Genomic DNA, 71,126 nt, shown 5'->3' with positions numbered 1-71,126 from the left:
CAGCTTTCGGGTGGGGACAGGTGCAAGCAAAGCAGCAGTCACTGAAGGAGGAAAGAGATCCTATTATAAGCAGTACTCTTACAGGCAATTCTCTCTTTTCACGTTTAATAAGGCTGTTTTTTCTTTTTTTTTTTTTTTTTTTTTTTCGCCTTCCATATAAAGCTTTCCAACAAGGGCTTTCCAAGCATTTTATAAAGGCAGGTTACATCATCATCATCATCATCATCATTTTACAAGCAGGAAACTGACACCCAAAAAAAAAAGTCATTTCAGCAGAATAAAACAGCAAATCCCAGCCCAAAACAGAAAAAAAAAAAAAAAAAAAGAAAAGAAAAAAAAAAATAGAATCAAAACCTGCTGGCAAAAATCCCCTTCTCCAACCACATCTACTCAGTTGCTATGCAGCATTTTTTTTTTTTTGAAAAATAACATAACCCTACGAGACCAAACAAAAGGGAACAACATAGAAACTGCAAGCTTCAACACACTTACTTCCATACTTTTGGCATTAGTACAAAAATAAAGATTTGTGGTTTTATTCGTTCACTAGTTTACAAAAATAAAGAGTCTATGGGGTCGCCCCGGAGGCTTTACTTGACTTTGGAAGACAAAGCCTGTTTGAAACGTCTCTTTAGGTCCTGCATGTTGGGGGATCGGGGCCGGGGGATGATGGATGCCCGCCGCCTGTCCGCGCCGCCGGCGTGCTGCAGCTTGCTGACCTCCTTGCAGAGGTACTGGAACACGTCGCAGACACCCTGGGAGTTCTCGCTGGTGGAGATCTCCAAAAACAAGCTGCCCAGGTCGCTGGCCAGCTGCAGTCCCTCCTTGGCCTGCACTTGCCGGGCGTGGAGGAGGTCGGCTTTGTTCCCCACCACGATGATGGGGGTCCTGGCGTCCGGGTGGAGCTGGCGGATGTGCTGATGGAGGGCTCGGACCGCCTGGTAGCTGCCGTAGTCCGTGATGGAGTAGACCACGAGGAAGCCCTCTGCCCACTTCACGCACCTCGACAGCGAGTCCAGCACCTGCACGCGGTCCCCCTGCACCTGCGGCACGACAGAGCCAAGGCTTTGACATCGTCCCGAGAGGTCTGAGCTCTGTCCTAGGGGACCGAGCCTGGCTGATTCCCTTTTACGAAACACAGGCTCCAAAGCTGAGCCCTCAAGTGGCAGAGAAATGATCTAATTTAAGGAAGCAAGGCACCACTCGGGGCATCCCATGCTCAGCTGGACGGCAGCGTGTCCAGCTCCCCAACCCAGGGCTTTTTATTTTTTAGGAAAAGGGGCTGAAAGCTAAACCCACCAGAACCACGAGCTCATGCTCCTGCAGAACTCACAGTTTTTGACCCAAACCTTATCTCAAAGCGAAACCCGCCTCCTGTTTAGCTACCCGCTGCCGCCAGGATTTGGGGCGGCTCCGGAGCGAGCCGCCGAGATTTTTTTCCCCCCTCCGGTTCCCAGGGTTTTGGGGCGGGGGGCGGCGGGGCCGTACCTGGAGGCAACCCGGCGTGTCCTGGATCTGCACGGCGACGTGCTCGCCATCCAGGCGCACCAGGCGGGAGTAGAGGCTGCCGGTGTTGGGCTCGTAGTCCCCGATGAAGCGCTTGGTCAGGAAGCGCACGATGAGAGCTGGAAGAGAGGGGCTCGTTAGGACGGACGGAGGGACAAAAGGGGATAAAGGGGGACAGGGAAGGGACAGGAGGGGACATCCCGGAGCGGAGCAGCCCCGGAGAGAGCACTCACCGCTCTTGCCGACGCCTCGGGCGCCCAGCACGGCCAGCCGCACCTCGCCGCCCGGCGGCCCCGGGGCGCACTCGGCGATGGGCGCCAGCAAGAAGGGCTGCGACATGCTCGGCAGGCGCATGGAGGGGCTCGGCTGGGCTCGGCTCGGCTCAGCCCGGCTCGGCTCGGCCTCAGCCACCGCCTTTTAAAGGCTCCGGCGGCGGCTCCGTGCGCGGCACCGCCCCGGCTGCAGCGCCCGGCCCCCGGCAGCCGCTCCGCGCCTCCCCCGTCCCTACATCGGCCCCTTCCCCAAAGGCTCCCCGCTCTCTGGGACAAGCTGGGGGACCCCACGGCACCGCCCCGGGCAGGTTTAGGGGGTCGTGGTTAGGTTTGGGGTGCAGCATCACCCCGCGGGATGGGTTATCCCTGCAGCCGGGGATGGAGAGGGGAAAGAAGGGGAATGATTTGGGGTTGGATCCCAGGTCTGCAGCTGGGTGCATGAAAGAAGGGGAATGATTTGGGGTTGGATCTCGTGGCTGCAGCTGGATATATCCCTCTACAGCCAGTGTAGAAAGCCAAGTTTACAGGTCAGCCCCCAAACTGAAGCTCTCTATCAGCCCCCAGGGTGTGGATTAAGCCCTTCGCTTTTTTGGAGTGGAGGCAACTTGAAAAGGGAAAGGATCGCACAGCCTGGCAGGTAAACTAGCCCCAAGCCTGCTAAAGGCTGGGTGCACATTCACATCTCTGTGCAACCCGTTGCCTTGGCTCCTGCAAAATTGCTCATGCAGTGTGCTGCACCTCCAGCACGTGAGTGTTTACAAGTGGAATAATTCATTTGGGGGATGCTTTGGTTTTATTATTATCCGGGAGGTAACACGAGGCAGCAGGAAACAACACGGAGGTGGCAGCAAGGGAGCAGGCTGGTGCCAAGGGAGTGCTGTAGGCTCCCCATTTTTCACAAGTGCCCTTTGTACGCTGGGCACTGCAAATTTCCATCCCCTTTCACAGAAGCACACAGGATATTAGGGATTGGAAGGGACCTTGAAAAATCACCTAGTCCAGTCCCCTTCCAGCGGGACACAGCTCTCAGCTCCACGGGATGACAAAAGGTCACGTTTTTCTTTACTTTCTCTTGCCCTCCCTCCTGCTTTCTCCCCACGTCCAGGCAAAACCCAGGAACCGTGCCTGCTAAGCACTCCTTGGGAAACCTCCAGTGACACGAAACATCAGGAGGAGGGCACTAGAACATCACCAGCTCCACTCCACCACAGCAAAAGCGTCCCCAGGGTAAGAAACCCTGGCACCACAGACCACAAGGATGGGCAGAGCAGCACCCACTTCCCAGGGGCACAGCCCCACAGCAGGCAGGGGACCGACCGCCCCCCAAAGTTGTGCCCCACCTGAGTTCTCCCCCTTGTGCCCCATAAATCCCGGAGTTTTTCTACCTGATGGAGATGCCACATGGCTCTTCAGCCAGCCGCACATGATTCACAGCAGGTAACACCCTCAGCTAAGGCTGTGGAGGAAGCGCTGTGTATTATTTGTGTTACTGCCGTGCCCAAGAGCCCCTACAGGAACAACGAGGCAATTTTTCCCCTCAGAAGCCGATTGCCTCTAAAATCTCTACACCAACACTCCCTGTCATGCCGCTTTTCCTTTTGTAAACAAGATTTTCTTCCATCACTAAAAGCTTTTGGTTTCCAAAGGTTCACGCTATTGTCATCCGCTCCCATTGTCATGCGCCGCTCGTCCCTGGCCTTGTGCACAAACAGGGGCTATTTTTAAACGTTTCTTTATAAAAGAGCTATCAGAGCACATTCAGCGTGCCCTTGAGAGAGCAGCATGAAAACGAGTCCAGGCAGATGACTGCCAGGTGCTGGGAGCTGTGAAAGCAGCAAGCATTGAAACGCCACCCCCAAAATAAAACTTCCCATAACAAGGGAAGTTTGCGTCCCCTGCACCCCTGAATCACGAGGATCCATAAAAACGAGCCCAGTTTAGTCGTGTCCTTTCTCCCCATACCAAAAATTTTGGGAACTACTGCACCTCGTGGGCTCTGCAGGGACACTCCTTGTGGTCTCTTGGCATCCTCTGGGCCAGCTGGGACACAGGAGACAGCTCAGCCCTCACCTCTGAATTAGGCTCCCTGAATGGAGACCAAGCACTGCGTGGAAGTGCAAAGGCTTGGGCTAACCCACAAGCACTTCACTCTCATGTTGTACAGGGGCAACGTGGCCACCAGCTCATGGCTCTGATGTGTAACACCCACCTAGAGTAAGCTGAAGGGGAGATCTTGCAACTCCAGACACAAGCAGATGTGCCTCACCCACCCAGAGAGGCACGCTGAACTCAGAGGTCGCTCCCCTCCCCTGCAGTTTGCAGTTTGTGTGCACACTGAAAATGATTTTCTTGGATCACGGAGGCACTTCAGTTGAGGAGCTGGTTTCATGACAGCCAGTTTTCACCAGCTGCTCAACTCGCAGATCTCCCTCTTTTGTCAGGACCGTGCAAAAACAGGGCAGCTAAACACATGCTAAGCAACTCCAACAGCAGATAGGGGTCTGCGAGTACCTGAGCTGTGCTTCTCCAAACCTGAGATCATCAGGAAACCACCGCTGCACTGACAGCAACTAAAAGGCAGCACCTATAAACCAGGGAAGGTTAAACCTTTGTCAGTTTGTGCTTCTTCCAAAGATTGGAAGAAACATAGAGACTCTTGCCACACAAACCCAACCTCATTTTCAGTCAGTTCTGGGAACCCAGACCGAGGAAATCATCCCCTCCCTCCCCTCCCAGCCCACGCAGATTCCAAACACGCATTTAGAGCATCTACCCTCCGCCGAGTGACCTTGGAAGGACAGGGGCTAAGTGGAAAACTCGCAATGCACAGGGTCTGCAGAAGCACAGCTCTCAAACGAGACCTCTGCATGCTGCCTGCTCCTGTTATCCCAAATTGCTGAGGAAGTTCCAGAAGTTGAAAGCTACCCACTGCTTCATTCGTGCTTGTTAAACTTTTCATCGCCGTGCTAGTTGATCCACTTGCGTCTTGACAGGGATGCACAAAATAAATGCAGAGCCAAGGTAACTTAGACAAGCAGGCATAAGAGAAATGGATGGAAATTGATGAAAAGGTCAGCACCGAAGATCACACCCACTAAAGCCTCCCACTTAACTCCTTCAGATGTGAAGCCTAATGGAAAGTGCTTATCCTGCTAGACAAATACTTATTTTAAATTGCTGTTCACAAGCCAAGTAAGCTGATAAAGATCTAAGGTTAGAATATATCTCAAACTGCTCCAAGAAAACTGCACTTGATCGTAAGAACTGAGTGCATGAATCAGTAAAAGTTAGGACAGATTCATCAGCCCTGTTTCGGGTGATGGTGGCGCACTCCATGCCTAACCCACCGTGTCAAAACACCCTTCATCAGTCTGCTAAGAGGTAGGAGTTCCACCTCCTGCAAGGCAAGTGTTAGGCTAAACATACATCAATCCCAATTTCTAAGCAAACTGCATGCAGCTTGAAACACCTGAGAAGATAAAAATAAACCTCATCTCTCCATTTATTACTCCCCCTCAAAAAAAGAGTTGTCCTACAAGTGACTGTTCAGTCATTTTCAGTGATTGACACCTACAAAGTGCTTGAGATCACCAGCTTCTCTGGTATTTCACCTCTACACATTAGTTTTACATCATTTACGTGAGGTAGCTATGCAGTGCCTTACATCAGACTTCGGAAGGTAAAAGATAATCCAGAACTATCACCAAGCTACATTTGAGTTCATGCGTTTTCAAGGCTAAGTACCTTGCCTTCAGCAGATTCTTCAGCAAGCTTCAAACAAAATTTACAAAACCAGCCTTGGTTAGCACACAGTTGGCTGTTCTGCTCAAACACTGGGCAACTAGCACCAGGGTTTTGTGAAGCATTACTGAAGTTAACTGGATGAGAGAAATGCATTAGGACATCCAGACAGACATTTACATCCGACAGATAGACAATAAATACATGAAATCCAACTGCTGAACTATGCCAGTCCATTAAATAAAGAGCGACAAGTGACAAACGCACAGTTTTGACATAAAAGCATTGTTACTACTCTTTTCTAAGAATGCTTATTGGCCTGGGGATGCCCTAAGAATCCCTTTACACATTACAGTGATGAAACAAAAAGGCCTGCCCACGGCCTTATTTTTTTCCAAGTTATTTTCAAAAAACATTTTCTTCAAGTGACACTTAGCTCTTGATATATGCTCTCAGTTTGCCAGTGAAGTATTTGATGTCCTCTCTTATTACCCCACTAGGTAATCAAAGGATGATAACCACTGATCATTAGCAACTTTCAGCGTCCCTAAAATTTATGGTCTGTCAGTGACCAAACTGACCAGCAAAAGCTGCCAGTCATTTAAATGACCAATTATCACGTAAAGCAAGTTAAATAAACTTCATTAAGAGAAGCTTTCTAAAGAATCTGTTCAAAAAGTACTTAAATGAATCAGCCACAATCGCATACGCTTGTCCAAAAACAGATCTTTAATTTAATCTTTTCAAAATGTTCATTATGCCATGAATTCATAGGGAATTGGCTCCAGCAGCTCTGGATCCTTCCCGTTAGTTCTCACGAAGTGCGCTTCCCTTGGTGGAGCAGGCTGTAAACGAAAAGAGAAAGAACTTGTAACACGAACTCAGATGTAGCCTTACACAAAATTAATTGTGACACTTAATGCATTGCTATATAAACATTACAGCAATTTTATCATTTCTTGTCTCTTTAAAAACTGTTTCAAAGATTAGCTGTAAAAAAAAATAAATGATCTGCTAGAAAATTTACTTGGCTTCCACTGCTGAATGAAGAAAACTACACTTCATCCTCTGCAATTTACTAATCTAAGTTAACGAGAAGTGATGCAGCCTGGGGTTCTAGAAGAAACAGCTGTTACTTTCTCTAGAAGTCATTCTTAAAGGGTTTTAACAGATTAGCAACCCTCTACAGTACTCTCTGAACAGGAAGCATCTGGCCCTTTGTTCACAGCCAAGGACATCATTTTCATCCAGGAACAGTGCACGTCTGTTCAGGCACCAAATATTACAGCTGAGATGCAGACACGCTGCATGCTGTCACTCCAACCTAAACGAAGAAAAAGAAGGAACCTCCTACAAAAAGAACACAAACTAAGTGAGGCTGGTAGCACACACCTCCAACACAATCTGCAACAGACCTGGATTTTTCAGAGTACTGTAAGCATCTTCATTAATGTTTTTTTAACAAATAAATTCAGTTTGCAGCATTATGTTTTGTTGTTTTGGAAGAGAATAATGTTTTAGTCAACCGAATCAACAGTGCATCAACTACAATAAAAATATTACCTGGCGTTTCAGTTGAACCCAAATGCCTTTTTCCTTTGCTTCCTTTTTCTTCTTCTCATTCTCCTTCACCCGCTGCAGGAAGCTGTCTCTGCTCTTGGAATGCTTAATATGCTCAATACGCACATTAATTCTCTTGGCAAGAATCTTACCCCTAAGAAAAGAAATCAGGTTTTAATCTCCTGCACTTGCAAAAAGGCCATTTCAAGGCCAGCGTTATGACATTTCCACACGTAACTCCATGAGCTCAATTAGAGATCAGTTTTCTTTAAGTGGCAATCACTCAGAATACATTGCTGCAGATGCAAATCGGCATTAATTTATGTAACTGAAAGCTTATTAATATATAACAATATGCTGATAATTCAGCCTTAAATTGCTGGAGAATAAATTATTTTAACCTTAACCTTGGAGCATACAGGCAAGTAACTACCACCACTGTACTTCAGTCTCATTTCTGGAAAAAGGAAGTATTTTTTTCTAACTAAATTGTACAAAAAGATGAATAAAGCTGAAAAATAGTACTTTAAAAAGCCTTCAATATAAATGTGCAAGTCAGCTGAAAATCCCCATTAGGTAATGTCAACAAGTGCTGCTCAGAATAACGAACTGTTTCCTCTGACAGGATCCAAGCCAAACGACCATCATTTGCTTGGGTTTTAAAAGGAAACGTACTTTACCCACCTTGAATGACCAATCAAGACAAAACAATGTCTAACTGGCAAAGTGAAAGGAGGGTGCCACTGCAGATCAACTTCCCCCAGCACAAACTTTAGATGCTCGGAATTTCATTACTTACTTCACCTTCTTGTTAACAATAACGCCCACAGCGTGCTGCGTGACATTATATACCCTTCCAGTCTTGCCATGGTAACACTTGTGGGGCATACCTTGTTGAACAGTACCCATACCCTGTTAAAGAGGTAAAATGAGAATCAAGCCTCAACTTTAGCTTTAAAACACTCACGCAATGTCGAGGTCTTTCTGTTCAGAAGTCAATTCAAGCACAAATACCACGTTACTCGAGATTGATTTAAAAACACTCCTGTTTTGTTCATACCTTAGAATTTCTAACCACACATTTTGTATCTGAAGACTACTAAATTCTTCTACGACCATTCTGGTGCTTTCAGCGTCGGTGAAATAATTCGATCACTTTGTCTTTAGCAAGCAATCACAGGAGACAATCATCATCAAGCTCCAGAATGTCACGAAGCAATAATTCCTAAATGCTACAGTTCTCCAGGAGTTTTTTTAAAAAATAAAAAATTACACTTCAACCTCTGAGTTATGAAAACTCAGCACTTCAAATTGAAATTAAAGGATTCAACAGAGTAGGAATTCTTAGTGAAATGCTCAAATTTAATACGATTTCATGTTGAAAGTATGGATGATTTCAAGTGACAAGTCCTAGAAAAAAATGATTTATGGGAAATGATGCTGCATAAGCCATGCAGCATGAACTATGGCTCTTCTGAGTAGCAGGTGTAGATCAGGCGAAACAGCACCTACTAGAATGACACGTGGGGTTCCTGTGACCTAGCAGGCACAACACAGCAACCCAAGTATTAGATATTGCGTGCCTCACTCACTTTTTTCCAGCTGAGCACACAGTAACAGAGCACAGCCTAATGTAGATCACAAAGTACGTGACACTGAAGCATTAATACTGGCTCAGTAGCATTGTTATTCCAGTACTGCTCCAACAGAAGCCGCTGCTTGTGTTGACACATACGACATGAATAACAGAAAGAGTACCACAAAAAAGGGAAATGGAAGTGGTAACACTGCTTCAGGTATTTGTGCTTTTTGTGTTTGTTTTGTTTTTGTTGTTAATCACACTGCTTTGTAGAAAGTACCTTGATATCAACTATGTCGCCCTTCTTGTAGATGCGCATGTATGTAGCCAGAGGAACAACTCCTGTTGGGAGACACAAATATGGACACTATGAAGCTCCCAATTTCACACACATATAAAAAGGTGGGGCAGGAGGGGAGGAGACACAGACCACGCATTTCATAACATCTGATTTAAAAACTCAAATTCAAAATTAATTAAATAACAAAAAAAAAAAAACATTTTAAAGTAAACACCTCTTCACTTTCCAAAATAAAGAAAAAAGTGAAGAAAACTACAATTTTAATCTCATCCCTAATGCAGAAGCTGAAAAAGCGTTACAACTATTTATGATCTCACTGTGAATACAGCTGCTATCACTTATCACTTAGAAGCAAGAAACCGTACGTTTTAACTAAGTATGACTTTTAATGTATCTTCTTCACTTTCAAGCAATGCAGAAATAATACCATTACTATTGTCCAGCACTCAAGAGTAATAAATAACCTCTAAGACTACAAGTTTACTTGCGTATCTTTCTGTGGGTTTTGGCCCAAGTTGCCAGATACCCATCCTTTGATGTAAGCTGGTATATCCAAACTACCTAGGGACTGCTGAAAGCCAACGGGTCAGTAGTTTAGCGCAGTTTTTCTCCCCACAGCACGTACTTACCATGTTTGCGGAACGGCCTTGAGAACATATAACGTGTTCCCCTCCTCTTTCCCTTTGTGTTCGTCATTTTGGATGATTACTGCAAAAATGAATGAAGGCTGTTCAGAACTACTGGTTCACTAAAAAATTGACTAATGATGTTTTCAGGAGTTTTAGAAAAAGAATGCCTTCAAGCCTTCAGAATGATGCCATTTCCAAAAGGCAGGGTCAGACCAAACAAGGTTATTAGACACTAACACTAAACAAATACAATATTTATATAGAGCAATCACACAGCTGAGGTAACATGGGATGATAGCAAATCACCACCTGCACCTTCTCTCTTCTCAAAGCAATGTCTGCTATGAGAGAGGGCCAAGTGGCTCAGGGCTTTGCCTGCTCAGGTGCTGAAACCCTTCAATGATGGAGGCAGGCTGATGAACAGCCAGTTTGGAGGCCTGACACCTCGTAACACAGAAGTTTTTCCTTACATCTAGTTATAACCTCTCTCATTCGGCCTTATGACAGACATCTCTCCTGTCACGTGCCCCTAATCTGGCACCAGGCCCCATCTTCTTGGTAACAGCTGTTAAGTGCCCCCAAAACTGCTTCTTGGCCCTGAATGCTGAAGCCCAGTTCTCTCAGCCTCTCCTCACAGGGCTTGCCAAAAACCAAGATCTCTACTACCTAAATTATGAGGTAACTGCAGATACTACTATTACAGATGATAAATTTAACCAGTCTGTTGCTTCTTATGATTTTAGCAATGCATTTTAACTTCATCTCGAGCCTCTCACCACCACAGACGCCCCTCAGCCCCGGCCCTTCACACTATGCACTCAACACCCACATTAGCGCACCCCATGTCCTACTGGGCGAGACCTACACTGTAAAACTACCCCAAACCCTCCTTCTTTTATTCCTTTATTATCTCTTTCCCTCAGCAGTCCCCCGGCGCAGCGCGGCCTACCCCTCCACCCACCACCCCACGCCGCAGCCTCCAACCCACGGCCTCTCCACTCCCCCCCTCACCCCCCAACCCCTTCAAGGCCCTTCCTACAGCCCCCCAGCCCTCTAGCGGAGCCCCCCGGCCGCTCCCCGGCGGCACCTGACGGGCGCTGTGGGCCCGGCGCCGCTCCCCGCGTGTGCCCACAAAATGGCGGCGCGGCCCGAAAGGAAGGGGGCCGGCGCCGCGGCCGCGCTTAAATAGGGGGCCTCGCCGGGGCTGCCCGCGGCGCGCCTGACGGAAAGAGGCAGGCGGGAGAATGACCACCCTCCCGCCCGCCCGCCTGAGGGAGGAAAATGGCGGCCGGGGGAGGGAGCCTGAGGGAAAGGGGGGCGGGAGGGCGTGAGGGGAATGGCGGCGGGGGGAGCTCTGAGGTGAACGGGGAGGGTGTGGGGGGTTCTGAGCGCCCCGGGTAGGGCTTTTGTTAGCTTGAAATACAGCTCCTTAACGAATAGCTTCTGTTAATTTGGAATATAGTGGTCAAAAGTTGTTTCACGGTGTTAAATAAAGTGTTTTGCGTTAGTTTCCAGCGCTGCAAGCCTTCTGGTACTGTGTGTCAGTCGCAGGTGCTGGGATTAAGGTCCTGGGCAAGAAGATCCAGTGTGAGGAACAAACCAGCAGGATTCTTCAGCCATCAGAAGTAAAGAGGCTGCTCAGGTTCGTTTATATGTACATATTATTAAATGCTATAATGTCTAATTTCTGTGATTTATTTTTTTTTCCCACACAGATAACGTGCGAATCCTGAACAAAGAGCCTCTGTATGGCCACAGGTTGCATCAGCAGTGTGGTGCCCGCAAATGAAGCGGGCTGGTGGGCAGCTTCCCGAGCTGGCAGCGTGACTCATGGTGTTTGTGCAGCGTGGATGTCGGAGCAGACAGGAATTACAATGGGAAGCGGGTTGTAGGCAGGAGTGAGTCAAAAGAGAGCCTCCCTCCCTTGGTCCAAACACGCAGGGACAGTTCAAAACTTGTTTCAGCTATAAGTTTGCCCTACTGCAGGAATTCTTCTTTCGAGTGAAAGAAGCACTTATTTAATTTGGGGGAGGGATGATTACTTAAAGCGATATATAAAAGCATATTTGATCCTCTGACTAACTTCACAGTTACTCTAATGTTGTCTTGCAAGGCTTAGGCCTAAGTCCTTTCTGTCATCAGTTTAAAGCTAGCTTAATATTTATGGATGATAAGAATGGATTTGGAGGATTAAATGTGCTATCAGGTTCTACCTGCAAAGCTAGCTGGCTGACATGTTTTGACAGATAAAGGCCTTGTCTATACACAAAATCTCTTATATTGTTATATTTGGAAAAAATTGTATTCCAGTTCTGTACCATGACAAACCTAGAATTCACAGCACCTGGTATCTATGCAGTGGAAATCTGTATTGTTTAATATACCTTCAGCCTAGGTGCTATGGATCTTTTCCAAGCTTGAGGGTAGTTATGAGCCTGAACAGCTCTTAAGTGGAGAAGCACATTGGCAAGAGAGACAGAGACTTCAGGAAAGACATCAAGTAAAGTGAAGACAGGAAGCCAAATCCTAAAAGACACTATTAAATAAAGGAAGATAGATATTTTCAGTGAGCTGAACTCTCTACTCTTGGCAATGATAAAGGGTAAATTATATAAAGGGTAATTTTTTTCTCCACATCAAGCAGGAAAGAATGGGGAAGAAAATCCACATGTTGAAACTTATTTCAACATACAGGGCAGGTAAATATAATTCAAAAGGGAGCACTAACTGTGAACTTAATTGAACTCTGCTTACTTTGGGGCCAAGTAAGACATTCAAGATTTGCTACATTTTTTTCTTCCGAATAAATTGCACAATAGGTTTATTTGAAATTTCACTGATGTTCTCATATGTAAAATTCAGCTTGGTGAACACATTCCCAGGATTCTTAATTAACTCAATATTTCAAAGAAACCACTGTGTTTCAGAATTTATCATAGAATCATTCACTGGCCATGCTGTCTGGGTTTGATCCAGAAGTCTGTCGTATCTACCAACACTCTACACGCAGTTTCACAAAACTGTTGCCTACTGAGCACTCAGACTGCGGAGCATTTATAAGCGCCTCACAAAATAATAAATAATATTTTTTGTCTCCAGCAAATAAAGCTGCACAAGGTGTTTGGTGAGTTCTGGTCTGGAAACCAGAGCTAGCAGGCAAGGAGATGTAGGGGAGATACAGCTCTGTATTCCACGTTGCAGGTGCTCCCCTTACTGCCGTGCTTCATCCCCTCAAAAACTCAGGCTAAACTGCTCTTCCTTGGTCAAACTGCAACTGTAGGATTCTGATTCCAATTTCTCCTACACTGTATAGAAAAAAAAGCCTGTTCTACTTCAGAAACACCACCCTCAAGATTGGAGTGAACATGCTAAGCTACACCCAGCTTAGCATGAAGATCTAAAATCCCATGAAGAACTAAAAACCCACGAAGAACTAAAAACCCAGTCCCAGGCTGGTGCTCCACCCATTAACGTACCCTGGAAATATTTCTACACTGTGGTAGACCCAATTTCCATCCTAGTCCTTCTGGCTTGGAGGTGGAACAAATCTGAAAGTTGCTAGGGAGAGCATGTTGAAAAGTAGGGCCCATTGGAAGTGAGAGGAGTGGGGACTAGATAAACATCACTTTGTTTTTTTAGTGTTGAAAACATACCAGAAAAACATTTCCAGTCATTGAGTTCCCAGAGTCAGGATTCTGATATCTTCTTTGGGAGAGTCCCATTTTGTTTCTGACACTTCTCTGCAGCATCTGTCTGGACAACAGCTCTCTCTACAGAATAAATGAGCTATGACGATTCTGCACATGGGGTTGTCAGGAATTCTTCACTGAGTTTCTAATGCACAGTGGGATCTGTCTTGTTCTTAAGCTCAGAGGACCAAATGATATACACAAGGATGTGGAGTGTGACATTCCATTTATGTTAGGTTATTCAGCAGGGGTGCAGAAGGAATTTAAATTAATGAGAGTTTGTAAATTGCTTTGAGGTGAAAAGAAATACATTCCCCTTCAGTAGGGTGTAGGTTTTCCCGTGTCTCACATTCATTACACGTTCATTATGTGGGGGGAAAAAACAAACAAAAAAAACCCACCACTGACTCTGACTGGAGCAAAATTTTAACAGAAATAACTGAGATTAGGTGTCAAATAAAGAGGATTGAAATTTGCAGTTCCTCTTGTGATAGCACTGCAATACCGAGAGTCTAAATGGAAAAGATTAAAACAAGATTATGAAGTTGACTGGTTACCCCATAGCAGGCTTCCATCCATACTGCATTTACCCTGTGCCATTGATTAAAAAGTTACTATCCAAAGTTATGTGCCACCACTGAAGCTGATCGTGTTGTTCATTGTTCGCTCTTTCCAAAATGATCCTCTTACGTTGCAAAGTCATACTTCTGTCCCCTTTTCACAGGTCTCTAGCCTCCCAATGATTCTGGTTCTACCAGCCTGGTTATTTCTGGTAGTTGGTCCAACTCCTCATCCACAAAACCCACTCTGTAAATATGAAAAGTCAGAGCTTTAAGTGAGTAAAATTTGCATCAGAGCAAGCAATCGCTTTGCAAGAAGATGACTACAGACAAACTCCTTGAGTGGGCTCACTGTGGAATTGCTTAAGTGCCAGTGCAGGTGCGGTAACTGAGCTGCATCACCAGTAAGGCATTTCATGGAGAGGGGAATGCAGAATAGTGACAATATGCTTCTAGAACATTGGAAAGGCAAAAAAAAAATAATAATATGCAGAACAAAAATAACGGTGGGGTCAGCACATCACACATCGGTGAAAGTTTTCTGTATGCTGCTGTTATTTGTGCATTAATTGCTGCTTCAAAGTGTTACTAGATACAGCTAGACTGATACTGAAGCCAAGCAAATGCCCTTTTTCCACCATTATCTCTTGATTGCCACATAAAATCTGAAATACTGAACAAATTCTGTCATTCAGCTGCTTATTTGAATAACATGGCATTCTGCTTGTATATGCGAGTACCGCATTATTGGCCATTAGGAATCATTAGGAACGTACAAAGAGCCTGTCTTGTAACTGAGACCAGCTTCTCACGGGCACCAAACAATACAATCCATTTGTCAAACTTCCCGTTTATGAAACATCATTTCAAAAGCAATTAGCATCCTTTCCTCCCTCACTAATGGAGTGGCTTCTCAGGAAACTGGTTTCATTAATACTTTTTTTTTTTTTTCCCTCAGACTTCTTGTAAGTGCCACTAATTTTTTTGAGGTCACCTGTCTCTGTGTAACCTCCTCTGAGTCCAACCCATCTAACCTGGAACAAACAACTCCTCATATTGTTAGCATCAGATTTGCTATATATATATATATTTGGAGTAAAGATGATTAGTCACTCATTGGCTAGCAGAGATGATAATTTCAGATCCTTTTAACTCCTTTGCTGTAGAGGAACTGAACTGCTGTGAGCAGCAAATCTGCATAATATGGAGATTTCTGTTGGCATCCTGTTTTGATAATGTATATATTATATATATATATTTAAATCTCATTTTTCACAGTCCCCCTTAAGCCCTTCCCTATCTTTCTGGGGAGTTACTGACTACAGTTTAAGAAGTAAGGGGCTTGATATTTATTAGGAGCATACTGTTATTTTCTGTTCATTTGTTTACAGCTGAACTTTTGTGTACTTTTAGCTGGAAGATCAATTATGTTTGCTCTGTTTCTTTTTCTGTAATTATTTACACAGAAGAGTGATACCCACTTTACACCTTTGTTTTACTAAGCCTCATAATCCAGGCTCTTGGGGCTTCCAAACAGCAAGAGCAATATATTTGCTCCCGTTCCTACACATTGCTCTTGTGAATCAGTGATCAGAGCTGTACACAACAGTCCCAGTGACCTTATTTATAGTACGCTGATTAGTTCTGAGACATTTCTTCTTATTACGGAATATGATCACAATTCATGAAATACGAAGGTCAGGGGGTTGATTTTTTTCCCTGGCAATAAATGTTTCAGTGATTGTCCTTGACTTGCTAGCTGGGAGCTAGGGGACACTTTTTTCATCTAACCCTCATGCAGTAGCAGGCCTCTTGGTGGTTTCAGTGGCACAAAGTCAGTTCTTAAGTAGTGATGATTTTTCTCAGATAAAACTCTTGGTGTCTTTAAAGAATTTATGTCTATAAGGAATAAACAGACATGGACAGAATTGGCCATTAATCGCTTTAAAATAGATTGGCCAAAATAAGTACACTAGGAAAAATTGCAGGCTGGCATGGGCCAGACAGTTTACATTTTGCTTATCTGATTTCTAGCATGTGACTATTTTATTCACTATAAAGTATAATTTTAACAGAAGCTCAGCCTGAGCTCTATGCCGGGTTGGCCATACCAATTACTTTTTTCAAGGCAAACTAACATTTGGAGGGCAAAGAGATTCTGCTTTACATAGACCTGAATATGAGCTTTGTTGCTGAAATGCTGGAGGTTGGAGACCACCTGATGGAACTGAACAGGTACAAGTCTGTGGGGCCCGATGCCGTGCATCCCAGGGTCCTGGGGAACTGGCTGATGGAGCTGCCAAGCCTCTCTCCATCATGTTTGAAAAGCCCTGGCAGTCAGGTGAAGTCCCTGGTGACGGGGAAAAGGGAAACAGCACTCCCAGTTTTAAAAAGCTTTTTTAAAAGATGCTTATGGACAATAGCAATGTGCCCTTATTGCAACTACATCCAGGGCACTAGTTGGCCAGCATGGCAAAGATTTATTTCTCACAGTTTTAGCACTTGTTAGAGCACATCTGGAGGACTGTTTTTAGTTCTGGGCTCCCCAGAACACAACGTAGACTTACAGAGCAAGCCCAGCAAAGAGCCACTGAGATGTTCTTGGGGGTGAAGCACATCAGAGAAGAAGCTGAGAGAGCTGCGTTTGGCAGCTAGCAGAGGAGGAGGCAAAGGGGGGATTTCCTCTCTGTTTTCCATTTCATCTGTAGAGAAGATGGAGCCAGAGAAGGATATGAGGCAATGGACACAAGTTAGAACATGGGAAAATTCCAATTCAAAATAATTAAAACATTTCTAATGTAAGGATGGTCAAAAACTCAACCAGGTTGCTCAGAGAGATGGTGGAATTTACGTCCTTGGAGCTATTTAAAACTCGACTAGACACGGTCTTGAGCAAACTGAGCTGGAGCAAATCTTAGCAGAGGATTGAATTAAAGACCTCTGTAAGTACCAGAGATTGTATTAATCTGTGATTCTGACTTCTCTACATCAGTAAAGTAAAAATGTTGGTGGAATCATTCTCTGTTTCATAAGTACTCTATGAAATTACACTGGTTCACTGGCATCTGAGGTAGCCATTTTTATTTCTCTTTAATTGTTCTAATCAGAGCCATTAACATAATTGTCTTTGCTTATGAAATGGCAAAGAGTCTCGCTGGAAGGAAAGGGCTTCATAAAATATTGGTAGTTTTATTTCAAGAAAAGGAATGTTTTCTACTTAGCCTTAGCTGAATTCCAGTAAACACAAATTTAATTTTATCTTCAAACTCCACCAAATTAAATTTGCTTTGCTGTGTGAGTACATACGAAGTTGTACATGATTTTAACAGTGCTGCAAAATGCACTTTTTAATAATGCATGAAGTAACTAGAGTTATTGCAAACTCAAGTACTGAGCAGATTGCAACAGTCTTTCAGCAAACATCATTGTGTTTACTGCACTTGTACATATCTTCTGAATGCTAAAAGAAAATCCTGTTCTGCCTTCATAGCCTCTTCTTGGAAGAAAAGAAGAATCAAATTCAGAAACCACAGGAGTAAAAAGCACACTGTGCTCTGCATGCAGGCGCTTCGCATGTGTTTATAATTCCAATTATATACTCTTTCCTAGGACTTTGTTGGAATTTGTGCTCAGCAAGCTTCAGCCTTCACTGAGTGATTTGCTTTTTGCAGGCCAGCCTCCATTCTAAAACGTGAAATGGTCCTTAGCATTTGAAGTCTTACACATGACAGTTTCCTAAATCATTAACCTGAAGTCGATTCCTTGGTATCACAAGATACAGCTGCTTTAAAACAGTTGCATTTTTAAAAAAAAATGCACGTGCTTTTATTTTCACTGTGTTTTGAACATGTTCAATGTTCTGCTCTCACATCTTTAGGTTTTCTAGCTTACTGAGCTAGAAACTTGTTGTAAGAAGCAAAAGGTGATTTTCTCAAGTAACCCTCATCTCCTGACCCTGGGAACTGGAGTTGGAAGGGAGCTATCAAATTATCACAAGGCTTGTGATAACATAATGAGTTAGCTACGCTCTGACAACCCCTGTCCATGAGACAACAGCAGCTGCACCGAACAAATATGTACAGCCAAAAAAGAACAAAATAATGGCGATTCAAGGAGAAGTGAAACTAGGAATTAGCAAGGGATAAACTTGACCAAGCTGTGACCAACCAAGGATAACATTGACTGACTTTCCCATATGTAAAATGGGAATCATAGCACAGATTTATGGATCAGAGTTGCAGTTAGGGATCAATTAATTAATATTTGTGACAACTATGGAATCCTTAATGGAATACATGTAAGTAAAATAGTAATGTGAGATAAATAGTATCTGTGCCCCTCTAAGGCAGCCAAAGCTTATCCATGCGAGAGGGACAGTGCAGGTGAAGGGACAAAAAAAGGCTAAGGAAATAGAGGTCAAATGGCAAGGAGAAGTGCTGCAGGGGGGGGAAGATGAAATGAAAGCACGGGGGAAATAGAAGGAGGCAATGGGGTCATTTGGGACAAAGAGGTGATGCCTGGGTTATTGCAGTGTAAAGACACAGGGCACAAGCCCATATGAAATTGAGCTTTATTAGTTCTGCTGCACATGCAATAACCTGTGTACGTTCCTGTTTTCAGTTTGTAGAGAAAAGTAATTGTAAGTATAACCAGATGGGAGTATTTAACTGACCATCTGCAAGTACAGAGGGAAACTATGGGTTTTCCAGGGTATAAATCTTCCAAGAGAAGAAACCAAAATCATTCTACTTCTGTCTTGCTGACAAAGAGAGCATTGTTTGAGAACTGATTGCAACACGCACTTGAACAATAGCTTCAGATCAGCGGAAGCACAAAATATTGCTAACTGTGACATATGTTTCAATTAAAACAAAAATAATGAACCACCCATTAGTGTCATGAAAAACACAGGCTATTAACAGTAAACGTTCTTTAGCAATTTTATTATCTCCACAAAGCTGTATTGAGCATTTTTTCCACTTCTTACTGATCATTTTTTCCACTACGTAACTATCTGCCATATGCATGCTGCTTTACATACTCCTCCCCAGCTTCCTTTATATCTTGGTGCTGTAGAGAACCAAGTGGGGGAGGCTGAAATTACACAAAGGCTCCTTACCTGGAGGCTGCCTGTTGTCATATTGTGCGTCAATGTTGTTAGTACATGACAGCTAATCTTGCTTTTGGAGAAATGCTGCAAAGATCACAAAAATACTGTCTTGCTGACTGCAGTGGGAAGCTTTGCTTGGTGCTCTGGTAGGGAGCACACGCACCGAAGCAGCATCCTGTACTTCTCACCTCTGGCAATGGATTTTCCAAATTAGTTTTAGCGCACTTAGGAACTGTCACTGACTTCTGAGGTTTTCATTCTATGGAGAAACTGAAGCGAGTTGGTAACAATGGTTCCCCTGGTGCCTGTGTCAAGGATCAAATCCATTTAATTTTCTTTAAAAAAAAATCCATAAAAGAAAGTTTTTTGATACAATATTAAACAGCCTTATTTCTAGATATACTTGTGGCTCTATTTCTCCAAAGAATTCTGCAGAGGCCTCTGCAGATGCTCAGAACAATGTCAAAAAGCACACGGTTGCTGTTTCCATCCCTAGCTTGCGTACTTTCATATTGAGATCACAGAGACCCGAACTATACACATTTATCTTGCAGAATATGACATCTTTCAAAAACATTATCGCTGTATAAATGGACTCTTTTTCTAAGAATGACTGCATTACTCTCAGGCTCAGGCAGAACTCCACGTTCTTCAAGGAGTCTGGAGAATCAAAGTGTGATAACATTTTACAAATCTGCTGTTAATCTCAGCACAAATAAATGATTTTATTTTACAGCCTTGTTGGACACCTCTCTTCCTAATGTGTATTTTAAGTTCTGTTGGTGGAAATTTGTATTCAGTTTGGCAGCATATTTTATTTTCTCTTTTATACTTTTAACTTTTTGGATGTTGGTAATCCTTTGCGTAATAAAAGGTTAACTGTTTGCCAGCTATATGTATGGCAAGATGCCAGTATCAGCTGAGCAGTAAAAAAATGCAGGTACCCAAGTATCTTTATCTGTGAACTCTGCAAGAAACAAATATTGCTCTCTGCATAAAAACAAAGCCACAATGACTGAGGAAAGCTTTGGTCTTCTGAAACTATCGTAAGGTATAAATCATCGTGAGCCAGTTTTACTCTGCCAGAGAATTCTCCTTCACCAGTGTTTTCTGTTTACAAAGTTGGTCTAATAATGATTACTTCTCATTACTTCTCTGTAAAATGTTCCAGGATTTACCAATGAAAAGTGTAAGGAACAAAATAATATTTGTCTTTAGTACAAGTATAGTTTTCATAATTTTCCATAGTTAGTATAGTTTTCTGTGATAATTTATTAATAATTTGTTTATGATTGAACTATTTATTTTGAAACTATGAATAAAATGTATCGCCTCACCTGTTTTAACTATTTGCCTGGATCCTCCCATATTCACTTGGCCAGCCATCACCCCTCAGTCACGGCTCCCAGAGAGCACATTCAGCTGCTCTGAAAATAATTATTTTTGAAAATGTACCAACAACATAGTTTACAAAGATTAGTCTACTAATCCAGATATTTAACTTTCTGTCGGTGAATACGAGATATTTTGATACGACTTTTAAAATATATTTCCTGTTTGTCTCTGCTGTTCCCAAGAAGGATCCAATTTCACTCACATAATGGGTTAAGATTCCAGTTCTGCATAATTTGCATTCAGCTTCAGGTTTTCTTGGACTCGTGACATAAAAGTTGAGGAAAAATTTCTTTCATGTCTCACTCCACTACCTCGTAGCACAAACCCTGTAACACCTGTTGCCCACGAGGTAAGGTGTATTGCCAGAGCAGGGCTGCTTACTCTGCCACGAGGATGGTGGATGACCTTCACTGGGTTATGTGTCAGTAAAAATCCAGACGGTGAATTTAGATGATCTTTTTGCAAGGACTAGAACCTCGTGCTATCATGTCTGGATCTAAAATTACGTTTCCAGGACAAGTAAAGAGGTTTATAGAGAAAGCAAGCTTTTCTGGCCTCAGAGCTGACTGCTGTGAGCAGGAGGTTGGACGAGAGACCTCCAGAGGTCCCTTCCAACATCAATTATCCTATGGTCCTGTTAGGTTATGATCCTGTGATCATACTACACACTGCTCTGACAACAGACACAATACGTCTGCATTCAGACACTGCAGCCACAGTCTGGCTGCTCGGTGGTTTGACTGGTTAGCAGACAGGGCGAGCAGATTCATGGGACCAATCCTGCCATCAGCCAACAGGAACAAAAACCTGACGTGCCCCAGCCTCAGCAGAACCACCTGCAGTTGCAGATAGACGATACGGGAACAAACATACCTGTGTACCATGCCTACTCCTCAATTTTTCAAGCCAACCTACACACACACCCTAGAGTAAGCTGGGCTCCTGCCAAGCCATGAGTTACGAAACAAGGAGAGGCACGGGGTGAGCAGCAGCAGTTCATACCTGCCATGTTTTCTCTTCACTCCTCCATATATTTGGATTGTAAATTCTTCAGAGGATTGAACAGATTTTCTCTCTCTGTCTTATATAGGGACTGATAAAGAGCTCTGGCCTCTGAGTTGTGTCTCCAGGTGTCATGGCAATTTGAATATTATATAATAACAACAACCACCATGCAGTGTGATAGATTTTAAGGGCAGGGAACTAATTCTATCTACTCAACTAATACATTTCTGTGAGAAAAGCACCTATTCTTCAGCTGAAACCCTTAGGAGATGCTGAAAGCAGCAGTTCTCTCAGCAGCATATCCCAACCATTAATGTCACCATCCACTCTTAAAAAGTGTGTAATTTCTAATTCTAATTTGCTTGATTTACAGATATTTTTTTTCTTGTTACGCCTCTCACTGTGCAAGATTAAAGATCTCTGTGGTCACCTCCCAGTCTTCTTTTTGATAAAGGCAGGCAGTGAGATCGTGTCCTTTAAGTCTCCCCACATCAAGAATTTTCTCTGGCCTCAAACAACCTCTCAGCATTCTTTCGACAACAAGGAGACCAGATGCTGGTGCAGAATTACCACAAGAATCTCACCAATGCCATATGCAGAGACAAAACAACGTCTCTTGCTGCTTGCCACGTCCCTGGTTATACTGCCAAAGACTCCCCTATTTATCTATGCTGTAACATTGGACTGGAAACTAATTTTTGTTGTAAATTCAGTCACTGCTCTCCATAACACAGCTCATCTCCACAGGTATGACCTGCTCACTGTATTTTTGAGTAACTCTACTTGTGCCTACCTTTGAATGGAATAAATTTACCAAGCAATACAGATCTTACGATAACCTCGACCTTAACTTAATTTTCCATTTAGCCACTCCTTTTCCTCAGAGCACACCAGCTTTGCATTCCCATAGCTGAAAATCCTAATACATCTATCTGTTTTCCTCAGGATTAGCACGGACCATCCTTGTGCTCTCCTGAGAAACTTCACCCTTCAGAGCTGCTGCCCAGTGGATGCCACCTTCCAGTTTCTTGAATAACCTGAAGCCTGTTCTCCTAAAGCATAGTGTCTGCAGTCTGTTGCTCTCCTTCCTCAAGATCATGAACACCACTCCTGGCCAAGGCTTTGAAGACCAAGCCACCGATTGCCACATCCCCTGGTTCCTCCTTGCTGAAGTGGCAGATCCACCTGTGGCTGGCCCATCCACTACCAATAAATCATCCCCGACGCCCTTCCGAAATCATGACTGTGATGTGTTGTGCTTGTAGCAGATGTCAGGTGGGCTGAAATCCCCCCTAAAACCTGGGGTCTGTGATCAGAGACTTCCAAAAATCATTTAAAGAAGGCTTAATTTGCCTAATGAGGTAATCTTGAACTCCCACCACGCCACCCCTGCAGAGCTCTGGTTTCCCAGGCTGTAGGCGTTTGTGCACATACCCTTGGGGTGGGTGGCCCCTCACACCCTGTTTCATCGTTCCTGTGGTCTCTCTTATTCCCAGCATGCTGCACCATTTTCTTACCACCCGTGATCACCATTTCTTCTCTTCCCCATGTGTCACAGCCTCCCTCCCATTGTCCCCAGCTGAAAATTCTCCTGTCCAGGCTGGCTGGCTGGCTGGCAAAGATGCCCTTGTCTCACTTTGTCAGGTGGATCTTGTCTCTCCCCGGAGATACAAGATACAGCTGATATCTCCTCTCAGACAGGGTTAGTTACCATCCTGATCTACACACATTACATCAACTCTGTAGTTCTTCTCAAAGCTCTGCCTCCTCAAGTATGCACACACACACAATCTTAAGTCTACTCTACCCAAACCAGTCAAAATAATGGAATATTTAATTTTAAATCCCAATTGTGACAATTAAGCGATAATGTCCAATTATTTCTTCACATTTTAATAGGCAGTGACAGTGTTTCAGTATTCAGTTTTCTACAGCCCGTACGGTTCCACTCAGTGCCACTTTATTGGCTGCAAGCTGAATTATCTCCCAGATAATCTTGTAGAATTCTGCAATAGTGCAATCACACTTTGCATTCTTGCTCCGGGGAGACAGCATCCTGCCATACAGTCCTTGTGTCCTTCTTTCAATACCTTGTCCACTCCACATTATACAGGACTCTCTTTTGTAGAGAGCCTAACACTGTAAATGAGTCTTATTAAATATGGATCTTGCAGCTTTGTATTTCAATAGATGAATTGCTGGGTATCTGATGGCTTGGCGTGTCTAGCTGGTCAAATACATGCATCTTCCCTTGGTCTTTTTGCTCATGGGTGGCCAATCCACTTCTTTTGTTTCTATTTCTCATCCCCTTGATGCTGTCCTCCCCCATTGTTTCTGTGGCAACAGTTTCTGAATGTAGTCATCCAGCAGGTATTCATTTTCTCAAATACTGTACTTATGAAATACACACTTCTGGACCATGTCTATTATATAAAAGAAATGCTTGAGCATATCTCAGGTTTCAATAAATAGCTCAGATAGAAACCTTTTAAAAGACATAAATAATATGTTTCACATGAAGGAAAACTTAATCTTTCTTTCCATTCATTTAGTTGCTACAAAATGTTTACTTCTGAAAACCACAGAATCACAGATGTATCATAATTTAAATTTATAGTTATTAAAATATCTTTTTTTTCAGTGATGTCTTTATGATCTAGGTCCTATTAAATAGTATCATTAATAATAATGCATCCCAATCTGCTATATGTTTCCCAAATGTGAAAAAAGCCAGGGTGAAACATAGCTAATTTTAGGCCTCCTTAATGCAGATATGAACATCTTGGACTAGTCATCCAGATTTCCGTTGTAGTCCTCAGACAAACAGGCACATCTAGGAGATGATTCACCTCGTTCCCAAGCAGACACCTTAAGCAGTTGATATAAATGCCTGTTCTACAGGTCAACTTCATTTTGGAGACGTCTGAAACTAGGTTGGGCAAATCTCAGATTCAACGAAGGCAAAGAGCTGTTAATCTAGAGGCTGATTAAGAAAAGGAGAGAGGATCCCAAATGTCTGTCTTTTGTGCTTGACTCTCCCCACCCCTCATCCCATGAGGGACCCTTTAGTAATGGCTTTGACAAACAGCTGCTGCTTGGAAGCAGAAGCCACTCCAAAGTTAACCTGCAATTATAGTGATGTTGATAGGAGAGAGGAGTTTCCTTAGCTCAATTTTCAGTTTGCTTTTGCTGCTTAGCTGGGATTTGTGCCTAATTCCATTCTCCCCATGCCACAAGGTAACCACTTATTTTCAGCACGTGCACTAAGGAAACTGCTCGCTCGCCCTCACTCCCCTCAGTTCTCTTCCTCCCTGTTTCCTCCCCATATCAAGTCTGTTCCTCAGTGAATAAAAGCAAATTCAGCTGATAAAATGAAATGGAGCCCTAGCAATGTAGAATGTGGCTGTGGACTTCACCACCAAAAAAAATAAAAAAAAGAAAAAAAAGAAAAAGAAAACAGAACCCGAGAGGCAGGCACATTTCATCACCAAAAAATGCAAAAAAAAAAAAAAAAAAAAAGAAAAAAAAAAAAAAGAGAGAAGGAAGATGAACCCAAGGGGTGGGAAAGTGACATGTCTCTACACAAACCTCCCCATTCCACACAGCAACCCCTAGAATTGCACCCAGCAACCCCTAAAATTGAAACCTATGGGCACTGACAAAAAATAAATAAATAAAAAGGTGGTTGAAACATTAAGAACTGCAGCGCCTGGAGTGCTGCGAGCAGCCCCAAGCGCCCTCACACCCACCCCGCGCCCACCACCGCCATCTTGGCGGGCGACGGCCCCAAGCGCCTCGCCCCCCTTTTCTCCCCTCTGCGCATGCGTGCCCGGCGGCTCCCGAGAGGGGGCGTGGCCAGGGAGGAGGGGCGTGGCCTGCTCGGCGGCGGGGCGGGGCGGGGCCGCGCGAGCGAGCGTGCGCGCGTGCGTGTGCGGCCGCGCGCCCTCGGCCGCCGTTGGGGCCGTTGGGGCCGTTGGGGCCGTGCGCGTCCCCGCGGCGGGCGGGGGGGGCGCGGGCTGCCCGGCCCCGCTGCCTTCATCCTCCTTTTTCTCCTCTTCCTCCTCCTCCTCCTCCTCCCTCTGCCCGGCCCGGCCCGGCCCGGCTCGGCTCGGAGCTGTGATTGGGCAGAAGATGGCGCTGGGCGGATGGAAATCCTGATGACAGTCTCCAAAATCGCCTCCATCTGTACCATGGTGAGAGCCGGGGCTGGGGCTGGGGCTGGGACAGGGACTGGGACTGGGATTGGGGCTGGGATTAAGGCTGGGATTGGGTCACTGTTTGGGATTGGGATTGGGGCTGTGTTTGGGGTTGGGATTGGGATTGGGGCTGTGTTTGGGGTTGGGCTGCCTTTGGGGAGCAGCTTGACCCCCCAAACGTACCAAAAACAGGGATGGGGGAGCCCCGGGATGCTGCCTCAGGTGGCTTTGTGTGGCTTCCTTCTGCTGGTCCCCATCCCTCAGAGCACTGTGATCGTGCTGTGGGGTGGCGAGAGGCTGTTGGCAGGTGGGTGTTGTGCTAGGGACCTGGAGGAGTGGTGGCATCCCACACGTTGGGGTGTCACTGGGGCATCGCTCCGGGTCCCGATAGCAGGCTTGCTTCTTCATGGCTCTCTTGCGGAGGTGGTGAGGCTCCCCTGGAGTTCCTTTGTAACGAGGGGTGGGGAGCTCTGTAGGCTGCCCGATGAGGGAATGCTGGATTTAGGGAAGGAAACATCCCTTAGTCAGTAGAAGGCACCGCAAGTCATAGAAGAGATGTGTCAGCAGGTCAAGATTTATCTTGCACTGGGCTCTTTTCTAACTCTTCCATGGACAGATCAAAATCCTTGTTCCCAAATGTGTTTCCACAGGGGTAGAGATGGCTTAGGGGAAAAACACTCTCTGTGTGTCCTCCCATTTGCTAATTTGCTGAATGGGGATTGTAATGTATCATTGTGTCAAGGAGTGGGAAATGCTGATGCGTGCAGAACTGGAAACTGATTTATGATTTTCATAAATCTTATTGCAAAGAGTCTTTAATATCTCCAACAGGCAATTCGGAGTTGGCCTCTGAGAATTTGGAATGAGTGGCCATAAGCCCGTGGGGTGGGGTTGCTCAGGTGGGTGCTGATCAGCTGGAGTAATGGTGTTGGTGACCTGGGAGATCACATCTTTTCATTTGGACTCTTAGGGCCAGACATCCTGACCTCATGAGGTGTCCACCAAGATCTTAGGACCAAATGTAGGACCAGGAGTTTCCATTTTCTAAAGCACTTACATTTCAGGTTAAGACTGTCGAGGAGCCAAAGTGATCCTTGAGCTAGGACAGTCTGGTTGTAGTGCAGTTGTAGCTAATTCATTTTTTACCTACAGTTGATCACTGCCTGTTGTGTCAGCATGGGTTCAGTGCTGGTCCCCTCATTTAGGTCCAGTACGGGACAATGGTTCTCTGCTTATCACAGTGTGGAAGTTGTAGGTCTGGATGGGCCAAGCAGCTAGTTACAGATTATTCTGTGTATCTGTGGTTATTAGAAATTATATGTCACTGGCATGCAGGTCGATACCTAAACAAGGCTTTCAACTAAGAATTTTATGATTAACTAAAGTGTCTATACCCGTGAAGCTGAAATTCTTATGGCAATTAGATATTCTGTGGCCTGTCGTAATCGTGTGCACTGAAGTGGATAAACTGTGGGCATAAGATTTTTCCTGCACCTTTCTGATGCTTAAGCTTTAATAGTGAGACTCGTGGTAGCTAGAATAGGATGTAAAAGTTTGGCACTAATTTATATAGGATTGTGCTTATAAATATTTCAGTAAAGATAGTGAGAAGAAGCGCTTGATATTTACTTTGGAGTTGTCCAGAATGACTCCTTTAATTTTCAGTCATACAGTAATCATGCTTAAGCATTAATTTTTCAAAAGCAAAAAGGAATATAAATGCTGAGCAATACTTTTCCTGGCAATCCTTAGTTGTGTCTACCCACCGTCTGATACGCTCTCAGCAGCTTTCTGAAAATTCTCACAAGATTTTCCTGCCCTTTGCTCATGCCTCTTAAAAGAATTCTCAGGCTGTTGTTTCCCATCTTGGATTTGGATAGTACAAAACCAGTAACAGGTAATTTTTGCCAAGAGACAGTTGGTACTTACACAAACCTAACACATACGTACACCTGCAGTCTGGAGCAATGTTGAAGAAGCTCTTCCATCTCAGTCCCACATTTTATGGCTTCTTTCTTTTTTTTTTTTTGCACCCAAATTAGTTTCGCTTCCGCTCACTCACTAATATTCAATGCATTTTACCCTTGTTGTTCAAGCTCTGAATACTGGAAAATAATAAACCAGGTTTTCCAGCACTGCCAGGTTGTGTAGATATAGCGAAGAGTGATCACGTCCAGGATTTTTACTCTGTTAGCCACAGTGCCTTCGGAGATGATCTTGCAGGAGCACGTTCTGTGTACAAAGGGGACTTCTTTTCCTTCATTAGTTTGTTATCTATACTCCAGTGTTCATATCAATTATTCCAGAGCTCTTCCCGTAGTGCTGTTTTCTGCTGTTCTACCCCTTTGGTCTTCTCTCTATCACAGCTCTTTTGGTGTAATACGTCTTAATTACATGGCTGGAGACTGTGGAAGAGCACTGGAAAACGCCTTTGCTCCTGGTTTAGTCACTGGTCTTGTTGCAAAGTGGATGAGGTTATAAGGTGGGCTTTGTTGTTGTTTTTGATGTCTTTGCAGTAGAAGTAGAACCTGGCCTTTCACCCTCATCCACGCGTTGACCTGCAATCAAAGTCTTACCTGACTGAATGATATTGGGTTTTTAATGCATTTCTGGGAAGTGGTAAAATAACCCACGTTAACTGCAGCAATATGTGCCCTGAGCTATAGTCGCCATAAAATAATGGTTGAATCTAGTCCTTCTGACTTTTGCTTTTGCTGTCTAGAGTCCAGCAAGCATTTATCAGTGGGTGGAAGGTATCAAGCCTTCTAGTGGCTGGCAAGGAGAGGACAGAAGTTACCTCTGTAGTTTGAAAGGTGTCAGTCTCAGACAGAGAGAAGGAAGTTAGGATAGTAGTAGCACTTGTTTTTCTGTGTTTCTTCTAGAAACTGGTTGATTATGTTAGCATGACCTGAAAAAGCTTAATGAAATTTACAAACTATGCTAATCTGTAAACCGTAGTGCTAGACACGAAAAGATTTTGCGTAATGTTTCAGGTATTTGTCTAAACACTCCTTCTCTATCTGCTAGATTAACATTTTATTTACAGGGTCAGTGTACTTGGCCATTGGATGTCTTAAGCAATCAACTAAAAGCCCAAAAACTGACATCAAACACATACTTTGTAGTAAATCTGACTTTTATAATGTAATAGTGTGTTCTGTGTGAGGAGTTTGCGCGTCTTACAGTCTGAATTCTCGTTTTTAGGTTTGTTTTTGAAAGCAGTAAGGGGAATCCCAGTGAATGCCTGGCTGTTGCCCTTTGCCTGCCTGCCTTCTTATCCCACCAGTACCCTCGCGCCCGTTTCAGTCCCTTTTGACAAGGAAGAAGAGGTCTCAGAGATACCTGAGCTCGTACACGCGTGTGGGGAAAGGCTGCTTAGGGGAACAGCCCCTGCCAGCACCCCACTGAGGGAAGGCCGCAGTGCAGCCTACCTCAGATGTCATGGTGGAGAGGCTTTATAAAACCCTTAATTGCAGCTTATAGTTAACTCTGAGGTAGGTGTATGTACACAGGCTTCATTACTGCTCAAGGAGCTGTTTGTTTACAATAGGCATTTCAAGCCTGATTGTGAAATCTGCACTTAATGTAAATTGATGTTTGCCAGAGCTTGCAGTCAGCTAGAAATGGCTGTCCCGTACTCACTGCTGCTCCTTTGCTTTGCACCGTCTCCTCTGAAACACAAATTACAATACTTCAACAGTAATTGATGATCAGTTTAAGAGATTCCACAGAAAAGTGTGAGGAGGACTCATGCTGGAAGAAGCAAGTAGCAGCAAGGAAGGAAGCTTCAAAGAGAGGATGTGATTGGAAGGAAAGCAGTGGGTGAGAGGGCTAAAGTGAAGTAGTGCAGAGGAATTAGCAGCGCTGTGGCGTTCCTTATCCGGCTGTCTGCCCTGCTTATGTAGCAGGGCTGGCAAGAAACAACATGAAGAACATGTGCTGCCTCCCAGCCGCTCTGCTGCTCTCTGGCACCGTGGCCTGGACCTGCCTTGATCGGCAGGCTGGAGCGCTCAGGCACTGGTTTTGTTGCAGGGCACATTCATTTTTGGAGAAGTGTGTGTTAGACAGTTAGGTTAAGAGCTTATACTGCTGCAGGGTGGTTCACCCATGGGTTGGATTTCTAATTGGGAGAGCTTTTCTTGATGAATATGACACTAAGACTCAAGCCGTGGTTGTGGCATTTGTCATCATCATTCTTGTAGATGTAACGTTACTGTGAAGTAATAAAAGTCGACACATTTGCTCTTTAAAACACTGTCTTTACGGCTCATTTTAATACACCACTTAATTTAGACAAAATTGACTCTAAATACATAGAAAAAAAATGTCAAATATGAGACATGAAGAAAAAAGTACTGACGTTGTGTAGCTATAAAGCAGTATTTGTCCCAGCACAGAGGATTACTTAGTTTGCATATTACGTAGCTGGATAATTTCAATTATATAAATGTTTCTTTGTCTTTTTACTTGTATGCAAACATACATTCATTTTGTACATTCTAAGCATGAAGAAACGATAAAATACAAACTTGGACTCTCATCTTTCCAACAGTGAGAATTTTTAGCTGTGTCAGTGGGACCAACTGATCCCATTACTACATAAAGCTTGATTATTCAGATTGGTCTTTTAAGTAGTCTTTGTTACTTTTTAAACTAGCAAAACAACAATTAAGACTTAATGAAAGTCTTAATTTGCATTAAGCCTTGTAGGAATGATTCTGTTAAAATGTGGTAAAAGGCTTAATGCCTATGAATTGCCATTCTTTGTTATTCTCTCTCAAATCTTTTGAAGGAAAAAGGAAGATAAAAGGCCTGTATTGGGAGTAACTTTTGTATTCCTTGTTTAAGAAGTTTCATAAATTGAAGTGCTTTTAACAAAAGACATATTTCAAATAAAATCTATCTGATCTTTAAAAAACAGGACAACAAAAAAACAACCCTAGATAACTTTTGTAGTGTATAACCAGAATGTTTTATTAACATAAATGATGTACTAGCATAAATGCATTGAGGTGGTATATTAACATAAATATAACAGAACTGGAAAATATGTTTTTTACCATTTTTTTTTAATTCAAGATTTTTAATAAGTACATGAAAATAGGAAATTATGAAAGGAACTTTTTTTTTATTAAACAGGAATTTATGTGGATTAAAAGAGTATTCAAAATACACTATAGTGTGAGTTAAGAAAATCTTTTGAGCAGATGTGTTACTGTATTTTTTTCCCTTCTTTATTTTGGGTGATAGGATTTGTTTGTTGGTTTGGTTTGGTTTAACAGGGGGATAATGCTTTTAACTACCTGGTCTTTATAGGCAGTGAAAGGTTCCTAAGGTCACTGTCAGATCCTCTTTTAAATACATCTCACAGACTTCCTGTCTTGTCCATGTATAATTCAACCTTTAACTAGAAGTCTACAAAGGTAATAGTGTTGGCCTTTTAGGATCCTGCTTAATAAGTGTCATAAAAGGTGTTGTATTGATACTAGCAAAAATCCATCTGATCGGAGGAACCTGTAGCAAAATCACCAGATATCATAAACAGCATTATCCTGGGAATTTTCTGGAATTATACAAGATAAATACGGCTTACTGCATTGGCAGTGTTTAATTTGTTGTGGTATGATTTCCTTCTGCTTTGAAGGTTACAGTCAAAATCCATTTTTAAGTGTGGCAGCAACCTGGGAAAAATTGCAGCTTTCTGTTTTGAAGATTCATTCCATGAAAGAGCCGAGCCCAGAGCCTTAATTCTTAGATTCTCAGCTTCGTGTATGGGAGTACCTTAGGTTTGACTTCAGTGTTCAAAACAGAAGGAAGTATGACTGTCTGTCTGTCTGCCTGCCTGCTGTGAAGGAAAACATGTTGTGTGTGCCCAGTGAGGCTCAAAAAGACAGGTGTGGTAGACGTGATGAATTGGAAGTGAAGGTAATTCCATGCTGTGCAATCATCTTCCTTGCCTGTGCAGGGATGTTTTACTATGGACTCAATTAGACTATTGAGTTAATACTGTTGAGTATGATTAGAGTACGTGGGACTATGTCTCAAACCAATTAATTAAGGAAAAAAATACTATTTGTAAGTATTTTAAAAGCATGAGCTGAAGCTATCCAATTAGATTATCAAGTTGTGTATTGCTAGAGCATGTTCTTCTGCAAATAAATTAACAACAAGCAGTACTGAAGCCCACTCAGCATATTTTGCTTCTTCCTGGGCCAGAAACAATATTATAAGAAATGTGTTTCCATTTTGGTTGCAGTTGAACAGACCGATATAAACTGATTTAATGTAGCTGTACTGTTTACTTTTAGTCCTGACTAATATAAGAGATGGAAAAGTGTGATTTTACATATTCTAATAAAATCTGACTTGAAGAGTAGAATTTTGTATTTCTTCTACCATAGAAGACTCCATCAGTCACCATGCATTAATTAGTTTAGACTAGGAAATTCTGTACAGCTGCAATAGTGACACAGACAAGGAAGCATCTTCTAATACAATACTCTTTCACTTGCCTATAGCTAAGTCAAGTTGGAAAATTTTGGCTTATATATACCTATGTAACGCGGTTAGTTATGTCAGTCACCTTTTGTCTTTGTTGTTCCTTGCTTCTTGGGTAAGGTAGAAAGCATTGTGGGCAAAGATCTAGCATAGAGTGTATGTGAAGGGAGAAAGACATCTTCAGAATGTTGACAACAAATGTAAGTTTTGAGGTAAGAAATTTCTTTTAAAAGTTAAATCATTGGTTTTACTCAGGAAACTTAAAACTCGGTAAATCTAAAGAATAAAACTATTACAGCAAACTACTAAGAAGATGACCCACCACGTTACCAACTGATATTTATTCTAGAAAGGGATAGATCAGCATCCCCCCTCCCTCTAAGACTGACACTAGTGTAATCTTCAATGCACATTAGGCTGGTTGTGAGTCAATCTTTGTAAGAGAAGAGCTGTCTGCTAGGCTGGGTGATAACAACAGGGTAGGACACTTGAAAACTGGTCGTGTTTGCCTGCTCACTGACATGTTTTTAGACAGTACTTCAGTGCAGGGTAGATGTTTATTTTTTTTTTCTTCGGACAAGTGCTGAGTGCCTTCACATTAGTGTTTCAGTGTGCACTTCTGAACTGATTCCTCCAGGCATCTGAATTTTACCATACTTTGGTTTACATCTTGAAGTCATCTTACTGTGCACAAATTAAATTCCTTCTGGTGGAAACTAAATCAAGCAGCATAGTTCAGCCACAGCTGAGTGTTCAGTCACACAGCCAGTCTAAAACCAATCTGGCAAAAAACATCTGAAACTCAACTAGTGTGTATGTCAGATCATAAACACCCACTGATGTGCTTTCCAGATCTGCTGCTGTAAGCTTATCCATATGTTAGCTGTTAGAATTAGTGCATCTGAGACCCACTGCTTGCGGTACCACAGTAGTGTGACCTCTGGGGCAGTGAGAGAAGGCAATGATAAAAGTGGAAATACTTAGCAATGTTATTGCTTTAGCAAGTTTAAAAAAAAAAAAAAAAAAAAGAAAAAAAGAAAGGGAACCCATCTTATAACTGCATGTTAGATTTTTTTTCCTTTCCTGTTGAAATGCTCAATGTTATGAAATTTTTGTTTTTGTCTGTTTTAGAACTTCTAGAGAACCTATATCTGTAAAACTTGAAAATCAGGAGAATTAGCTGTACTTGATTAAAGATACTACATCCTTCCAGCACCAGTTGTACGGGTTGTTCAGTGAACCCCGAGAAGAAGAGAATCATTTTGGGATCTTCCCATATCCCAGTTAGATGGCAGAGGAAGAACTTTTATACTCTGCATCATACATCATAAACTGCAAGTCCATTAGTCCCAAGTCCAGTAAATCTGTTGTGGCTGATGTAAAAAGGTACAACTCCACTTCTGCTTTAAACCACTGCTGACCTCTTGTCCAAAATATCATATGGTACCATATTATTTGGTGGTGTCACAGTGCTTCCTCACTACATGCCCAGAGAAGCTGTGGATGCCCCATCCCTGGAGGTGCTCAAGGCCAGGCTGGATGGGGCTTTGGGCAACCTGGTGTGGTGGGAGGTGTCCCTGCCCATGGCAGGGGTTGGAACTGGGTGGGCTTTAAGGTCCCTTCCAACCCAAACCATTCTGTGATCTGTATTTGATATGTTATCAGCTGGGACTGATAATGTGTACTGTGATATTAAATGGGAAACCACTCAGAGTGAGGGATAGTTAGGTTTTAAAATAGTTCTTACATGCCAGATGTATTTATTTCAGCACGCTCTTCAAGCTCCTGCTGCATGCTATGTCCTTCCCGCCTGCAGCCAGCACGCTGTGCACAGGATAAGTGATTACTGTGTGGGGAGGGATGACATCCTCTTATGATAGACAAAAAGAGGGCTGTAGAAGGAAGTCTTAGTAACTTGTGGGTTTTTATATTGGTATCGAACATCCGTGCTGGTTTGTACTGATAAAACATTCATAAACAACTGCATTCAAACAAAAGTAATGCCATGCTCTGAAACCATGTGAGTGCCTAAGCCTCGAATGAAACAGCCTTGAATAATCAGAAAACTGTACTGTTAGTATAGGCCTGTCGTAGCACATTTTACTTACTGACAAGTCGGGATCTTTATTGTGCTAGAAATTTAAATACAGTGGTCAGGTCTGTATGAAACAGAAACATCAAAGTTTATATCATAATATTCTCCCTTCCAAAGATAGAATAGAGTAGCTACTCCACCCTAGCTTTGAAAAGAGAAAGAATTTCCTAAACCCCTTGAATTTATTTTTAATGAAGTAGAGATTTTAACAATAGGATAAAAAGGCCTTTCCTTTTTTTTTTTTTTTTCCTATTTATTTGTAAATAATACCCACCTTGCCAGAACTCATGGGTGTATTTCAATAATACTGCAACACCAAATATTCAGAAGCCATGAAGCGCTTTAATCTTAAATGAGGGTTTATACAACTTTTCCTTATCAAAAAACATCATTGTTTGAGAGCAGTTTTGAAATCCTAACTGATATTTTTAATGCAGTTTGTGATTTTGATTCAGTTTTATTGTTGTTATGTCCAGGGCCATTTGCTACATCTTTTGTGTAAAAACAAACAAACGAAAAGAACTAGTTGGGAAGGAGTTGCATTTGTTTTTAAGATTCTTTTACCTTATAGTATGTGCTATTTAAGATTCACTTAGGCTTGACTTTAGATTGAAATATCCATGCTTATGTGTTAGTTTGATAGAGGGCATATGTATGTTAATGTTTTATGCAACAAAGGGTTGGCTATATTTGCTTTTCACTAAAAGCAATCAGGGTGAGACCTCTAGAAAGTCAGTTATTTGTTCTCTGAATCTTCCAGAGCAGAGGTTTTTCTATCCCTAAATAAAAAATAACAATAATTTAAAAATCTCCTTCCTTTGAAATCCACTGTTTATTGCACCAGTTTAGTCTACAGCCATCAGCTGGAACCACAGAGTAACCAAAGTTACTTTCTCTGACTTCTCTTTGAGGATCAAAACCAACAGATGTGTTGGGCAAAGTCTGCAGCATTTCTAATGCACATCAAGGCTAGCTGTACTGTGCTATCTTTTAGTTTTACAAAAGTCAAGGTATTTAACAAAACAGTTTAAACATTTTATATTTTTCATTTTAAGTGGAACCATCCAGTCTGCTTCCTATGAACAATCTGCATTTCTTAACTTTGTGTGAGATACATTGCTTGAGTATGAGAATTATGCTTGTTGAGGGAAGCATCATTTGGCCTTTTATCATTTACTTCGTAATATTACATTAATGTGATTGCTATTAAAAAGCTACACTCTGAAACTAATAAATACAGCACACCAACAATGTGATTGCATAAAAATACACAAAAATGATGTAGCTTACTTTGAGATGTTCTTGAACAGAACATATTTGGAAACATGTTATCTAGGGCATTTTGGATAATGTAGAAATAAAATTCTGGTGGTGAAAGGGTTTTAGGTTCTTCATCATAAGCATGTAAATATTATATTGTGGCACAGCTTCTTGCTGGGTGACCTGTCTGCTTTTAAGATCTGAGTTAAACAATTTTGTGGCCAATCTAAACATCCTGAGAGTGCAGATCAACAGAGAACTCAAAGGACTGATTTTCCTGCATTCATGAGTACTGTTATCCTGCCTATAAGCTTGTATTTGGATTAAGAAACAGGCTAATTAAACATGTTTTCTTAATTTGCCATGTATGATTATTGACCTGGATCACAAACTCCACTTCCTCTCCCCCTCTGGAGTACAAGCAGGAAGGTGTTTCATTCATTCTCTGTATTTAGTCTGTATTTATTTCTGTCTTCCTCTCTCCTGATTAGAGGGATTGCTTCAGTATATGTAAATTCAGTAAAATCTGAGCCTTACAATCTGAGATCTGAAGTTGCAGGTTTGGTATAGAAAGGTCTACAGCTGCGACCAGTAATCTTGTGTGTGTACAAGCACAGATAAATTGAAGTAAATCAGTGATTGCCTGGGGGATACAAATCTTTGAACTAACTGTCCAGCATGCATATGTGAGAATCAGGATTGAAATATAATGTGAAATGCATAACTAAGGTCTGTACACATGATACAAAACACAGCTTGAACAATGGCTCTTTTCCCCAGATGTGTGCTGTGGTCAGACTCTTAATTGTGACTGTGTTTTTGATGTCTCTGATGTGTATGAGCTGCCACTCATGGCTGTAGTTGTTCATTTTACAATTTTCAGATCTGAGTCATTTATCCTTGTGAAAAAAAATCACTAGATTTTTTTTTCTCAACCAGATAAACTCCCTGTGGACATAGTTGCAACACTAACGTTTTTCTGCTTTTGATTTTTCTAGGGCGCCAATGCCTCAGCTTTGGAGAAAGAGATTGGTCCGGAACAATTTCCAGTTAATGAACACTATTTTGGTTTGGTTAATGTAAGTTTCAGTTCCTAACTCGATTGCTTTGAAATGCTGTGACTGGATTTGTTAAATTGCAAGACTGTGACTGGGTCAATAATTAAAACATTGAAATATACAGACATTGAATATACATACTTACTGAAATGGATTTTAATTATCAGCGTATTTGTTGAAATAGGTTACTGAAATAATAGTTGAAATTGGGCTAGTTATTCAATATTTTTTTATTTCATTTTACTTATTGTAAGATAGTTCTTAAACCACTTGCAGCTAAAATGTAGAAGTATTGAAAAATCTGTTTAGAATTATATAGCACGTAGTTGGTAATTTGCCAATCTAAGAGAATAAATACAGTAAAAGAAAAAAATCTGTGAAGCTGTTGAAAGTATCAAGCCTTCACATCTCCTGTTTTTATTGAGATGTTAAAAAAATATACTGAGCCCAAAGGGGAAAGCAAGTGTGGAAAAACACACTGAATTGTTCAATTCATTTCTTAGTTTTCAGGAATAATTTAAAATTTAATTTCTGGTGTTACCCATGAAAAGTGTATCTTGTTTGAAGTTGCATGGTTCTGCCTGAAATAAATTATTAATGGTTTTCTTTTGGGGGCTTTTTGAAAGTGTGTACTAAAACCAGGTGGATTTTACATGAGATAGCATCTTCCTTTTTGTAATGAAACTAATTACTTGTAACGCTGTCCTGCTACTACAGCATATGTCTCTACCTCTAGGTTCTTAGCACTGAGATGGTTTAGGAGTCTAAAATCCCGGCATCCACTGGGCAGTCATTAAATGTTCTTACTGATAAGCTGATTTAGATGCAGCTTGACTGCCATGGCTTAAATTAGTAATTTATTCCTTTCCTGTGGAAGTTGAATTTTCTTAAAAATGATGCATTGCTTTTTATTTTATTTTTTTTCTGTAAAGATGAAATAGAAGAGTTTAGGTGTTAATACGTATTGTAGGGGGTACACTGTTCCCCATAAGATTTTGCTCAACCTGGAGAAGAGGAGGCTCAGGGGGATCTCCTCCATGTCCCTAAATCCCTGAAGGGAGGGCGCAGAGAGGATGGAGCCAGTCTCTGCTCAGTGGTGCCCAGTGCCAGGACAGGAGGCAATTTAAATCTTGCGATGTCCTCTTAGTAATCTTAAACAGATTTCTTAGATACTACCCACCCTTTCTCTCAAGAGTACAGCACTTCTAAAAGTTTGTCCCATGATCTATGGTAGTATGCAAAGGTCTTATGCTGTCTTGGCCATGTTGTAAAATAAAGTGTAAAAGTATTATTCTATTTTTTTGGAGGGGAACAATGGCTCAGCTTAAGCCTTTGTCTTCCACCTTGGTTATGTGTCTATATTAACTCTTCTTAAAATGACCCAAGTAGTCAATAAACTAATGTGAGATCAACCTGCAGATCACATATTAGAAATTTCAGTTCTCTAACCACCTCAATTCAGATGTTAGGCTGGGTAAGTATATGATGCTAATATATTTCCACTTTAAACATGTGGAAAACAGGTGGCTCATGGGGTGTTTGATTCTGTAAGTGAAAGCTCTACATGGAAAATTCAGGTTACAGTTGAAAGAACAATACCATTCACTAAATCAGCAGGAAATATTTTAGGTAAGTGGTAAAATCAAAACGTTGGTAGCATGAAGTGCTGCCATTTGCATCCACTAAACTGAAGATCTTTGTGAACTATCTGTCAGAGGTAGCAACTCCTCTAAAAATGCCTGACATGAGCACTTTATTCAGTTAAATCTGATTGCCCGATTGGGGTCAAACCGTAGTGCATGTCAGACTTGCTGCTGATTCCTTCTCGCTTCCTGTAGAGCCAAATGCTTAATACAAAGAAAAATAAAGTTCGCGTTCCTCGTGTGATCTGGAGGGACTGAACTCATAGGAATGACACTTAATAGCAGGTCAGAGAAAGTTTTCTTGCCTGAAGCGAGATTTTATGTAAGAGATTCAACAAGTATAGATTGCCTATGTAGACATGGCTCAAATAGATAAGCTAAACATTAATGCGGTATATGTATTATGGTATTTACCAAAGCTGTAGTCTCACCATTCCAAATGCAAATCTAGCTCGTTTTGTTTTGTTTTTCTTCTTTTTATTTTTTATTTTGTTTAAGGATAATTCCAGGCTTTATCAGGCAAACTGCTGATTTGCAGTCCTGTCTCATTCCTTTCTCCAACTCTGGCCAACCTTTGTCATGCTGCTGAAACTTTTCAGCTTCCATAAAATCACAGAAGGGTTGAGGTTGGAAGAGACCTCTGGAGGTAACCTAATCCACCTCCCTGCTCAATCAGGCACACTATATCCCAGGCCCACGTCCAGGCGGCTTTTGGAGCTCCCCAAGGAGGAGACCCCACAGCCTCTCTGGGCAGCCTGTGCCAGGGCTCCGTCACCCGCCCAGCACAGCAGTGCTGCCTGGTGCTCAGAGGGAGCCTCCTGGGTGCCCGGCTGTGCCCATGGCCTCCTGTCCTGGCACTGGGCACCACTGAGCAGAGCCTGGCTCCGGCCTCTCTGCACCCTCCCTTCAGGGATTTAGGGACATGGATGAGATCCCCCTGAGCCTCCTCTTCTCCAGGCTGAGCAGCCCCAGCTCTCCCAGTCTATGCTCACAGCAGAGATTCTCTAGTCTGTTTATCATCTCCATGGTCTTACGTTGGACTCTCTCCAGTAACTCTGTGTCTCTCCTGTACTGGAGGACCCAGAACTAGACACAGCACTCCAGGTGTGCATTCATTGCTGCTGAATGAAGAGAAGGATCACCTCCCTTGACCTGTGGACAACACTTGTCCCAGTGCAGCCAGCACGTTGCTCCTTTGTCAGCTGAGTAAGCTGAAGGGGTAATAGCGAAGATTGTGCAGCTGTCAAAGGAAAGAAGAATGGGATCAGGAAGCAAGATTGGGATGGGCTATGAAAATAGCCTTTCTTACGTATGTACATCTTAAGGTGGTCCTCACAGAAACAAGGAGGCAAACAATAAACCACTTGAAAATATCAGTTAAGATAACTCCCCTGTATACAGCCTCTGGTAAGTGTCTCCAAAGGGACAGATGGAGGAGTGTCAGTGTCCTGTACATGCTGAAAGTTTAAGATAACAAATACCATCGTTGTATTTTCTTACATTTTCCTACTGTTACTCTGATGCAAACTACAAAGGCATTTGTTTTCCTACAGCTGTATTTTGAATAAACCAAGCTAAATACCCTTCTTGTTTTGAATAGCTGGATGGGTGTTCAGTGCTGTGCATTTTCCTATTTCAGAGTGGTGCTGGAGTGCTGACAGTAACACTACAAGGCATACAGCTTATGGTTACAAACTTCTCATTGTAAAGAGATGTGCAAGCATTGCTGTGTACAAGTATTGTGCTTCCGAGGCAACTGGCTTTTGTTAGGTGGAAAGTGAGGAGAGAAGGAAGATGTCAGTTGACCAGGGTAGCAGGAGAGCTGAGGATGGAAGGAGGAGAATTAGAAAGTGATGTGTAATCTGGAGGCTGAAAAGGCCCAGATTGACATTATTCAATTGGTGATGGGAGGATGAGAGGACTGCAGCAAGGTCTTGGCTGGTTTTGAAGTTAGAGCTGTGCTTTTGGGTTGGAGTCAAAGATGGAAAGTGAGGTGTAAAGTAATAATGATGGTAAGACCAGCATTTATTTGCTTAACAAAGTTTCCTATTTACTTAGTAGGGAAACCTCCCCACCTTTTCCCCATTTCCCTATCGGAAGCTTGTATTTTAAAAAAATACATCAGGTTTTGCAGCTATGGAGATTGATGCTTTACATAAAAAATAAACATGATCTAATAAAATCGTCTTCAGGCAGTTGTTTTCAAACTGTCTTCTTTTGCCTGCTGTCGTTCTGAATTTGGTTGGAGAAAACCGTATGAAATTGATCTGCTTGCTTGTAGTTCCAATCCATAGACGTGTAGGTTAACATATATTCACGTTGCATTTAATCTCCACAATTTTGTTCAGTGTTCCCTGTTGCTTCATATTTTGGTTGCCTCTCACTGCATGCTTGTCATTGTAATTAATTTTTAATCAAAGCATGCCTTCTTGAAATGGGAATGTTATGAAATTTCTAATTTACGACCTTTTCATCTTTTGACATCAGGTATAGAGGTTTTTAGCACTTCTTCCATTTGATTTAACTGGAACTTTTTAAACATTTTAATGTGTTTCTTTTGTATATTGCTATTTCTAATTATAAAGTCATAAATAGCTAGCTTATAATATTAAATGATTTGACATAAATTAATGCATGATTTCATCTGTTTCTATAAGGAAAAAAGCCCTCTTTTCCTCTTAAATTCATTAACCTGTTTGAGTGCGGATTTGGGCCTCAGAGAAGCTAATGTAGCTCGTATTTTTTCCTTGGCTTAAAAAGTAAAATTAACAGGTGTTATTTTCCTCACTTTTTGATATGGAGATCTTAAGACTTCTTCATGTCTTTTTAAAAAAATACACTTCTTCTTTGAGTGAATCTTGGGTATTTAAGAAGCCATATTTCATTATTTTAAAAGCAAAACGAAACAACAACAAAAAAAACATTTTCCTTCCCAGCTTTCTGATTAAATTGCATAGTGCTCTTGTTTGTCATTGTCTCAATTGGTAGAGGGCAGAAAACAGTTACTTCCCCATTACTCCTAAGATGTAAAAGCTTTTAGTGCTTTTTCTCTGTTGATGGAAGCTGCTCTTAATACCTCTAAATGGACTCTGTTTGCTGTGTAACAGTCTCCCCATCGCAATATAATTTGGTACCCGTATATGCTAATATTTTTATATAAAGCATAAAAACATTATTTTCACATTTTACAGGCTGTGCCTAGTAGGTATGTGCTTCAATTTGCAGGTTGAGTGACTGCAGCTGAAAGGTTGGATTACTTGCTGAGGGCTTTATAAAGAATTTTCTGACACTTTCAGTGTTAGATAATGGGCTTCACTGCAGGAGGGCAGCATAAAATGAGAGCGACTTTCACCACTGACAATTCATGATGCCTTCACAGAGGTGATGGGGAGGTTTGTCATGTTGGGGTGAGCTGGCGACAGTGTCAGTGAGTGCAAGACTCAAAGGAAGCAGTGCCTAAGAGCTGGAAGGAATTCAGGGAAGAGGAACAGAGAGAGCATCTTGGCACAAAGGGAGTTATGGATGCTCTTCAAGCTGACTCTGCTTACCCCACTTCAATTCAGTGGCCTGCCTCTTTCAGACTGCCCATGTCCAAATTGTGTGTCCTTTTCCTTCTAATCTCCATTTGAAACTACCACCTGTGACATAGCTTCAGATCCTCAACGAGCCACGTTTCAGTGTTTGAAGAAAACTGGAATGCCAATCCTGTCACCCTAAAATGAGAATTGAAAATACAGAAACAGGTTAAAGCAGTTATTTCTGACATTGATCACAAATAATAAGATTTGGAGAATCCAATTTCTGAAGTGTCTGAACAGCTCTCTTAATTTACAGTTGAGTTTCTTCACAGTACAAGGTCATGCTGTGCCTGTTCTTCACTGTTGTGGCTAGATGGATAGATGCAATAGATAGATATTTTTACTTGGCCATGTTTTGGGAGCTGTGAAATTGGTGGTATTTGTTGCACGTTTTGACCCAAGTTAACGCAAAATATTATTAACTAATTAAATTTACAGGTAGGACAAAATGATACAGCATTGTTCAAATTTACATATTTTTTTTTTGCATTTACTTAGTGTCCTTGTTAATCCTTTGCACAACAGAAATAAGCTTTAACATCGTAAAGTCAAGAATAAATGACTTGCAGAAAATTTGCCATGCTTATGAATTTTCTCATACTTCAGATTTAATTTTACCTGTCTATAGTAATACAATGCAAGCTAATAAATGTCTCTCTTCTTTTATAGTTTGGGAATACATGCTACTGCAACTCAGTTCTTCAGGCACTTTATTTCTGTCGCCCATTTCGAGACAAAGTCTTAGCATACAAGAGTCAACCAAGAAAAAAAGAGAACCTCCTTACATGCTTAGCTGATCTTTTCCACAGTATAGCCACCCAGAAGAAAAAAGTTGGAGTTATACCTCCCAAGAAATTTATAACAAGATTACGAAAAGAAAATGGTAACTTTTTTTTTTTCTTGTGTAATAGCAAGTATGATTTGGTTCTGGAGTTGAAATAGTGGAATACCTACATATTTATTAGGGATGAAAAGTGTTCTTGGTGCTGTAGGGTAAAAATGAGGAGACCCTAGAATGAGGGTGTAACCATGGAACTATTTTGAGAGAATCCTCTTCTCTTTCTCTTTGTGTAGAACTTAAAGTATTGTCAGAGGCTGCTCCTAACTTGCCTGCTAATATTGCCTAAGAGTTGTAATTTTATCATCCAAATTCACTGCAATGCTTTTATTTTGTATTTAAAAGATCATTACGCTTTGAACGTAGAATTGAATGCCAAATTGAATGTATGGAGCAGACATTGAGACATCCCTGCAAGAATCTAGCTTAAATCCAGAGAATTTTTATATTCAGTTAGCATTTTTACAATTCTTAGCTTGACCTACTTTTTAAAGAATTAGTGCATTTTAAAATCATTAAGTGTTTTTTATCTAATTTGTTTGCTGTAATAGATATCCCAAATTTTAAGAGATTGCCAGAGATTTTTAACATTTCTTGTTTCTTATCTGAAGAAAGAACTGTCTTAGCTAAGCAGAATAGAAAACAATCCCTAAGTTCTTCAGTAAGTGTACTTGAGTAAGTGTCCTTGTGTTTTTATGCATTTACAGAAATTATTCATTATTATTTCATTAGTTAGTTAATGAATGTTGACTGACTATGACAAATGGGGAGAATGGTTCAAATGTAAAGCAGAGCAAAACACACGAACCATTACGTTCTTTATAGAAAGTATTATTTTAAAAGCTTAATTATGTCATGACACTGAAATTCTACACAGGAGAAGGAACTGGAAGATATTCAGAGAGAAAAAATGTGAAAATTCAGCTTTTGTTGGCTTTTTGAGTCTGCTAATGATGAAGCTCTCACCTTTTCTACTGAATTAAATGGCTAAATTGTTGAGCAGTGATTTCATGGACTTTGTATATACTATTACAAGTTTATTGTACACAGTTTTGAGCGTTAGAGAAGGGTAGGATTAAGAAAGAATCAGATAGGTATGCAATACCAATCAAAATTCTGTTCCAGTCAGTATCCAGCTGTACCAGGGAGATGACTGAGAACATAAACTTGATGTATTCCACACTACAATGCTGCTATTCAATCTTTGTTTTCCAAGCCTGAATCCAACATACATATATTAATGACCTTAAAGCTTAACTGTCTGTGAAGCAGCAACTGCCTTGAAGCCACCTGAAGGAATACTGTTACGTTTACTTAAATTTCATCTAATCATAACATGAACAATGTTGTTAATTTACTGGCTGGGCAGATATCCCCGAGAGATCTGTGATGTATCATGGTGAGGAACCTCTGGAGTGTTTTACCTCAAGAGACTTGTAGCTCTTGTTCTGCCGTGATTTACTTGATTAAATAAAGATCTTGTAGGTGGTTAGATTCACAGTAGAACTTTTTCTTCTCAAAAATAGTGTAGGAGTTCATTAAATAGGCTACTTGATTCATATTCTTGGCTGCCCTGTTGCACTGTTTAACCAAATGATACAGATTAGCATCATGTTCTCCCTACTTTGCTAATAACTCAGGATTTTTTTGGTGTGTTCGAAGTTTACTCCTGGATGGTATCAACGTGAATGATAGTGAATAACAGTAAAGCCTTGATGTAGTCCCTGTGTTCATTTCAAAACGTACTCATCACTGAGGATATTCTTCATTCATCTTTCCAATTCTAAGAACTATTCCTCTTGTTAAGGCTAGTCTCTTAGTGTTATCAAGAGCAAATTGAAAGTTACAGTTAACTGATGTGAATGCTAAAAAAACCCAAACATGTATGATATTAGCCAATAATATAGCATGGTTGTTAAACTGATAGGAGAATTTCCTTTGAAGAATTCCTGGTCAGAGAGAAGTATCTGTTAATAAATCTGGTTCAATGCCCTTTAGGTTTTCTTAGTCTGTAAGTGAGGATTTGTAGAAGCAGAGGATGTCTCAAGGTGGTATTTCAAGGGGCTACAATAAACTGTTTTCACGGTGGTACCAGTCTGAACGTAAACAAGATAATAGACTTGTGAGAGAGTTTAATCTGTAGTATTGCTATACATTGCAAGTATGTGCCGGCGAAACTATTTCCCATCAACTGAATTAATTCTATGATTGTTATGCTTAGAGCTGTTGATAAACCAATGTGAACTGCAAAACATAGTGACTGTGTTTTTATCTGTCCAACAAGTCTGCCAGTAATAAAGTTGCTACATACACCAATCTCTAGAAGCAATATTTCAGATCTTAAAAGATAGATCTGTTTATTACTTCGAGTCCTAATAAAAAGCTTGTTTGTTCTTGCCTTGGGTAGATATTCAGGCTAATGTGACATGGCTCCTACAAATACTGCCTTAAAAAGATCTGCAAAAACCAATGTTGTTTAAGAACTTGAGATACTGACATTTGAATCTTATTTTCATTGCTATTTCTGACAGGAAAGCATTTATGACAGAGCAATGGTGGCCTTAAACCCCTAAAAGTAAAAATCAATAAAGGAATGTTTTTAACATTTACTGTTCATGTTCTTCTTTGATAGAATATATAAACAATGAAATATTTCCTGTCATAAGTTCTGAGTTCATTGTGAAAATATCAACATCTAATGGCGTTTGAGATGTCCTGTGTTATCCAACGCACTGACTTAAGTTTGTCTAAAACAGCATAGCCCCTGTGGGAGATCCAAACCATTAAAATCTGTAAAATTTCAGGTGCCACTATATGTACACCAATGTTTAGTTACCAGAATAGTGCTCTAGTTTTCTTGCAGAATGGTTCACTTTTCTGGTAATTCTGATCAGTTGAGATATTTATGTGTATGTAAGCTGAGTTTCTCCCCACCCCCCTGCTATATTTTTGGCTTAATATGTGAAGTACTGATTTTAGTGTTTACTGTGAAATGATTCAAGACCTGAAACAAAGACTGATTTTGAAATTTCCATTTTTTAAAATCTTGTATGTAGTATAACACTAACCAATTTCTTGCTATTTTTAATCTTTTAGAGCTTTTTGATAACTACATGCAGCAGGATGCACATGAGTTCTTAAACTATCTATTAAATACAATTGCGGATATTTTGCAAGAGGAAAGAAAACAAGAGAAGCAAAATGGTCGCCTACCCAATGGCAACATTGATAATGAAAATAACAGCCCACCAGACCCAACCTGGGTTCATGAAATCTTTCAGGGAACATTAACAAATGAAACCAGATGTCTTACATGTGAAACTGTAAGTCTTTATTTACTTAATACATGAATGATGAAACAAAGTTCTGAAGCATGAAGAATTTATCTTAACAGACTAACAAATTAGTTTCTTTCTTTAGAAATTTTACATTTGTATGAGCATACTGTGGATGCCAGTTGGCACTGAGGCATTAGACTGGGATACTCAAAGACCATAAAATACAGGAAAAGTAATCTTTACTTAAATGTCTGTCCACAGGTATTTTGCTGCTACTCAACCCTGATAAATAAACTCCCTCTTTGAGTGAGCTATACCAAAATTTCTTTGAGAGTAGTTCTACAGTAAGAGAAAGAATATATTTCAGAGAAAAACTTGTAATTGAATTTTACCTCCTTGAGAAAGAGAAAAAACAGCACAATTTGAAAATTACAGTAATTTTGTCACGGTCTATGCCTTAGATATAGTAAAAAGCTAAATGACTGCATTTTTTTGTGTGGCTCTTCATACCTATTTTCTTTAATTACATAATGCATATATTTCAGCATGACATTGGAAAGGAGGAATTAGTCAAATTATATCTATATATTTCACATGTATTCTTTTTTGTCTTCTAGAAATCCCACCACTTTTTGATGTCAAAAAAAAAAAGTTTACTAACGTCATATATAATGCAACTTCAGACTTCAGTAGAGCATGATATTTTGAGTAATTTAAGTGCTGATTTCCACTTACAATCTTTTCTTTTTTGGTACATTTCTCCTCCCTAGTTATTACCTCATGGCAACTGTCAATCACATTTCTATTAGTTTTTAAACTGTGTTGTGTTTTTTTCTTCCTGAAACATGAGTTTAGCTTATTCTAATGACCAATGTCATTACGCTTCCTCACTGTGGCATAGTGAATAATACCTGTCAGGATTTTGATTTAGGTATGGTCCTTAACACAATAAAAAAACGCTGATATGTTATTTACCAGCATTATTTTATTAGTTATCAGACCTATCACAATTTTGAGTTTTACTGATATTGTTTGGTTCTATTTATCTGTCGTTATTGCTGAACAAGATATGTCATGGCTGTTCACAGCTATGCCTCCTTGACTAATTGAATTTTAAAGAATATCTATCACAAGCCAATTTTTTTTTTAATACACATTGCTTTTTGTATACTAGGGCTTTTGTATTCTAACCCCTAACAATTGGGAAACTATTTTATCAGCTTCTGTCTACTCAGTGTATCAGCTTCTAATTAAAACACAATGACCTGAAAATCAGCATTTAGAAACACATTTACACGTATTAAATAGGTAATAGTACTGTGAATAGTGTCTTATTTTCAAATATAGTGAGTATATAGGATTGGTTTAATGTTTATTGAAGTTGTTGGTATTTAGAGTCCTTCTGTTTTTAGAAAAATAACTTAAAATGTAAGGAGTACTTGAATATAACTCATGTAGCAGATGACTTGAGATTTACATTGCATTACTTTGCATACTTACCCAGCAATAAGGGATGATTTAGTGCTTATTAATGATAAGAAAATAACCTTAGAATTTTTATTATCATTTAAATGTAGAACTTAATGCATTTTTAAATACAAAATGCAATCTTTCTTCCATGTGAGAAGGAACATATTCTAAGATGCTCCTGAAAGCCAGCATGGAAAGATTTTACTGTATTTTTAATTGTCCTGATTATAGAGCTTCTTTCCAGGACACACTGTCTCATTAGCCCTCCTTTGATCTAAAAAGTTAACATACTATTTAAAGGTTTAACCTCAGTTTAAATATGGTCAGTGGAATATCAGAAACATAGATATGATTCTTTAACAAGGATTTGTGTCTTGGGTAAAGCTACACTAGAAACTAAATAAACTACAAAGCATATTGTAAGTTGTCTTTATATTCTTTTAATGTGATTTCGTGTCATGATGCATTCCCCCTTCCATGATAGAGATACGAAGTATGATTAAGTGAATTTTACAATTTTATTGTAGCTGATTGATAAAAATGTTCTAGAAGTTCATTGGTTTTGCAGAGTTTTCCTCAAAATTTCAGGAAAGAATATCAGTGAACCATACAATAATGGAATTGACAAAGGGGGAAATGATCTTGGATCAAAAGCATCAGACTGGTATTGATAAGGGTTTTCTAGTTCAGTTGGTGGTCTTCTTCTTGTTTTGGTATGTTTCATCAACATAAAAAAGTCTACTTTGGACTGAGGGAAGGCAGTAAGGAATAACTCAGTGGACTCTCTACAGGAGTTGTATCGAAGACTTAACTATGTCCTACTTTCTCTTCCCTCCCCCACAACAAACCATGCCCTTTGTTTCAGCTTAATTTAAAAATAGTTTCTGTCTTAGCACACATGGGAGCTTACAGCTGCAAAAGCTTTTTTGTCCACGAGCCGATTCACGTTGCTAGCAAAATTCCCAACTGAGAGAAATACAGATTCCTTGGGTGTCAGCCATCTGGGTTTTGTGTTCTGTGTGGCGTTGGCCATCAGACTACAGATGTGCAGTCTGAGTGGAGATTATGTCCATCATGTGAGAACAATGTGCCATGCATTTTCATCAGAATATTGGAACACTCCGGTACATCATTGTTCGGATGCATGTATTGTGCTAGGAGCACTCAAAAGGCTTTTTGAATACATCTGGGCTTTGCTCTGCAAGTGATGACCATGTCTGTTTCTAGGGTTGGTTTTCTTTCATTCTATAGATGATTGAGATACATAGCTTTGAAATGAGATTACTTTAGTCTAAGGAATTTAGTGATGTTTATTGGAAAATATAACCTCTAGAGAAGAAGAGACTGTGGTTAGAGTGTGAAATGATTTTTTTTTTCAGTAAAACTGTACACATAAATTAACTGTTCAAACACAACTGCATGAAAACATCTTAAAAATGAAGAATAGCATATTCTAAGTTATCAGCCTAGATGGAAAAAATCCACTTAGTTATTCTTTCAATAAAACCTGTAATGGTTCTTCATGATCCAAAGTGTACAATGACCAGCTAACCTGAGAGAGCTTCTTGAAGGCAGTATATCAATATTACCACTAACAATGGGAAAATTCCTTTTGTAAACTTCTGATTTAAGTACCTACTTCCTTTTCATCCAACTGTAATACATCCCTTTTTTCTTCCCCACTTGCCTCCCTGCCCTTACAGCTTCTGCTTGTGATAAAGCCACCTATGAAATTTTAATTCTTTCATGGAATTTTCTTTGATTAGACCAAGAAAGGAAGAAATATCTTAATTGCATGTCTGAATAACACTGATCACACAGCACCTTAATCCTAGCTGTCCTCACTGAAGACTGCAGCAGAATGTTTTCTAGAACTGATTTTTTTTCTGAGCCATTCTTAATTCCTAGGCTACAGTGATTTGCACCAGAGTTCTTAGTGTTCCAAACTCAAATTGGTAATTCTGAAAGTGGCTTGCAATGACATCTTTTGAAGAATTGTTGTCTCCGTACACCTAAACTGTATTACAACTCTGAGAATAGGAAATGAGCAAAGTGCTGAAGGTGCTGGTTGCTCTTTTTGCCTGCCCTAAAAACATCTTGGAAGTTTTCTGCATATATTCTGGAAGTCTAAACATTACACTTAAGCATTTGAATGTTATTGTAGACGTGATACATACTGGCACAGTGGCATATTTTCTGTGTATGTATGCTTATTCTTGTAAAGATTATAGAATAGTGGGACAAATCTTTCTCCAGTCCTCTCATAGATATTTAGAGAAAGTTTTAACTTAATTTCATAAGTGTTTTTTTTTTTTCTTTTGATTTGCCCAATTATGTTAATTTTCAGAAATAATTGTCTTGAACAGCTGTATTTATCTTTTTATTCTCCATGTCTGCTGCCCTTAGGAACTGTGTGCTTCTCATCTCTTGATAATCAGAGAAAAGCTTGAAATTTCTCTTAGGGAACACAAATCTCATATGTTTTAAAGATGACCTTAATTTGTTCTCTTGTAGATATTTAGCTCTAGCTGCTTTCAATCAAGAAATTGCAGCTGGGCACCTTTTCTGAAAGCACGCACTTTTGTATGTAGGAGCCATAAAAGGCAGTAGACATTCTCACCAGTGACACCAAGTATCTCTAGATACAAAGTGGAAACACTAGCAGACAAAAGCTAAGGTTGCAGTTTGCTGTTTCCTAAACATTTTAATAACACGGTTGATTCTCAATCAGTCTCTTCCCTAACATAGAGTGCAACACCCCTGCCCCTCCTTCCCTGCGTGTCTCTTCTGAAGAGCTTGTAGACCTTTATTCCAGTGTTCCACTTGTGTGATTCATCCCACCGAGTTTCCATGATTGCAGTAAGGTCATAGTTTTCTAATTGCACCATGCTCGTTTCCCATGCTGTGTGCAGTGGTGTAGATGTTATTCACAGTTCTGCCTCTATCAGACTAAGTCCCAAGCTCTTGTTTACCAACAAATATGTCATCTGTTGCTTATGAATCTAGACAGGAGTCTTCAAAGCATTTCTGCTCTTTATTAGGAATGCTATGATAGGCAAATACATATCTGTCAATAAGAGGAAATCATAGGGGAAGAGAAGAGGTGAGAGCATTATGTAGGAGAAAAATCCTAGTAATTATATTCTTTCAAAAAGTCTGAGGTGTAGAAGGAACCTGGAATTATTGTTGAGCTAAAATCACAGCATAATCACTGGCGCTGTATACTTCCGTGGACACATACACGCTTCCGTCTTCTTCTTTCTGAACAAAATCAGAAACAGATCTCGCAAATCTCTAACATTTCCTAGACGTTTCACTTGTAGCAATTTTTGAAAGCTATTACAAGGGCAATGATGCATTCTATCAATAGAAAATGATGCTGAAAAAGAGGTAAATTAGTGTGACAGGTTTTAGCTGTAATCTGCCTGTCTTTTCTTCCTGCAGATAAGCAGCAAAGATGAAGACTTCTTAGACCTTTCAGTTGATGTGGAGCAGAATACTTCAATCACTCACTGTTTAAGGTAGATACAAAAATATGAACTTCCATATTTTGTTTCTTTGTTTTTTTAACTATAAAAGCAGGAAGTAAAACTCATAGTCATTTTATGTAGCAAATTTTATTTTATGTAAACGTAATAAAATTATATTTCTGTTTATTTATGTATGTTTATATATATATTTCTGGTAAGAAACTAGTATCTATATAATTTTATCTTTTTTATTCAGGGGTTTCAGCAATACAGAAACTCTGTGCAGTGAATACAAATATTATTGTGAAGAATGTCGCAGTAAGCAAGAAGCACATAAAAGGTACATCAGATTCAGGGAAGGAAAAAAAAACACAAGTATTTCTTGAAAATACTATAATATTTCCTTTTCTGTGTGTATGAGGCATGAAGAGAAAGTTCTGTCTCTCTTAATTGTTTTCACTCTTCTTCCACTTAAGAATAACCTGGTTACATTCCTCGTGCTTGAATTCATCGAGGCTACTTCCATGAGTAATGAGAATCCATGTAAAGTGTTTTGGGAGGCCTATTATTTATTTTAAGAATGACAAAAATAATGGTCTTAAGACCAAAGATAAGATAAAAAGACAAGCTAAAACAAACTACTAATAATTAGTTAAAAATTCTGGGTAGTAATGAAAATTTACTGATTTCATGGGACTTCTTAAGCTTGTTTTTCTCTAAATAATTAAATGTTTTTTACGATTGCTGCAAGAGACAGTTTGATAGCACTTTTTTTTACTGATTCAGTCTGATGCTTGTAATAACACTTTTTGCTAACTGAGATTTTGATTAGCTGTGCTAAACATCTGCATGGCAGTGCTCCTGAAAAGCATCTGAAGTTCCATGGAAGCCTGTAGTTTATTTTGTGTAAAAACATTTCTTGTCTAATATTTCTTTTAGTCTTGTTTACACCTTTGAAAAAACTCTGATGTTGTGTACTGTGTATTTATTTATTACCTAAGAAAGTATTTGTCTGCTTATATGGATGAGCTTCAGGGATGGGAACACTGACATGCTCTACTGGTTATACCACTGATTCTGGTTATTTGGTTTACCGTAGATTGAACACGTGGCTTTTGGCATATCTCATCTGCCAAGTTTGCTTTTACACATTGCATAAGCTTACTAATTGATGTGTATGAGAGGGTTGTGAAGCAAGGTCTGTCCTGTTGTTTTCTGTTGCCTTAGCTTTTTTTCTGTGTGGGAGGCAACGTGATCCCTGACCAATAATAAGATGTGTTGACATAAGCCTGTACTGTAGGCACTGATATATTGGCAAAACACAGCTTTTATTGTTTATACTTTACTCTTCATGTGGCCCTTAAGGTCAGTTTCACTGCAGTCATAATTTTCTTCCTTCTCTATATCATAAAGTTTATCCATGTTAGTGTCTGTTCAACTAGAAAAAGTGAATTTTTGGCCAGTGAAAGAGCTCCTATTGTCAAACACAACTGCATTTTAAAAAAGAGGACTTCCATTTTGAAAAAACTGGAGCAGAAATTATATCCATATCTCAGTAATATAACAAAAAGTAACTGTCCAGAAAAATAGTTGCTCCTGTCATCTTGCACCCCTTCAGCATTTTATTTCCTAGTTCCCTTGCAGGACAAAGAGAAAACTTGAGTCTAGCAGTTTTTTTCAGTTACTATCAAGTCTAAGTTTAATGAGAAAAGAAAAGGAAGGTGTGTTTTCAAGGTTTTTGTCCCCAGTCCCTTATCTTTTAGAAGAGGATTATGTTGTACAAACATACTTACTGACATTCTGAAAATACAGTCTTGAACACATCTGAAGCCTTCATTGAGCTGTATTGCTGAGACTTTTGAGCTACCTTTCAGGGCTAAAGTCTGACAAATTCTGCACAGTGCTAATCTAAGGTAATAAGCTGTGCCAAAAAGCACTGCACTCTAACTTGGTAGCTGTTTTTGTGGCAATTTTATTTTATTTTGTGGGCAAATTGATCACTCAGAGGGTGGAAGTTTCTGTTTGTTGCCAGGCCAGCTATGTTTGGCTGATGAGGATTTGTAAGCACTGACATGAGATCTCAATACCTCAAACTAGGGAAGGGGGGCGGTGAGTCTTCAGTAAAACTAGGTTATCACTTTCTGGCTTTGACTTCAATAAAATGAAGCTGCAACATGTACACAAAATCATTGCGCTTAGAGCATAGCATTATCTTATTTTGGCAGCATCGGGTAGGCTGAATAACAGTGTGCTGTTTGTATCCCTTGGCAATGTTAAATGAACAGCTTGATAGGAACGCTTGTGGAGTGACAGAAATGTGACAAAGTGGTATTGCCTATTTTAAAATTCTTATTTAACTTGGCCAATTTATTGGGAAGTTCAACTGGCACAGGATCTCTGAAACAACATTGTTGTGATACCTCCAATGTATACCAAGTGAGGTATAGGATTTGCATTTGGGAACTCAGAAAAGCTCGAGGGAGGTATGTCTTAAAAATGAATTCTGTCCTACGTGGCCTTGTGGTGGTTTGATACTGGGAAGTAGCTAAGCGCCACCACAGCAGGCTCTGGTTCCCCCTCTTCAAAAGGACAGGGAGAGAAAATACAATGGAGAGTTTTGTGGGTTGAGTAAGAAGAGGGAGATCACTCACCGATTACTGTAACAGGCAAACTAGTAAGGGAGATTAATATTGTTTATTGCCTATCACTGGTAGACTAGAGCAGTGGGAACTAAAAGTGAACTAAAGACACCTTCCCACCATCCACCCTCTGCTAACTCTTCCCCCCAAGTGGTGCAGGGGAACAGGGAATGGGGGCTGCGGTCAGTCCAAGATGCTTCCTCTCCTCTCCCTCAGGGTCCCTCTCTGCCCCTGCTCCCCATGGGGTCTCTCCCATGGATGCCGTCCTTCCCGAACTGAGCCTGCAGGGGCTGCCCACAGGCTGCAGCTCTTCAGGAACTGCTCCCACACGGCTCCATCCCACAGGGTCCATCCCCCAGGAGCAAACTGCTCCAGCACGGGTGGGCGGCAGCTCCCCCCAGCCCCCCTGCTCCTGCGTGGGCTCCTCTCCACGGGCTGCAGCTCCGGCCCAGGGCCTGCTCCTGCGGGGGCTCTCCATGGGCCGCAGCCTCCTCCAGGCCACATCCACCTGCTCCCCCGGGGGCTCCTCCACCCATGGGGGGGCTGCAGCGTGGAGATCTGCTCCATGTGGGAGCCATGGGCTGCAGGGGGACAGCCTGCTCCACCAGGGGCCTCTCCACGGGCCGCAGGGGAACTGCTGCTGCCTGCCTGGAGCACCTCCTGCCCTCCTGCTGCACTCACCTGGGGGCTGCAGGGCTGCTGCTCACTTCTCTCTTTCCCAGCTGCTGTAGCACAACAGATTTTCCCTGTCTTAAATCCGCTCTCCCAGAGGCACAGCCAACATTGCTTATTGGTTTGGTTGTGGCCAGCGGTGGGCTCCTTTTGGAGTTGGCTGGAGGTGGCTTCTATATAATGTGGGGCAGCTCCTGGGCTCCTCAAAAAGGCCACCTCTGCAGCTCTCCCACTACCAAAACCTCACTTCATAAACCTAATACAGGCCTTTATGTCTAAACTATTGTATGGGTTGTTCACGGGTCTTCATTTAGCTACTATTTTAAATAAATTTACAATTCTCTCAATTGTTAAAATCCACCTTTACTTTAGCAACAAGGGGGAAGTTCTGTATTATTAAGATGGCTGATGATCTTAGTATCTTTTTAATGCATGTTAATTTTTTTAAAGACCTCAGTAGATACGTTTTCTGTTAGTCAATATCAGCTGAAGGATTTGGCTCAATATTGGAAATACTGCATTTTTATGTTTGTGTTTTTCAGGATGAAAGTAAAAAAGCTTCCTATGATTCTAGCTCTCCATTTGAAGAGATTTAAATACATGGATCAGCTGCATCGATACACAAAACTCTCTTATAGAGTAGTTTTTCCTTTAGAGCTTCGTTTATTTAACACCTCAGGAGATGCCACCAATCCTGACAGAATGTATGACCTTGTTGCTGTGGTAGTTCATTGTGGAAGGTAATAACAATATATTTTATGTAAGCGATTTTTGTGTAAGCTTAACTGAGTTTACAAAAACAAAACACCCAATACCACGTCATTAATAGCATTTAAAGATCTCTTAAAAGTTTATTAGCAAGGGAAGCATTGTAAAGAGATGCTACCAATCCTGGTAATATATGGCTTTGTTGCCATGACAGCTCATTGTGGAAAGTAGAAGCAGTATATTTCATAGGTTTATTTGTATGAGCCTATCTATGTCAAAAGAAAAAAAAAAACAAAACACCCCATGTCATATAAGCAATAACTTCTAAGGATCATAGGATCATTTTAAAAAACAGAGAGGGGAAAGAATTTTAGAACAGATACTGCTTTATGAAGTGTTTTGTGTGTTTCTTACAGACTTTATCAGCATTTTCTGAAATATATGGTATGAGTTTTGTTGATTACTTTATTTCCTTGCTTTCAGAATGTGACTGTTAGACTTGTATTTGAATCATAGAATCATTAAGGTTGGAAAAGCCCTCCAAGATCATCTGGTCCAATCATACCCCTACCATCAATGACACCCACTAAACCATGTCCCTAAGCACCATATCCAACCTTTTGTAAAACACCCCCAGATATAAGAAAATTTGATCTTGCTGTTTTCCATAAATGTTCTTACGGTTTCAAGTCTTTAAATTAGGGCTGCTGTACAAACTACTTATTGACTAAATAAAAGCGCCAAAGTGGAAAAAGATGATTTAACATCTGGAATCAGAATAATTTATACTGTGAGGTCAACTACTTTAAGCAGGGCTAACTTTGACATTTGATTAGGTTGCTCAGGGCTGTACTCAGTTCAGTTTTATGACTAGGAATGGGGATTTTTACTGCCTCTTTGGGCAATTTGTTTCAGTCTATCAACATTCTCACTGTACTTTCTTTCCCCTTTATGTCACATCAGAATTTCCCTTTTCATGCTTTGTGACCATTGCCTCTCTTACCCCACCTGGTGCTGTAGTTCTCTGACAAATGCAGTAGCCTGCTGCTGGCCTTGCTCCAGTTTATCAGTCTCTCTGTTGCATTGACCAAGCAGTGTCTGGAATTCAATGTCCAATTTTGGGATCCAGAGTGCAGAGTAGCAGGGAGTTATCACTCTAGCAGTACAGCCCTACATATGCTCAGTCTTGGAAACATACCCATTCTCACAGCCATGTCAGGTTAGTTGTGTTTTGCTTTGGGTTGTGTAATTTGGTATGCAAACATGTCCCTCATAGATGGCAGCCTTCCCTCCCTGATACAAACACACAAATTGTATGAGTGTCATTAGCAGGTTCAGGCAGTTCCAGAACTACTTTAAGTAGTTGTCCACTTTCAGTTTTAAGGTTCAGCTAGTTTGGAAAATGTATCATTTTCTTACTTGAAATCTGATTAATTAGTAAGACACTTTTACAGTTTTTTTTCCTGTCGTGGTTGTGGAGAAATTTCTCGTCTGCCACAAACAGAAGAGCTGTGCATTAGAGCTGTTTTAGTTTAAATGGGAGGCTTTCCTTGCTTCTTCAAACTTCTAAACTGCCAGTTTCATTCAGTTTTTGTTTACAGTCAAGCAAATGAAGAGATTCCTGATTGAGCCTGTAGATGAACAGTAGCTCTACGTGTTCTTCTTTATGAAGATCAGAACTGGTGTGGGATCTATCCTGTCCTTATGAAGCATCAGAATAATTTCTTGATTTCACTTCTCTGTCTCTCTTTTATTTCCCTTCATTTATATTTTCATGCCTGTGCTGCTTATTTCTCAGGTTATGTATAATCCTTTTTTTAGCACAATATTTAATACAGATAAGTGAGACATTGTTATGAAATTAATTTAAGTGGCAGAGGAAAAAAAACATGCAAGCAGAAATTGTGTTGGTACCCATCTCAATTACTGTTAAATACTGCTTTTCTACAAGAAAAAAAAAAACATTTTAATGAAATATGTTTATACATACATGTGTTATAGTTTGTGTTCTTTTTTTAATTTTATTTTACAGTGGCCCTAACAGAGGACATTATATTGCAATAGTGAAAAGTCATGATTTTTGGTTGCTTTTTGATGATGATATTGTTGAGGTAAGCTTTGTGTGTACTCTGGACTTTATTCTCATACCAACCTGAGCACTTGCAGCCCTTGTTGTGTGCATGATTATTTAAAGTAAAAAGACTGATACGCTAATGAGAAGAGTTATTCAATCCCAATCTAAATGATCAATAACTGTGAGGGCAGAGCTGCACCTTGCAATTTGACTGTACAGTAAGCTTAATTGCATTTTGTTTTGTATATTTCTGAAAAGAAGCTTCTTTGTCTATGGCCATTGTCTTTCACCTTTGTTTAGTAAGCTGATCCTGTGGCCAGAGTATATGGCAAATAAAGGTGCAGATAAATTGGTTTTATTGCAGTTCTTCTCTGAGAGTAAATAATTTCTTGGAGGAATGTATTTGTGCATATTTTCTAAGAGGTTATAAATTATTGGAATGGATCAGTCTGGTCATCTGTTTTGTACAATGTCCTGGATTGTTTCAGAAAAAGCTGCAACAAGCATCAAAGTAGACAAACGTTGAGTTCCTGAGTTTCAGCGTAAAATCTAGAAGTTAGTCCCTGAAACAGGAGTCTTTTGCTTCTGGTATTCTTGCTAGTATTAGCCATGCTTCCAGGAATTTGTGGTATTCAAACAAACAAACAAAAAAATCCCTTCACCAGTTTTTGCTTTGTCAACTGTTTCATCAGTTATTTTTTATTCTTCATTGAGAAAAAGAGCAGAAACTGCTCATGTCTGTATTTTGTACTGTTTTAGGTTTTTTGCGTGTTCTGTCATCTTCCTTTTTTTTTATGCCTACGCATGAACAGAAGTATGATTGTGCTGTCCGTGTCCTTTATTATATTTAATTAAGCCGGTACAATGAATAGTTTACATTTTTTGTTACATTATAAAAGTACTGTATAATTAAAAAGAAAAATGAGTGAGACAGGTATTGGACTTACTGTGTTAATTGGCAGGGCAAGTCAAGGGTATTAAGGAGTCTTATCTCCAAGCCATGTTATGGATCGTTTTTCACACAGGAAATGACAGACATGGAAATACGCAGGGTTGCTGGGAAAGTAGAAGGATTGCCTCTGTGTCTTATCAAGATACACTGTAAATTGAAATGTCTCAATAGGGTCAGAAGTTCAATTTCCTCCAAGGAAAAGAGAGGCCACTGTGGTAGATCTTGTATGATTTCACAAATATCAGGGACAATCTCTCCAATTCCAAACCAGTAACACCTGGCCCATGGTTAGTCAAGTTGGAATGACTTGCTCCTTCCTGAGAGAGGTTTCATTTCAAATAATAGGAAAGAGATTAAATAATGTCTGCCTAAGTGAAGGAAAGTTCATCTTTCCACCTTTTTGTTGTTTGTAGCATAATTATCCTTGGTTTAAAATACAGCAAGAGAGCTTGCTTTTAATTTCAATTTCTTTTGTATAAAAAGCGATGACAAGAAAACCAGACTATACTCATTTCAAAAATGTCTGGTTTTGGCAGACACTTTAAGTCTTTCCCCAAAAATCTTGGCTATAGGAGACTTTCCAGGCTGGCAGGATGACAGCAAACTTTGTATGAAAAACTAAGAAAAAGTCAGCCTTCATTCTTTGCCTTCTCACTGTTCTCATCTGCAGTTGACTGGCTTACACTGCTTAGAGTGAGAAGTGATGTCTTGTACATATGTTCTTCATTGTGAATTCAAAGTCTTAGTGGGATATTGTTATCCTTAAAGCTTTTCTGTGTGAAATTTGCACAAACAATGCACCTTGGGTTACACTCATAGGTTCACTTAATCCTTAAAATTGCACACACATACATACATAAACATATGTGTACTCTACCATCTGTGCAGTTGATGACAGACTGAAAACATAGCAACTTTAAGAATTATTGGGATTTGATTATTTTAATATGTGAAAGTTATTTTTGTTTGAGAACGTATTTTAGAGCGAGAGTGGTACGTAATGTGATATATATGTTATGCAAGGTAATCTCACGTTAAAATTTTGTATTTTCACATGCAGAAAATTGATGCACAAGCTATTGAAGAATTCTACGGGTTGACATCAGACATCTCAAAGAACTCTGAGTCTGGTTACATCCTCTTCTATCAGTCTCGGGATTGAGGGGGAACTGTAGCGAAGAGAGATTGTTATGCCTCGCATCTCTATCTTGGAATGGAGCAAGCACTGAAGAAAAGCAGGAAGCTCCGGGGGCGGTAGCACAGTTTGCACACAACTAAGAGTTTGGGATTTTTAAAACCTTCATATCATTACCATTTTATTTGCTCAGGTATCACGCTGACTACACGTCTTCACTGCATCCCGTAAGCAAAAAAGAGATACCAACCGCTCTTGCAGGAGCTTTCCATTAGGTAATGCTGTTTCTGTGGTCCTAATTCAAAGCCCGTTAAGCTCACTGGAGAACCTTACATGGACTTCAGTGGAATTTGAGTCAGGTTCTAACTGCACTGCCAGGTTGGTGCAATAGGAGCATTAGAAATCTGTATTTTATACAGACTTCACATATAAAAAGTAAAGGACTCTTTGTGAACTTAGTTTCCTGTGCATAAGTTTGAAAGAATGAGGCTGGGAGGGTTAACATGTAAGCAAGAAGATATATCTGGGCCCAATTGCCTTCTTGATGGTAGTAGTTTAACTGAAGATATAAACTGGTGTCAGGGAGGCAAGTATGTTTTGCTTCTCTGAAGAAGCTTACGTTATTTATAATGTATGATCGGGAACAATCAGTCAAGATTATGGCTTTTAATCTCCGTATGGGGAAAGGTTTGGTTTGTAATAGTTTATTTTTATTTATAAATTATTGTAACTTAGGATCTTGTGTACTGACTGTCCTTTATTCTAACAAGTATTGAGAATTTTATATATTAATTTGAATTAAAACTATGTTAAAATGTTAAAGAAGAGCCAATATAAATTCTAAAAACAGTGTCTACAATGTCTTAAAAAGATTAGTAACATAGGAGAGAGATTTTCTTCTGGAAGAACTGGTATCTAAGTGAGGTACTTGATTTAATTAAACTAGAATATCATCTTTCCATTAATGGATGAAAAAAGTGAACAAATATTACACAGAAGACTTTTAAGAATGCATATCAAAAGAAAACGATGGTGCAGCGGTGGTATACCAGTCTTTATAGTTCTTTAATCATTTATTAATATCTTGTACTCTAAGCAAATTAGAATGATTTGGATCAAAGTAAGCTGTTTTCAGAATATCATTCCCTTTCTTAAAAACAGATCGACTTATGTTACCAATAACATGGGTGACTGTCTCAAAAACCACTCAAGGTCTCAAGTATATTTTTTTCTAAGTAATTAAGAGAAATAAGCTTAAAATTCAGTGAGACTGAAGATACTGCATTCCTTTAAAAGTAGAATGAAAAGTAGGGTTTTTCACTGAAACCAGCTGTTTTACCCTGCTTTAGGTTTACAAAACAGCATTAAGAACTAACTCTTGACAAAACACCTGATCTGTAATAAATGTGAACTACTGTGATTTGACTGACATTCTTCCATTTAACAGTACTTTGTCTGACAGTAGCTGAATGTAATTTCTGGAAAGTCAGGGGATATATGTTCCAGATGATGGCAATCAGGTCTTGGATGTCCTTGTCACCCCTCTTCAGCTAGTGATTTTTACATTATTGTAGTTTTCTAAGGTTATTTTATTGATACTGTTACAACTTTTGAAAAGAATGTCTCCTGTCTGCTGCTATAACTGACTATTTACTTACCTGTATCTTTTAGCTCAGGAAATGACTTCACCTATCCGCTCAGTTGAACAAATCTTTAACAGGGTCACTAAATAAATTGGTCTATTTAGCAATTGTCATGCTGTAACAAATTGCTTTTGTAAAATGCAAAGTTTCTAAAGCCCTGGTTTGGCTAGAATTCTTTTGTATAAAATTATGTATCATGATTAAACTACCAGCACTGTAAAGTAAAGCTCAAATATTGTGGGAGATGCAGAAATAGGATTGGATTTTTCTTAAGGGATTCAAGTAATTTTAACACCTTTTTTCAGCTTTCAGTGGGAAAAGGGTTGAGGAGTGAGCCAGTTGGTTAATGGTGCATGTTAGAAGGATGAAGTCCTTTGCATACTAAAGGTACAGTATTGTAAAAGAACTGTCATGTTACTTTTTGCTAATGGACAATTTTTTGTTATTTTTCTTTCTTTTTTCTTTTCTTAGTGTAGTCAAAATCTGAGACTAGTTGCTAAATACTTTATACCCTAACAAAATTCAAAACATTTTCATTTTATTCACTGGTTTTACTCCTGCCACATATTTTTATAAGGCGCTGACTTTCATTTTATATAGGGTTTTTGAGATAGTATTCCAAATTATATATTTCATTTTACTTTTAGTGCAGCTGAAATAATCGGAAGTTCTCAATTAAACTATTATCAGAAACTGCAACTTCATAAAAAAAAAAAAAAGAAAAGAGGCAGGGAAGTGCAAAATATGACTGATTGGTATGTGAAGCATTATAGGATTATTTCTTGGCTGTAGTACAGAGGGGAGTATGGGAAAGTCGTCAGTTGTTGTAAATGGTGGAAATGATTTGCTGTGTACCTATGTAAATGTTAATTGGGACTGCAGTCCCCTATTTTGTATATTGGAGCAAAAAACTTCTATTAAATAAAGTATGTTCTCTAAAGGTAAGTACTGCATCCTTTGCAGAGCCCCGATGGTCAGTCTGCTGTCTTTTGTGCTTTTCAGTGTTTTCAAACCTAAAAAGTATCTGGAGCTTCCTGTATTAAGTTAACTGCCCTTAGCCATGGAGGGAGAAGCATGTTTAAATATGGTGCATTTTATATCTCTGTCTGTTGTTACAAATAATGGTTTGGTGGCAGTAATGTTTTTGGTGGTGCACTTACTTCTCTAAAACTAGTTTTTAAGTCGGTTGTTGATCTCTGAGGCAGAGAAGAGGGAAAGTTTTGAAATACCATTTTTTCTTGACTTCCATTTCCTCTGAAAATCTTTATGTTACTACAAAATGTGCATTCAAGTTACCTAATTGATTTCTTCGGTTGCCACTTTGTGGGAGGGGAAACAGAAAGAAAAATAGGAGTGCTTACAGTATTAGCATAAGAGAGAGACTGACCAAAGAACTGGAGTCCACCATCAGCAGAAAAAGGTGCATTACTTTAGTAAAAATCTCTTTTTGTTATCTATGTGTGATTTGGTATCAGGTTAATTTTCACTTGGAGTATACGCCGCTGTTTGCAATGAATGTATGTACTTTTTACAAACAAATCATAAAGATCATACCCTGCCGTATTTGTAGTTGTGACAACCATACCACATCCATGGTCTTTCAGTGTACAGAAATTGTGACTTTAAGGTGTTCAGGTTCATGTATGGATGACTAAAATGAACTCTGTTGGGAGAAGTTACTCATAAATCAGGTTTAGGTGACGTTCAGATGCTAGCCCATAGAGATGTGATGCCGTTTCAGATCTACTGCCATACCCTGAGATATCTGCGTAGGACTGGCAGATCTAACACAAGACCTGCAAAAGATCTGCATCCTTCTGGAGCAGCAGCTTAAGGCTGGACAGGACATCCCGGCTTGTTTCCCATGTCTTTGTCTCAGCATTTTCACAAGCACTGTTGCATATGCCCTCCTTGGTGCATATAAAGATGAAAGTTTCTATCACTTCGTTACTTTTCTGAGGCCTCTGGTTACTTTTTTAATTCCCTTATTAAAATGAAAAGAATTTTATGTTCTATTTGGTCCAGTCTTTCAGCTGTGGGTTTAAGATGATCAGTTATTATTAAGATTGCCCTTTAAAAAGAAATGTTGTTATGTGAAATGTTCAATCTTCATTTAACAGAACTTCCTTAGCTTTATTTCTTATCTTTTCGCACAGAAATTTCCTATTGCCTGTACAAGAGAAATCTTACTATGGGTTAAATCTGTGGGTTGCAGCATTACATTGCAAATGTTTATGTGACTTTTTTTCCAGAAGTTTAAATAATCCAGATGTGGTTTGTTTGCTCTCATAGAGTGGCTTTATAGTCTGAGTTGTTCACTCCCTCCCCCATGTTTGTCTGGGTTGATCTCAAGATTGTATGTCTTTGAAATTCAGTCTTTGTCTTCCCTCTTGATAATATAATGTGCACATTTTATGGTTTCTGTCCTGTAAGGCTTCAAAAATCCTCTAACCTCTCACAGTGTAATGTGAGATGTATAATACATTTGTCTCTTTACATGCAAGCCTCCAAGTACTCAATTATTGCCAAAATTAATATTCTACATCATCTGTATTCAAGGGCTGTTCATTTTGCAGCAGCATTGCTGATCAGTTGTTATAACTGAACTATGCAGGTCAACTACCATGCAAACAAACACTGGCTTCATCTTTTTACTATGGAGATCTCTGAAATCTGTTGTTTCCCGTTTTAATGATGGAGTCTGGTGAGGCAGAAATAAACTTTGTTTGGCTTATGTTCAAAAACATCTGCAAAATTGTCTGCCTTTTTTCTTTTTTTTCTTTTAGTGAGTTAATTTTCAGGCTAACACTCAGAAATCTGTTATTATGGTCATTGAGTTCCTTTTGGGGGAGCTTGTATAAGTGTGTTTCGGATACGTAAGAAGGATTGTTTGCAGACATCATCAGCTTTGAAATGAACTAAAGGATATCTCCCAGTTTCTTCCCAAAAGTTCAAATGATTATATTCTTCCTTTCCCTCTAACAGCTTGTGATTGCTGCCTTCACAAGAGATTTTAAGGGTTCAGAAAAGGGCAGAGGTACTGCCTCCCTAGCTCTTTGTATAGAGCTTGTGCTGGCAGCATTAGGGAGCTTTAATTACAGAAGGATCATCAGTCATGCCCTTGATCTGCATTCCACAGGTTATGCAATTCAGGAGAGAGTATGCGGAGTGGAGATCTTACAGAGAAAATGGAGAAGTAACTTTGCAATTATTCCCTACAATACTAGATGGAAAAGCAACATTTCCTAAAAGGTAAAATATTAAATTTAATGAAGATCTCAGGTGCTGAGGGTGTATCCAAAACATCCAGCCATACTCTCGGCTTCTGTTGCTTTAATTAGTCATGCCTATATGTGTGTGCTTTGTTAAAATTTGTTAAATCTAAATTCAAAATTTTCTACTTGTACACATATTTGTGAGGTCGATATGACTACATTACTTAGTGCTCTTCCAGAAACAGTTTATGTGTATGTTTCAGCTGAATGGAGTATAATCTTGCAGCGGTCTGATCCGGAAAGCATTTTCAGCTTTTCGCTAGGAGTATTTTTCATTTTTGTATTTCCTGTTACTGTTTTTAAGGTAGAAAAAAAAAATAAAAATCTCAAGATCTCTAAATACTTTACTAGCATGCTATATTATTCAGTGATGCAATATCCACGAATGCCTAAAAGTCTCGCTGCTGTCAAGCGTTGACTCTTAAGAGTCTGAATGTCATCACGTCATAAAGCAATCATGTATCAGCTGCTTCAAGTGTAATTATTAAGTTATTTCAACTCTCACTAAATGTTGCTTTACTGTAAAGGCTGTTTTAATCGTCTTGTTACGAGTTGTGCTAATGACATTCAACTCAAGTTATACTTCCATGTGAGCACATTTATTTGTGTTTCTAGGAACTGATTATCCTAACGTTATGTCAGTCCTCTCTCTGCATCTTTCATGTCAAGCAAGACTGCAGGTGCATAGATACAGGCAATATCTGCTAAATTAGTGAACAGTATTTCAGAGATTAGATCAATATTTAAGATTTTTTTTTGCATTGAAAAGAGCTGGAGGTTTTTTGTCTTGTAATCCCTATGCATCTGTGGTGAAGGTTCTCCAACAGCAAAAATGATTTTTTGAAGTCATGGGATTGAACAAATGTGACAACCGTGATGTACCCCTTTCTTCCTATTTTTAAAAACTGTGGAAGCAGTCCTTAACATTGTTACAGAACATGAAATATATCTGAAAATTGAAAGATATGCTTTTACAGAAGGTAGCTTCAAATTATTTTGAGATTGCTTGAGTTCAGTGTGGTGACATGGCCCTATTACATCAGGGATCTATCAGAATGAGCAACAGATCCATTAGGAGCTAGATACCAAGATTTCTTTGATACCTTACTCTATTTGGGAATCCCAGTGTATTCTAATAGGACAAAAATTTTACTGAGGGATATCTCTATCCATGGTATCATCTACCCGGACTTGTGCACAACATTTGACCCTGTCCGGCATGATATCCTTGTCTCCTAATTGGAGAGGAATGGATTTGATGGATGGACCACTTGGTGGGTAAGGAGTTGGCTGGATGGCCACACTCAAACTGTTGCTGTCAACAGCTCAATGTCGAAGTGGAGATCAGTAATGAGTGGTGTTCCTCTGGGGTCAATAGTGGGACTGGCAATATTTAACATCTTTGTTGGTGGCACGGTGTGGTTTTACTTGGGTGGGCAGTGGAGCTCCACCTTAGTCATTCTCTCACTCCCCCTCCTTAAAGGGAAAGGGGAGAAAATACGATACAAAGGGCTCAAGGGTTGAGATAGGACAGGGAGATCGCTCAACAATTACTGTGACAAGCAAAAGAGACTCAGAGTAGGGAGAGAGTAAGATTTATTGCCTATTACTAACAAGCTAGAGAAGCGAGAAACAAAGCAAAGAAAAAAAAACACCTTCCCCCCATCTAACCTCTTCCCCCTGACCAGCGCAGGGGAATGGGGGCTGCGGTCAGTCCCTAGCAATTTGTCTCCACCACTCCTTCACGGTCCCTCTCTGCCCCTGCTCCCCGTGGGGTCCCTCCCATGGATGCCGTCCTTCCCAAACTGAGCCTGCGGGGGCTGCCCACAGGCTGCAGCTCTTCAGGAACTGCTCCCACACGGCTCCATCCCACGGGGTCCATCCCCCAGGAGCAAACTGCTCCAGCACGGGTCCCCCACGGGTGGGCGGCAGCTCCCCCCAGACCCCCTGCTCCTGCGTGGGCTCCTCTCCACGGGCTGCAGCTCCGGCCCGGGGCCTGCTCCTGCGGGGGCTCTCCATGGGCCGCAGCCTCCTCCAGGCCACATCCACCTGCTCCCCCGGGGGCTCCTCCACCCATGGGGGGGCTGCAGCGTGGAGATCTGCTCCATGTGGGACCCATGGGCTGCAGGGGGACAGCCTGCACCACCAGGGGCCTCTCCACGGGCCGCAGGGGAACTGCTGCTGCCTGCCTGCAGCACCTCCTGCTGTTGAGCTGCAGGGTTGTTTTTTTTTTTTTTTTTTTTTGTGTGTGTGTGTGTGTGTGTGTTTTGTTTTGTTTTGTTTTGTTTTTGTTTTGTTTTTTTCCTTTATTAAATATGCTCTCACGGAGGCGCAAACAACATTTCTTATAGGCCCGGCTCTGGCCAGCAGCAGGGCCTTTATCTAACATGGGGCAGCGTCTGGATTGTTAAGAGCGAGTCCAGAGGAGGGCCATGAGGATTATCAGAGGGCTGCAGCACCTCTCTTAACAAATCAGGCTGAGGGAGCTGGGGTTGTTCAGCCTGGAGGAGAGAAGGCTCTGGGGAGAGCAGCACCCTTACAGCAGCCTTCCAGTACCTAAAGGGGCCTACAGGAAAGCTGGGGAGGGACTGACTCCCTCAGGGTGTGCAGTGACAGGACAAGGGGGAATGGCTTTAAACAAAAAGACGGGAGGTTTGGACTTTATTAGGAAGAAAATCTTGACTATGAGGGTGGTGAGGCCCTGGCACAGGCTGCCCAGAGAAGCTGTGGATGCCCCATCCCTGGAGGTGCTCAAGGCCAGGCTGGATGGGGCTTTGGGCAACCTGGCCTGGTGGGAGGTGTCCCTGCCCATGGCAGGGGGTTGGAACTGGGTGGGCTTTAAAGTCCCAATTCTATGATTCTATGATATTTCCAGAGCAGCTACCAAGAGCCTGCAGTAAACACTGGGAAAACAACTGCATTCAGCAGTTCTGGGCTTGCTAGGTCTACACAAGGCTTTGAGACCGCCTGTGGCTCCTCTGCATTCCCTTTTTTTGGACAACAGGAACACCACATCGAAGACTACATTTTGATATTCAGATTTCTGATGTAAGATTCTGGTATTTTTTTTTCTGAATTGCAAAGCATTAGTGGTAGGGACCCCAGCCTGAGACCACGAGCTGTTTTCCACACATATATCGAAACACCAATTAGCCTCTTATATTACAAACCGAAAAAAATCATAATTCACCAGAGGAGAATTGAGACAAAAATGACTACAGTTTCTAAGCTGTCTATAGTCTTTTTACAGTATGGGATTGTGTGCAAGACAACCTTTTCTTTCCCCAAATATATATTAAAAAAGAACTTCAGCATTTAGAAAAATTACAGTGCATGATAATTTCGTGCTTCAGTGAGTAACAGTAATTGTTAAAGAATATAAAGCAGCAAAACACTGCTTTGGGCTAAATTTGGTAACTTTTAAAAGTAAAACTAACTGGAATGTTGTAAGCTTTTTAATAAGGATTAGAGGGAGACGAAAAAAGTCCTACACTTGAAATCTGAAAACAATGAGCATCCTGCTAGACTGGGGGGAGAGGGAGGGGGTGTGCAAAGAAGAAAAGAAAAGAAAAAAAGCTGTGCAGGCTGATAGTCTGTATAACATGCTGCCTCCTACCAGCCTGCACTATGAGCCTCCAAGTCCAAAAATGGCATCTTCTAATGTTTGTGCTGTATGTCAGATATATTCAAATCCATCAGAAGACACAGCTTGCCATTCAATGGAAAACTTTCTTAACATACCTGTGGTAATAGCTACAGCATGTGAATATTCAACTACAGCAATGTCATCTTCAATATTAGAAATGCTTTGAAAGGGAATAATGTGAAAAAACAGCTGCCACGTCCTTAAAAATGAGAAATGTGGCCTCCTGGGGATGCTTGGTGTCATAGACTCATAGAATGGTTTGGGTTGGAAAGGACCTTAATGACCATTCAGTTCCAACCTGGCCTTGAGCACCTCCAGGGATGGGGCATCCACAGCTTCTCTGGGCAGCCTGTGCCAGGGCCTCACCACCCTCTGAGATAAGAATTTCTTCCTAATATCCTGTCTAAATCTACCCTCTTTTAGTTTAAAGCTGTTACCCTTTGTCCTGTCATTACACCCCCCAACCAAGAGTCCCTCCCCAGCTTTCCTGTAGCCCCCTTTAGGTACTGGAGGGTCACCATAAGGTCTCCCCAGAGCCTTTCGAAGCCATGTTGGCTGTCACCAACCACCTCCTAATTTTCCATGTGCCTTAGCGCAGTTTCCAGGAGGATCTGCTCCATGATCTTGCCTGTCACATAGGTGAGACTGACTGGCCTGTTGTTCTCCAGGTCTTCCTTTTTTCTCCTTTTAAAAATGGGGGTTATGTTTCCCCTTTTCAAGTCACTGAGAGCGTCACTGTGGAGTCCTGGATAATCCAGTCCTGCTTCGGTGTTTCCCTTCAAGAAAATGTGTGTGTTTCAGAGAGCTGTCAAAAATCTCCTGTGGAGGACTCCTGCCTATAGTCTGACATTGCAATCACTGTTGCATTTGGCATTGTGCCCAGACATGAAGTGCACATAAAAACTGAATCTCAAAAAAAAAAAAATCCTCGCAAAGTTGGCAGCAAGACTGGGTAAAATGCTACATAAACTGGTTGCTTGTTCTTCTGCTTGCATGCAACAGGTGCAGCAGCTTTTAGGACTGAAGTGTAACCTTGTTGGTTTTTATATTCGAGTCATCCTTATTGTGACACGCTCAATTTGGTGGTTTCAAACTGAGGGGCATTTAGCATCTGCTCATGAAGATAATCTCATTAAATCGTGATCTGACTCTGATTTCCATCGCTGGCAGTGCATGGATAGGAAAGACTTTCTGACATTTTGTGGCTATTTACTTAAGTGCCAAGAGCAGCACGGCATTTTCTGCTTAGCTCCCTCGAGGGCTAGCCAAGATTGTAGGGGTCAACATGCAGAGAGACTAGAAAAATCCAATTAATCATTACATTTAACAGGAGTTGTGGATTTTAAATACCTTTGTTGATATGGAACACAGATAGGATACTGTAAAAGCTGCAGAAGCAAGGAGTACTGAAGGCTTGTGCTCTTGAATATTTCAAACCTTTCAAATGCTCCATAAAAGCACACGGACCCTCAAAAAACAGCAGCTCTCCCAGTGCATTGTCCTTGAGAAGCTGATTCTATGCAAATAGCAACATTTTCTGGTGAAATGGGGAGCAATGAAGCATTTTTCTCATTCTGCGAGCAGGGTCTGCATAAATTTTGAGGCTGAAGTTCTTTCTCGTTTAAAATTAGTTTGAAGTTACGTGATTAATAATTTAATGAAATACTTCTCACAAATTACTACATTTGGTGAATAAAGTTCTAGGTCTACTTAGATCAGTGCTGGCTTTCCATTGTTGCTGCTACTTTTTTAATTATAGGACGGGAGATCTGGAGATTAGAAGTCAGCTTTCACATTTGGCACTCCATTTCTTTGGCAGATTGGTCTGTTGTGGATGTTTAGATAATTATATGTAAATCCCAACTCTTGCTAATGGCCACCTTGAGGGTTATTTACTACAAATTTGTCAGTTCCTGAATGTTTCTCCTAGAGCAGGAGGAGGAATTGAAAAACATTTTGACACATTCGTGCCAATGGAAGTTGAATGCAGACATGGAAATGCTTCAACTCTGCAGTGTCTAAGCATGGATGTTTTCAGACTGCTACTCTTATGCTGGCAAGCAGGCTATGTATTTAAAAACAAAAGCTTTTGAAATGCAAGTGCCTGGAGCCAATTGTCTCACTATGAATTAAAATTCTATTTGTCTGCTAAATATTTTTCACTATTAACAGAAAAAAATAAAAAAAAAAAAAAATAAAAAAAAAAAAGTAGCTACATACTTTCAGTGTCTCTGGAAAGGTCGTAGGTTATTTTAATATAGGTGTCTAATTCAAATTTGAAAGTGTAACTTTTTACATAGACTTGACAATTTGGGCTCGATTTATTGAAAGAATTTTTCAATAGCTTCACATATGGTAAAGGATCCATGTCATAGATTGCAATGACAATGCACAGCTACATATAACAGAAAAGAAGTTTTCACATAATTAAATCCCAGTCATCTTAAAATCAGTGGAGCTAATAATAGCAATGGTCAAAGCTTTAAAAATGTTCCAAGTGTGCCATAATAACACAGTGCATTCAAACCTATGTGGGCACAGATTTGTGTTTATGGATGATTAATGCTATTCATACAGAAATATCAACATCAACAGCAAGAGCTTTCACATACTAAGTGTGGGAGACAAGTTCTATCTTCTTTAAATAGTCTTTTTAAAACATTTTTTATTCCTTTATAAATTCAAATGAACAATTTTTCAAACTAAAACTGAGTTGAAGAATGCAGCCAAACATAGTCATGATTAGTTCATTCACAGCTCACCAATAGTTTGTTCATTACATATAGAAATTCAAATCTTCAGAACTGAATTAATAGTACTTGGCGAACTGTGCTGATTCTGTTTTGTTATACAGTTGACCTTTTTTGTTTGTTTTGGTACATATACATGGTACTAGAGAAGAAAATCCCTCCCCTCCCCACACACACACGTAACCCCATATAATAAACTAGATTACAAATTATAATAATTTAATATATAATAATTTATATAATTCTGTGAAACTGTATATATCTTTGAAAAATTATTGAAATAAACATTTATGATGTTGATTTAATAAAGTGCAATTCTGAGCTACAGCATGGCTGGCTGGCGGGAGGGTTTGGTGTTTGGTTTGGTTCTGTAAATTGTTTTGGTTGCCAGATGTAAATATTGGCCTTTCCTAATGCCTTTCTTGTGCTCTTTTCAAAGAGCCCCAAGATTAAAATGAAATTTAGTGTTTCTGCTGGATTAGAACTAGTAAGCAAAGAGGAGTACTGGCCGCTGTAGAATCATAGAATCATTAGGGTTGGACAAGCCCTCCAAGATCATCTGGTCCAACTATCCCCCTACCACCAATGTCACCCACTAAGCCATGTCCCCAAGCACCACGTCCAGCCTCTCCTTGAACACCCCCAGGGACGGTGACTCCACCACCTCCCTGGGCAACCCGTCCCAGTGCCTGACTGCTCTTTCTGAGCAGAAATGTCTCCTCATTGCCAACCTGAGCCTCCCCTGGTGCAACTTGAGGCCATTCCCTCTGGTCCTATCACTGGTTATCTGTGAGAAGAGGCCGACCCCAGCTCCCCACACCTTCCTTTCAGGCATTGCAGAGAGCAATGAGGTCTCCCCTGAGCCTCCTCTGCTCCAGCCTAAACAACCCCAGTGCCCTCA

At 40.6% G+C, this 71,126-nt stretch overlaps 3 protein-coding genes and 1 long non-coding RNA gene across 6 annotated transcripts; 2 read left to right on the top strand and 2 right to left on the bottom strand.

Annotated features, from left to right (window-relative positions):
* Positions 1-42: 42 nt before the first annotated feature.
* Positions 43-1,911, bottom strand: RASL11A (RAS like family 11 member A). 2 transcript variants are annotated; one of them, XM_084539329.1, is made up of 3 exons: positions 1,740-1,911; positions 1,489-1,625; positions 43-1,043 (listed from the first exon to the last, which is right to left on the bottom strand). In XM_084539329.1, the coding sequence occupies exons 1-3, from the start codon at positions 1,858-1,860 to the stop codon at positions 591-593; spliced, it is 711 nt and encodes a 236-aa protein (XP_084395455.1). In that variant the 5' UTR covers positions 1,861-1,911; the 3' UTR covers positions 43-590. The 2 variants fall into 2 exon arrangements, with proteins under 2 accessions (XP_084395455.1, XP_084395454.1); XM_084539328.1 differs by having other exon boundaries at positions 1,489-1,897.
* A 4,314-nt stretch (positions 1,912-6,225) lies between these two features.
* Positions 6,226-10,873, bottom strand: RPL21 (ribosomal protein L21). The gene is made up of 6 exons (XM_084539359.1): positions 10,676-10,873; positions 9,589-9,667; positions 8,939-9,000; positions 7,879-7,991; positions 7,083-7,233; positions 6,226-6,364 (listed from the first exon to the last, which is right to left on the bottom strand). The coding sequence occupies exons 2-6, from the start codon at positions 9,653-9,655 to the stop codon at positions 6,275-6,277; spliced, it is 483 nt and encodes a 160-aa protein (XP_084395485.1). The 5' UTR covers positions 9,656-9,667; positions 10,676-10,873; the 3' UTR covers positions 6,226-6,274.
* A 122-nt stretch (positions 10,874-10,995) lies between these two features.
* LOC311436698 lies at positions 10,996-12,158 on the top strand. Its single transcript, XR_014693036.1, has 2 exons — positions 10,996-11,213; positions 11,304-12,158. It is a non-coding gene; the product is annotated as an uncharacterized lncRNA (long non-coding RNA).
* A 13,124-nt stretch (positions 12,159-25,282) lies between these two features.
* On the top strand, positions 25,283-63,300 carry USP12 (ubiquitin specific peptidase 12). Of its 2 annotated transcripts, XM_084539323.1 has the most exons (9): positions 25,283-25,540; positions 36,395-36,475; positions 42,345-42,558; positions 45,610-45,836; positions 50,706-50,782; positions 50,988-51,071; positions 54,585-54,782; positions 56,783-56,861; positions 58,837-63,300. In XM_084539323.1, the coding sequence occupies exons 1-9, from the start codon at positions 25,493-25,495 to the stop codon at positions 58,936-58,938; spliced, it is 1,110 nt and encodes a 369-aa protein (XP_084395449.1). In that variant the 5' UTR covers positions 25,283-25,492; the 3' UTR covers positions 58,939-63,300. The 2 variants fall into 2 exon arrangements, with proteins under 2 accessions (XP_084395449.1, XP_084395448.1); XM_084539322.1 differs by lacking the exon at positions 50,988-51,071 and having other exon boundaries at positions 25,349-25,540.
* Positions 63,301-71,126: the final 7,826 nt, after the last annotated feature.

The sequence above is a fragment of the Aythya ferina genome (genome assembly GCF_964211825.1).
Source record: "Aythya ferina genome assembly, chromosome: 1".
In the NCBI taxonomy this organism is placed as follows: domain Eukaryota; kingdom Metazoa; phylum Chordata; class Aves; order Anseriformes; family Anatidae; genus Aythya; species Aythya ferina.
Note: the sequence above shows the minus strand (reverse complement) of the source record. Positions and strands in the feature narration are given on the sequence as shown.

Excerpts from the sequence above, each read along its gene's own strand:
- RASL11A (XM_084539328.1), bottom strand. The coding sequence starts at position 1,860 with ATGCGCCTGCCGAGCATGTCGCAGCCCTTCTTGCTGGCGCCCATCGCC. Across the intron at positions 1,044-1,488 it reads ACACGCCGGGTTGCCTCCAG|GTGCAGGGGGACCGCGTGCA; the intron begins GTACGGCCCCGC and ends GTCGTGCCGCAG.
- RPL21 (XM_084539359.1), bottom strand. The coding sequence starts at position 9,655 with ATGACGAACACAAAGGGAAAGAGGAGGGGAACACGTTATATGTTCTCA. Across the intron at positions 7,992-8,938 it reads GCGACATAGTTGATATCAAG|GGTATGGGTACTGTTCAACA; the intron begins GTACTTTCTACA and ends CCTCTTTAACAG. Across the intron at positions 6,365-7,082 it reads GGGTTCAACTGAAACGCCAG|CCTGCTCCACCAAGGGAAGC; the intron begins GTAATATTTTTA and ends TTTCGTTTACAG.
- USP12 (XM_084539323.1), top strand. The coding sequence starts at position 25,493 with ATGGAAATCCTGATGACAGTCTCCAAAATCGCCTCCATCTGTACCATG. Across the intron at positions 50,783-50,987 it reads TCAATCACTCACTGTTTAAG|GGGTTTCAGCAATACAGAAA; the intron begins GTAGATACAAAA and ends TTTTTTATTCAG. Across the intron at positions 56,862-58,836 it reads TTGATGATGATATTGTTGAG|AAAATTGATGCACAAGCTAT; the intron begins GTAAGCTTTGTG and ends TTTCACATGCAG.